Raw genomic sequence first — 71,854 nt, forward strand, 5'->3', positions numbered from 1 at the left:
ATCCCAAAGTATCCAAAAAGTCTAAAATTCTATATTTTACCAGAGATTTTTTTAAAATAAGTTTCTTTGTGCTCATTCAGCAGCAATGGAAAACCCACCTAAGCCGTAGATGAGGATAAATAAAAACAGAGCATGGAGAGAGAGAGAAATCAGTAACTCAGCCAGGAACTTTTTTTTTTTTTTTTTTTTTTTTTTTTTTCCTCCTAAAGGATTCTAGCTCCCAATTCACCCAGGGTAAATCAGCACACCTGTGGCATGCGGAACAGATGGAGCAGGCATGGCAAACACCTCCAGCTGCACAGATCTGTTACACAGGTGCTGGGTTCAGGCTCTGCCTGGCCAAGGGCACTGGGGTTTGGAAAATGCCCAGAATTCCAGGAGCTGGAAGAGAAAAAACAGGGAGAAAGGATCAGCTGGCAGCAGCATCTTCCAGAGCAGCCCCCAGGGGAGCCAAACCTGCCTGGCTCATTCCTCACCCCGTGCTCGGAATCACTGTCAAATTCCTAAACTTATTTGGCAGTTCATGGGGAGGAATTTTTGGCTGGAGTTACTGGAACAGAGACACTGGGATACTCAGTGCCTCAGTGGATGGTGTTAAACTCTTCCATGGCTGAGCATTCTGGGGCAGATGCTCTTCTGTGAGGTCTTTTAATTCCTCCCCCCTAATTTCTTGGGGGTTCTTTTCACACCTTATTTGTTATCATTCCCATTTTCTGCCACACTTGTTCCCCAACCCTGTTGTGGGTCTTTTTCTTTTTTTTTCCATTTGTCTTCTTTGATCCTTCCCTTCCCTTCCCTTCCCTTCCCTTCCCTTCCCTTCCCTTCCCTTCCCTTCCCTTCCCTTCCCTTCCCTTCCCTTCCCTTCCCTTCCCTTCCCTTCCCTTCCCTTCCCTTCCCTTCCCTTCCCTTCCCTTCCCTTCCCTTCCCTTCCCTTCCCTTCCCTTCCCATTTGCTTCCAGTTTTCTGTTTGTTTTCCTTTTTTTAGTTCCCCTCCTTGGTGGCTGGGTTTTTTTTTGGGTTTTTTTTGTGTTTTTTTGGTTTTTTGTTTTGTTTTGTTTTTGTTGGTTTGTTTTTTTTGTTTGGTTGGGTTTTTTGTTTTTTTTTTTTTTTTTTTTTTTTGTGGGGAGGGTGGATATATTTGTTCCTTTTATTGGGTTTTTTTAGGGGATCTTTTTCTTTGCTTGGTTTGGTGTGAGTTTTTTTTCATTTTCTAATTTTTATTTTTCATTTTTTGCTTTTTTCCTCACTATTTATTTCCTTCTCCTTTTTTTTTTTTTTGAGGGTGTTTATTTTCTCACTTGTGAAATTTCCCCCCTCCAGCTGAGGAGGACAGTGGCAGTGTCAGGGGGCAGTGACAGCCCAGGCTGCTCTCCACTCTGGACACGCTGCAGGTGTAACTCAAGCACGGTGACGTTTGTTATGTCCCTCTAAATAGCTCTGCTGATGGAGCAGAACTGGTGCTGAGCCAGGAGAAATGATAAAACATAATCAAGCCCCAGAAGACAACGTTGTGATGTTGATAGAGACAAATTTATATCCCTCCTCTGCCCATGTTATGTTCAGATTAATCCATTTGGTATCTGAGTGTTATAGAAGCCAAAACGCTTGGTAATGATCTGCTGGGACAGGAATATTAGAAGGGTCTATTCTTTTATAAACTAATTTTCTCTCCAAAACTGTAATTCAAATACTAATTTTTCTGTTTAAAAAACAAAAAAAATCTTCAGTTCCTTCTGTTGAAAAGCCACCTTTCCAGCTCTGAGCTGGTGGGGATGAGCTGTCTCCTCATGAAGATTTAACTGGGTACATAAATCCGTGTGTTTATAGAGCAGAAATCTCTCTGTATAAACAGACTGAGCCTCTACTGACCAAAGAAGGCCAAACCCCAGGCTCCCACTTCAACAGAAATTTGCCTTTTTTAGTGTGATAATATCGGAGTGACGGTCAAGGTTTGGAATGGCAAGGCCTGAACTTCCATTCCAAAAATCCAGGCCAGGAGGGGTAAAAAAATATGAGGGGGTTATGAGGTAATATCGGCAGTTGGGAGGAAGCCTGAAAATTTTGGGAGGGTCTAAGTTGTGTTATGGACAATTCTGGACTCTGTTGAAAGCCAGAAATCCTCAGCATTGGTTGGTCCAGCTTTGCAGAGCAGGCCTGGTACGGTGAACATCCCAACTCTTCTGAGTCTGATACGCAGACTGGATTTCACACAAATAATGCTTAACTTTTGCTAACAAAGATAGCTTATCTAACAAAAATTTCTTCAGACAAAACATTTAAAATGTGAAAAAAAGGTGGTTTGATTGCTGGGAAATGTCTGACTTCAGTCATCCAATGCCAGCATCTAAAATAAGTGTGAAATATCTGTCATTAAACCTGGGAGATTATAAACCCAATGACAACTGGTTTAATGCCAACGTTTTTGTTGGCAGTGCAGTTCATCTTGTTCTGATCTTTCATCAACTCTGTAACTAAATTCAGAATTCTTGCTTTGGGTATCAAAGATGGTAAGAAAGAATCAACACATTTTCTCAGGTTTCACAGAGAAACCTGTGTTTCTTGGCTCTCAGGAGTGAAGATAAAACATCAATTAACAACATTCCATCTTCAGGAAGGTCTGGGTGAGATATCCCTCTAATATATAATCATCATTTTCAGCAATCACAGTCTTTTTTCACTCTTCATTACCTTAACCATTTACATCCAAGTACTTCACCATTTCCTTGTTTATTTTTGCAGATATGAGCCATGAATGACTACACAATGTACTGATTTCATTTGAATGATAAATGGAGATATTATTTCCCAGCAGGTGAATGAATAAGAAGCTAGCAAGTCACGCCAAGAAAATCAGTAAAACCTTAAAAAAGTGGTTTTTGTTTTACTCAGACAAAACCCACCTTTGCAACCAAATATTTTATAAAATCTTCCAGCACTTTTCCAAAGGTTATTTTACATTTTAATTGCCTCAGATATTTTTCCCCCATTGATTAGGCTGATCAGACAGGTGGATAAGGAAATATTGCTGTGAAGAAGATGGAGGAAGAAGAAATAAAAGCTGCTTTGATTGTGCTGTCAAGGCTCACTGTGGCAAAGCAGCACCCAACATATCCATGAAGAACAGCACAGAAATAAAATGGGGAGTGCCAGAACTGCTCAGGGATGGACAAAAAATTCACCCTTCTGTGTTTATTTTCAGTATCCTATTGTTAGCCTGAAGAATATTTGATAAATACAATGCTAATCTATGCAATGGGCTAATTACCTGTGGTATAAACATGTAGTGCTACACAAAGAGGGCTTTTGGATCCCAGATAATTTCAAGTTTTGATCAGCATGTTTGTTTTTTTTTTTTTTTTCTCTGTGCAGGTTTGACTGCAGCCTTTGAAAATCCTGTGCTAAAAGCTGGTTTTCCATAAAGTAGTCAGAGAAATAATTGTGCTCTCTTAGAAATAACTGGAAAGATGATAAGCCATCCTCTCTTGCAGAATTTGGCCTTCCTGTATAGATAAATGCTTTCACTGGAGGGAGCCTGTGTGGTCAAACTGATTGCCAGGAAGAGAACACTCTCAGTTCATTATCTGGAGTTCTTCAGCTCAATCCAAGGAGGCATTTTGCAATCACTAGCACAGAAAATAGATGCACTGAGATGCTATTGCACTTACAGAAAGCTTCAGGATAATTTATTTACGAGATGGCTTGTTGCTCTTACATACTACTTACATTCATCAAATTCTTGGCATTTATTCTTCCCAGTTGGGCCAGTGAAAAGCAACCAATTACGGTGGTGCTCAGGCAGAAAAATTCCAGCCCCATCAGAAACAGGGAAGGAGGAAGAATTATCCATGGGTTTCTTTAGAGGTTTTTAATAGGTTCAGCTCAAGCAGGTGGAAAGGAGTGTGGGATGCCAGCTCACAGGGCAGGGAGCTCACCTGGCCATGGCAGAGTCCTTTGGGTCCTTCCCACAAGGTCACAAGGTCCCTCTGCAAGGATCCTCTCCCCAGCCTTCCATCCAGGAGATTCCTGGCCAGACCCCACTCTCCTGGCAGTTTTGGGGCTGGGAATCTGCTGACACAGAGACTGAGGCTCTTCTGCAGGTGAAAAAACCTGCCCCTCATGTTCCAGTAAATGCAGGGTGTCCCTCAACCAAGAGGCAACTAAGTGGACAAAAAAATCATAATTGGAGCTTGCCTCTATAGGAGGGGCTTTTCTCAGGGTGCTTGAGCTGGAAAGATGTGAATTTTTTTATTTGTGAGTCTGTAATTCTTTACTCCTTGAAAAATGAGGATTGTGGGAAAGGCGTTGGCTTTTCCAGCTTATTTCACCGTAGCACTTGATTTAGGCTTTCAATACACAGCTTAAATCCTCTCCTGCCATGGCTTTGTCCACATATTTGGCTAGAAAATAACACTGATTCCCACTTTTATGGCAGTCTTAAAACTTGTCTTAAAGACTTTTTGGTCTAACAAGCAAATATTGCCTGGTGCATCCAGCAAAATTATTGCATCTTTATGTTTATGTTGATGAAATTATGTCTGAAACAAGGCTTGAGTGAGGTGGTGTTGCAGTTAAAGATTAAATCTGATTGTGTTCTGCATGGCAGTGCTGTAAAACTGCTATTTCTGTTTAAAAAAAAAGTCCATTTTCCTCTAACTGATTGCATTGTTTCTTTGAAGGGTGAGTTTAAGCAGCAAGTATTTATAAGAATATGTACATCATTAATCTCCAGCCTTTAATCTCGACAGTCCTACTTGACCCAGGGAAGCTTCAAAGGGTGTGGGTGCCTTATATTTTTTTATTGAGAGAGAAGATAAAATATAAAGGAAAGATCTGAAATCAGAGTTGTATCTGTAGCATTTTCTTTTAATCTCCATAATATATTTAATGCTCGACAGGTTGGGAAGCTACCTGAATATTTGCCTGATGAACAGTTCTAGGGACAAACTGGAAAGAGTAAACATATTAATTAGAGACTGCACAGCTCCTTCTTGCTGGTGTAATCATTAAATTGATTTTTCCAGTCTGACATGTAATTGTTCCAGCGATGGAATCCTGCTTTCCACTCTCGTTCTGCTTCATCAATATTTCCTGTAAAACATGAAATGGGTTACATTAATCTAAATTTGAATCTCTTTGTATGCTAATTGAAAAATAATTTTGATTATCAATGTCATCTGCTCCAAATACATTATGGGATGGTCTTTTGCTTCTTTTCTTAAACCTGGAATGACTGAAAATTCAGTGATTAGTATTTTGTCTTTACATCAGAAAGGAAGGAGTGCAAAGATATCATTCTGGCTGGGTAATAAATATACTTTGTATTTTTAAAAAATATATATTTTTAATATACATTTTGGGTAATTCTTCTGTCCATCAAAATCATCCTTTTTAAGTCACTTTTTTTTATCCTCAAAATATTCCTTTGGTTAAATATACCCTGCATTGAAACCCATACACCCTGAAGACTAAATAATGCAAAATGAGAGAGATGCTCGTAAAGATAAGGTGAAATCACAGCTTTGTTTAAGGCAACAGCAGGAATTCCATTGCTTTAATGGATTTCAATGGATGTCCGGGATCTTGACCTCCCATGGAACAAATCCCCGAGTTTGAAGCATAAAGGGCACAGGTTTGGAATAGGACACTGTCAAATGTGCCCTATGTCAACATGAAACCATCTTCTCTTTTCTTTTTCGTCCCCAGCTTTAAAGCATTCTCCAAGTAATCCTGAGTCCCAAGGAAATATTTAATGCCAAATTTGTTACAAGCATGGGAGCAGAGGGTGAGGATGAGAAGAGTCATAGAAATGCAGCATTTCACAGGGTATTTTATGGACAGGGATCCCCTCCTGCAGCCCTAAAAGGTGATTGACACTATGAGAAAGGCAGAGGCCTTGCAGGAACATCCCAGACACCACCAAAATGTGGATAAAACCTCCAGGCTGTATCAGTCACTGATGTTCATCATTTGGTTTCAGCTGTAGAGTTCAGGATAAAGTTCAGAAACCGTTGATGATCTGTGAATGCTTTGTTCATTCTGGACTCAACTCTGGTGGTGTCCCTCACTGGCAGGGCTCACTTCCAGAAAAACTTGGGGATGGTGTTCCTGAGGTAACAGCTCCGTGGGTTCTTTATGCTCCTTTGGCTTTTATGTTCTTCTGCTGCTCTTCTTCCCTCCATAAATACACCCCTTCCCCCTTTTTTACGACCTGCCAGCACTGCAAGTGTAACTGGTGATGTGAAAATGAAATACTTCTGTGTTTTACACATCACTAGAGAGAATATTTGAGGGAGAGAGTTCACTGATTCCGAGATTTAGCTTGGAGAAGCATCCAGTAATTTGGTCGCTTATCTGCAGTTTAGCTCAACGTTTCCAAACCTTTTTGGTCTGGAAATCCAGATGGCAATTTAATGAGACTTTGAAATGAGATTTACTTCTTGGTTCCAGTGAGACCAGAAATAAAACCAAGATATTTTTTTCTCTGGGAAGTCCTGTACTTTTAAATGCAGTCAAAAAGAAAAGTGTGAAGAACAAATATGGGAAAAAATGTCAATAAATTAACCACATCCTTCTCCCTCAGCTCAAAGTTGTAAATAAGCTTGGTTATAACAGAGATCAAAGGAAAGTTCAGATACTTTAAAATTTTCTTTCTGCAGGCCACAACTGCCATTAACTCAGAGATGATTTGGAAGTGCTGGTAACAATAAAATCTCATTTTCATTGCTAACTATGCAGATAGAACTCAGAAACACGGGGACAAAACATGCACAACATTCTGCTTTCCTGACTCTAAGACCTCTCCTTTACACATATTTAATTTAAAGATGTAGTCAGGGTCTCTGGCAAAGGGAAATTTTTCACATTAAGTCAAATGGATTGGTGATTTACTGTAAGAAGCAGTAGCACTATTATTTGGAGAAAACTGCCTGAACTGTATTTCTCATTTTATTCTTGATTTTGGGTGTCCAGTTTAATTTATTCAGGTAAAACCTCCACTTATGAATTAAAAAGGAAACTCAAAAACCTCTCTTCTTTAATTATTCAGGTGTAGAGGTGTTTCCAGTCTGCCCAAAGACACTGAAATATCTCTACCATAGACACGTCTTGAATGAAAAGTCACTGTTCTGGAGTATAAATTATGGAGCTTTTCAGTCCTTTTTAAAGATTATGGTAAACGAGTGAGCCAGCTAGAGAAAGAAGACATCAAAAAATTCAGAGGACCCACCATTATGGATCTAAAAACAAAAGGGGGATGGAAATCACTGAAATAAGAACTCGGATTCCCATTTGTTTGCTTTTCTTCCCCCCAGTGATAAGATCCAAATTGAAGTCACAAGTCAATGCATCCCATTATCACCAACATCATCAATCTCTGGGAGGCAACCACCCGTGACTTAGATGAGCTGACAGCTGGGAGGCAAAAAAGAAAAAGATTAGAGAGTCCAAGCTGACCAACAATTACAGCTCAGAGCACCGGGTGGCTGCACAGCCAGCTAAGAGTGAAAGCGGGGAATTTTCTAGGAGCCACTGGGGCAATCCCAAACTTTACCTTAATTCCCGTGCAAAGCCCAGTGAGTCTGGGCAGGAGTAAAAGGGAGATTCTGTAAGCAATGAATCAGTCCTCTGAAAGGTTCCAGTTTAACAGATCAAAATTTTAAAAAGTTTTTTTTTTGATTCTTCAACAATGCCGGCACAATCAGCTGGAATTTCCTCTCATTCCATCTCTCCCTTACTTTAATGTGTTACTGCAAATTTAAATTTATCACCATCCCATCCTTTGAACTGCTGGATGTGCCAATAAAGTGCTAATCTTAACATTAACACACAAAAACACATTTAGGATTGGGATAAAGGCCATATAGCTGTTAATTAATAAGGGATGGCAAGTTAGAATTCATTTTTCTGTCTTCAACACCTCATGATTGCAAGTTTCACGATTGCAGGTACTTGTAAGTTTCTGGGTTCAATAATATGATAAATGCCACAGGTTTATGCTGCACATTCTCATGGTGAGAGTTTCTCCACAAATGTCACAAATAATATCTATAGTGAATATTCTTTAATCACACTCTCTGGATATCAAAGCTTTGTTTGACACAGCAGTATATTCATTTTCACATGTGTTTTTAAGGACTACAAAATCCTCTCTTTTATTGTTTTAGTTCTTCCAGAAGTCAGCAGAGCTCTCTGGGAGATGAATAATTCTAAGGGCTGTTATCTTTCCAATGACATGGAATGAAATGTTGGAAAGAAATCAGATGGTTGAGGTACAGAAACTTTTTGCTCATAGGTGCAATGAGTAAAGTCTTTGTTGAGAGGTGTGGTAGTATTGGTGAGGTTACCTGTGATTAATTCACATTTCTTCATGTATCCAACTCTGTGGAAATTTAATTTAATTGTGACCGTGAATTTTCTATTTAGTAAATTTTTTAATATTCTTACCACCCTGAGTATTTATCTCTGGATAATCCAGATACTGGCCGGAGGATCACATCAAATACAATAGTTTTTGTTGCTCATTGGCCAAGAGGTTGAACATTTCTCTGCCTCCACACAAAAAAGATCTTTTAGGGTGGTTTTATATGACCAAGCTTGATTCTTCATAGATGATACATGATCCAGTATTATCACACAAAATAGAAAAAATACGTATTAGGCACACTAAAATAGTAATGGAAAAGTAAATGGAAAGTTTGGCTGCCTGCAGCGTTCTACAATCAAGAGGAAACGGGCTCATATAAATAGGAAGGGCTTTAGATGCATTAAAGGTTGTGTTGAGGAGGTAAAGTCTGACACAGATCCTTTTATAATTAACATATGATTGCTCTAAAAGCCACTTAAAAGTCACTTAATGTTTGCTGTCCCTTCAGCGTGGTACAGAAGCAGCAGCAGCCAGCTGAAACCCTTCTGGTTTCTGGATGGAATGGGAAATGCTGAGTGCTCCCAGCTTGTCCTGGGCTGGGCAGGGTGCAGGGTGAGAAATTGGGTTAAAATCCTGTAGGAATTGTGTCTGCTTGGAACTCAGAACCCAGGTCTACTTGTCTTGGACTAAAAACTCCAGGTTCTGACTTGTGTCTTTAGTGGTGGACTTATTAATTGAAACCCGAGGAGAAGACCTTAAGAAATCTTCCAAAATCACACAAATTACTCTTGAGGTATCGAGGACATATTTTATATCTGGCTGTTACTCTTGTGTTGCTGTGAGAGCTTTATTTTTTCCTTATTATTTTCCTACCCCACAACCATAATAATTTTTTTTTTTTAATCTGATATGATTGCTTGAGGAAAATGTGAATTTTCTAACAGTAAAGATATATATTTCTCATATATTTAACTGCCTCAGGGAACTTGTCTTACCCAGCCTGTGATGGGAACAGGCTGGTTCAGATCCAGGACACATTTGGAGCTGGCCTTTAAAATCCCTCAGTGGGTGGCAAGGCTTAGGTTAGGAGTGGGTCAGGAATTAGGCAAGGGGTTACCAAGCAAATCCATGGCAAATCCTGATCACTTGATGCTAAAAAATTACGATTTCTGCAAAATAAGTGGTTTTGGTTATCCTCTTTGGGTTCTACCTGATAGAATTCTACTCTGCCTATCTGAACCCTACTTGAACTTGTAACAATAAGAACATAAAAATTCCTTACTTGTTCCCTGTCATCTTATATCACCTCATGTTACAGCAACCTTCTTTTCCTAAGAATATTTCAATGAAAGGAGTAAGAGAAAGGACAGACCCTCAGAATAAGAGGAAATCTCTGCATTAATGCTGTGCACTGTCCTTTGGGCATAAAAGGAGAGAGCAAATGCAAAACAATATTTCAGTGAAGAGAATTATTGCAATATAAGTTATTATATCACATTTGTACGCAGGATTTCAAAGGGTTTTCTGTCAGAATTGGATAATATTGTACAGGGAACATAATGGAAATACTCTGTTTTTATTATTGCAATGTTTCAAGGACTGACAGATGATACAAGACAAGGCAGTGCCACTTGTTGACAACATTCTTGCCTCAGTTCTATATTTGGATCCAGACACGACGATTCTTCTCTTTTTGCTAAGAATACGCTCGTGAATTTCTTTTAATTAAATTATGTAAATTGATGTTGCGAATTACCGAATGTGGCACAGTGATGAATTTATGTCTGCTGGCAGGTCCTGAGTGTTGCCTCATCATCCCTCACCCCACAAGACCAGGCAGAGCAGCTCTTCTCTGCCCCAGGATCTGTTGAACTCTGGTGATCTGCTCCCTCCTGCTCCACACGGGCTTAGCTAAGCTCAGCCCATTTGTAGGATCCACATTTTTCCCTAGGGTTTCCCAGCCAGGTTAAAGGAATATATAAAAGAGCTCAGTTCTCCTGGCTCAGCACAAAGTTGTCAGAATCTTTGAAACCTCCCTGAAATCCACCCGTAATTGGGAAAGCTGTGATTTTAAAATCACACAGTAGGCTTCATAAATTATTCATTTTACCTACTGATTTCGTGTCTCTTGATTTAATTGAAAAACATCTGTTGAATTGAGAGGGGATAAAAGTTGAGCCATAATACAGTCACAGACTCAAATGAGGAGGGAATAAATTATTTCAGAAGGAATCATCTGTGCACTGTGACAGTTTACATATTTTTAAGGCTTACGTGTTTTTTAAGACAAGCATTCAAATTGAGTCTTAGAGAAAGATTTTAAATTACTAATTAACATCTTAAAAGTGTATCTCATTTTTGAAATGAGACTTTCCCTCAGTCAAGCTGCAGAATGTGATTCCAGAGCTGCAAAATCACTTTATAAAATCAATTCCTTTTGAAATTCAGAGCACAGAGGCTTCATCTATTGCTGGGCTTTGGTAAAACAGGGCCACTGGTGTTCGAAAAATTTGGGTCTTCTCTGTTCAACTGATCCTAAAGTTTCAAACAATTATATTTTTCTTGGTAGTGAAATCTCATCAATCTGTTGTATACATGGCCAGGCACAAATTGGTTCTGTTTTCTATAGGCAAATCCTGCAGGCTCTGGGTTCTCAGCAATGACACTCCAGAAATAAAACACAGGGCTCTCACGTGAGCTGGAAACCAGAATCCCCTCTTGGCAGTGCACTTCACATCCTCAGGGGATCAGTTGCATAAAATAGAATCCCATAAATAATAGATAATATAATCCAAATATAACATCCTGTAACGTCCCACAGTTTATACAGAACATCTAAAGCCTCCAGAGCTCCCAGTGCAAACTCTCCTTTAGCACTGATTTTCCTGCTCACTCCTGCACCCAAGAACCCTGGTGGCACCAAAAATCTTTCAGAGGGTACCCAAGAACAGAGGTTTCAGCACTCAGCGTCTCACATTGTGGTTGCATCTGAATTTTGGGACAAAAAAACTCCGTATCACAAAGTCCTGGCCCTTGGTGTGTCCCCAGGTTTTGTTCCTGGTACAATACAGGGTGGTGACCCCAACGCCAGAAGCACAGGGCACGTTCTGGGGTCCACCCTCAACACAGCATGGACAGTTCTATCCAACACCAATTCAGTTTTACCCAAATGAACATCTCCGTTACAAACAGGAACAGAAAGATCTGAACTCAATTATCACATTAACATCCAGCAAATGATCCTTGCATGAAAGTTTTATATAAAAGCATCTAGAAAAGCATTGTTACCTGTCATTTCCATGACTTTGGGGAAAAAGTGTTTCCAGAATCGACACTGCTGAGCTCGTAGCTTTGTCAGTACCTCGGAAGTGTTGGTGTTCAGTGTCAAATATTTTTGGTCAGTACTAGTGAAGACTGGCCACTTTATTCCATTAGTCAGGGTCCCATTTGGAGCTCTAAATGAGAAAAGAAACACTTCATTTACAATGAGGAACCACCTCAGCACACAATAAAGCATGATTTGGGTTTATTTAATAGTTGTTCAGCTTAAGTATATTAATTTGGAATGACTGATGTGTCCTTTTGGAAGTAACAGGGAAAAAAAACAGATAAATTTGATTTACCCTCATTTGAAGAAAAAAAAATCCCCCTTTTGAGGTGTTCTGGGTTCATCAAAGGGAAAAGCTTAATAAATGATCATATTAAAGCAACTTTTTGAATCTGGAGATTCTCACAGAAGCTATGAATTATTAGAGATGACTCTAGAACTAACCAGCCTGCCAGTCTGAGAGGTTGAGTGGTTTGTGTTTTAGTTTGAATGCCTTTGATCCCTTCAGATGGACAAACATATTGGAGTAAATGACTGGGATAAACATGCAAGTAAAGGTAAAAATAATGTCTAAACTGGGATAAGATCTGCTCTGGGAGAGAAAACAATTATTCCTCTTTAAGAAGGAACTCATCCTGGAGGCGTGTTGAGTCCTGTTTGTGGAGGGCCAAATGGGAACAATCTGAAATCTTGTGGTAACTGGGAAGAGGTACAGAGGGCTTGACCCTTTATAAAACCAGCTCTGCATGTGAAAGGAGCACAGCTGTTGGTATTAAAAGAGTTGTGATAAATATTTATAATGCAACAGAATTCAAAAGGCTCCAAGGACAGGCATCCAGATTCCACCTCCAGAAATTACAGCATCTGTATGAGGGGAAAAAAATGGTTTAAATGTGTAGGAGAACAACAAAATGGGCAGTGTTACATTAGGGAACAAACGAAACAGAACATGCATTTTAGAATAAGTAGATTTGTATTTCAAACAGTCACAGATCTCCATTAGCTCAGGAGAGGTTAAGGATAGAAAGTAAACATTTTATTTCAGGGCAAGCACAGGGAGCCATTTTCTTTCCTAGAAGATGACATCAAGGAATCTGGGATTTAGGGCAGAGCAACAGTAATTGGTGATTCTTGGTGGGATAAATTTACTCTGAGCTGAGTTAATTTGGTTCTCTCTGTTTTACTTTTCACCAGGATTCTTGCTAGAGGGCAGAAGGCAAAGAGGAGTCCAGGGAGTGGAGCCCATTTGGGTTCTGCTTCCCAAGAGAGGGAACAAAGCAAGAGGTGTGGGGGGGAGCACTTGGAGCACAAGACGCTGAAGCAATATCGACATTTCTCAGATAATTTGGAATTAATCAAGTTTTCAGTCCATGTTTTTGTGTTTTGGGGTCTTTGGCATTGGCTGCTTCAAGAATCGGTGTTGGAATAAGAGCTTCAGGCTGTCATTTCCTGACCTGCTCCCTTCTTCACTGATTTTTCCTGACTAATTCAGCTCTGATTAACCCATGTCACCTTTTTTAAGTGCACATTTATTTGTGGCTCCTGAGAATGATGACTTAAGCAGAGCTGACTTGCACTTCAGTTCAAGATCAGGATGCTAATGGTGCTGTCAGTATTCATTTAACAGCTTTTATGCTATGAAATAAATCATGACATCCCACATTACCATTTCCAGGTGTGTGGGGGGATTACACAATGCCTCGATGGCTACAGATGTATTTTACTAAAAAATGATTGAAAGAACTATCAGGTGAACGCAGCACTTTGAAGCCCGTGAACCTGCTGATTATGACAATCTCTGCATTTCTAGGAAGTTTACTGTTCAAAGAAATGCCCAGCAATTTCCTTCTTGGCTTTAATATTGAAAATTTCCCAAGTTAAAAAGCAGCTCCCAGTCGGAGCAAAAGGGAGATCACAGGAGTATAATTTGGAACAAGTTATGATTATAACCTTGTTGTTCCCTCACAATTACTGTTCATTCCTTCTTACTAATAACTTCATGATGAGAATTGCAGTGCCCAGAATAGGCTGTAAAATTCCCTGTTCTTTGCACCAAATTCAAGGTCTAATAATATTCATACAGAACACTGGAAGTATGGTGGGAATATCTTCAGCGGGCAGACAGGAATCCAATATCTTGCACAAACTTGTCGCTGCCCATTAAGGTTTGGATGGACAATCTTTGGTGATCGATTACAGAAACTTGTTTGTACTGAAAAAAAAAAGTTTCATTTGCATGGAAACCTCCATTCTATCACCTTTTATCAATTCCTTAATCTTCTGCTCTTTCATTTTCTGGTATTGCTTAATCACCTCTGCTTCAGTAATTGCAGTTTTGCCACTTCAGTGCTGGCATTGGGGCCTGATGGTGTGTCCTGAAAAGGCTTTGTGCTGTGCATCTTCAGGCCAGGCCTCTATTTCATGGTTTTATCTTGTCAAATCACCTTTCTTGGACAAGATTTATTCAGAGAAGGCCTTAATTTTGTTTGGAGGAAATAATCAAATAGTATGGCTTCAAAGGGAAGTTGGAAGATCCAACCTCCTGAAATGAGCAGGGGCATCTTCAGCTAGACCAGGAATACAAGCTTCACTGAAGATCTTAGAAAGAACCTTTTCCTTTTCTGCCCTTCTTACCATTTGCAGGAGCAAGTCCTCAGGCAATGAAGAAATACAATTCTTTGAATTGCTCCCAGAAAAGAAATGTGAGAAAGAAAAACAAAGCAAAGCAAAACAAAACAAAACAAAACAAAACAAAACAAAACACAAACTCAAACCACCTGTGTTTAAACTGTGGTGCAAACAGAATTTCTCTCATTCCTGCAGCTATGTTTTCTCTTTGCATATGCCCTGAAATTATAGGCTGGATTCTCTCTACTCTGGTAGTGGCACAGCAGCTCATTTATAGTAAATTATTTTGTTGAGATATGTTTTTAAGTGGAAGTTTCTCGGTAGTACTTGTTACTTAGATCAGCTTCTTCCCCCTTTGGGTTTTTCCATCCACAATTGCCAATAATTTCTAGTTTTCAAGATTAATTTATAACAAGTGTACTAAATTTGATATAGGCGTGAAGAGGGTTGTGGAAGAGCTTATTCACCAATCATTTCTCTGTATTTAATATTCATCTTCAGCAACTTTAGAAAGAGAAAGTTAATTTCATTCCAATGGAAAATGCAACATGAACAGAGCTCTGTTAATCATAATAAACATACATACATTACCATTCTCATTAATATGATCAATATAGCCTGAAAAACAATACCAGCTCACTGCATTTTTATTAATATTCACACAGCATTACCTTTACAAATGGTTTATCATACAGACACACAAAAATACGTAATTCATCATCTGACTGCTTTTGGTAAACATTCAGGATATAAAGTACCTGGAAAACATTCTCTTTATTTTTGTGAGCAAGTTCTGAATAGCGGAGTGAAAACTCATGGAGTGAATTCCATCATGATCACAGAGGTTATTCTTTTGTAGTGTTAGATTGTATTTTGAAGAAATCCAGAATGGAAACTATTCTCTGCTAACCCTCCTGAAAACATGTTTAGGGTGCTTTAGGATTTACCTTTGTAGAACAAGTGTCCTACAGTGTAGCTTAGAGTGCCCCAAGCTTCCACCACGTTCCTGTTTGTGACTTACCTTGTGGGTTTCTCCAGAGGACAAGAAAAACAATCCCAAATCTCAGTGCCTACTAAGATGAACTAAAATTAGTAATTCTGCTGCACCCTCTGATTCCCCTGTGCAGGAGGAATTGAGATCCAAGGGAGACCTGTTCCTCCCAGTGTGAGTGGATTGGCTTCACCCTGGTTGGAACTGCTGGTGCTTGATTCCAATTTGGCCATTCTATTTTAAAAGCTGGTTTAAAGGCAGGAGAGAGGGAATGTGAATCCCTTTTATGATTTTTTTAATGCTTTTGTGATTCCTGGTGGAATCGCCACCACTGGCAATCAGCTGGTTTCCATGGGATGGAATATTATGAAGTGTTACCATGGCACAAGAAAACCAGGAGGGGGAATGGCCTTGGAAGGAATGCAACAGCAAAAATAACCCCAACTCTTGCAGGTTTCCTGCAGCTGCAGTACAAAACCTCTGAGAATTATGGAAACAGTCAGTTCAGCATCAAACAAGAAGGACAACCTAAAGGTTTCACCCCAAGGGTAGCTCTGGGAGTAAGGGCTGCTTCTGCACATCTGATGGTTTTGTACGAATTTGCTTAATGACATCATCGATGTGAGAAAATAGTGACGGGTTTCTGAAAATACAAGTCATTAAACACTTCTCATATAATTGATCTAAATTATTATTTAATTGAAATAAAATAAAAAAAAGTCATAGAAGTGTTCTTAATAAGGTGAAAAAATCCTAAATTGTGTGGCATTTGAGCCTTACTGAGATTCCCCCAGTAGGAAAGAAAGGGCTCCTCTGATGAGCACTATGAGTCTGAGGGATGTGCAGACTCGAATCCTTCAAACTCCCTTTGTAATCAGCTGGTTCTGGGAAGTTCATTATACCCTGCTGTGCCCAGTTCTCACTCCCAGATCACACACACGAGTCCATAATCCAGTGACTGCAAAGTGTCCCTGAGCCAGGGGGAAACTGCTTTGCAAGTCCTAGCCTGGGTAAATATTATTCCTTCTGCTGATCCCTGAAGAAAGCAGCAGGATCCAGCTGGCAAAGTCCTTAACTGAGAGAAACTGGAGAAGAAACCTTGCAGCCAGGCTTTCTTACACCTTCACAGGCTAAATAAAGCTCAGGATATTCCTCCCAGATTCCAGCCTGGACACAGCAGCTGCCTGTTTAAATGCCTTTAACTATAAATTATAGTGGGATGTGCTACTATATATCAGTTTCAGGAAATGAAGCAACAAGCTGCTATTACTTTTTTTTTTTTTTTTTTTTTTTGGAGTTTTTCTTTGGTTTTGTTTTTGGTTTTTTTTACTATTTGCTATTATGTTTTTTGTCTTGTGTTCTGCTCCAAAGAGCCCCGTGGAGCACCCATTGAGTTGAAACAATTCTTGCATGTCGTAAATTCCTGCTGTATGCAAGGCAGGCCTCAAGGTATTGGTTATAAATAATGGAGCATTTGAGACATTTAGATGCAGGATGATCTGCCTCAGCTCTTTGCCGAGCATTCAGGAGCTGGGTGCTTCCAACCCCTGGCTCCTGGACAGGAACCTGCTCTGGTGGCAGGAGAAATAACGAGTTTGAGCCAGAGCTAATGAGCCCTTCAACCCCTGCCTGCACTTCTGACCCTCTGGGCTGTGCTGCACGTGGGTCCCCTTCCCTCTGAAATATTCCAGCCAAGCCTGGGGCTGCTCCAGGAACCCCAAACTCCACACAGAGTGTGGATGAGATGGGATTTTATCTTATGAGGTCTGGAGCTGTCCCACTGTTCTGTATAAGAGTCACAGTGAGGATTTCACACCTTCTCCAGGACTCAGGTTCTGGTGTGAATATTCACATTTCATATTTACATGGCTTTTATATAAACATGAGAGAGGTAACACTGCATCTTAGTCCTTCTTTCTGCTGAAAGAACAATTTTGCCTTTTTTTTCCCCAATGTTCCTGTAAAATGTTTTGTGAGATCCTTCTGCCCTTTTGTGTGGTATCAATTTCAGCTTTCAAGGGCCACTTTTCAAAGCTGTTATTTCTTAACAGTCTTGGCTGCAGGAAGACATCAAATGGAACTATAGCTTTTAGTCTTGTTGAAGAGGGATATTTGGAAATGGAAGAAGGTCCTGAACCCCACTGACACCTTGCAGGAGGAAGTACCTTCCCTAACAGGTAAGTAAAAGAGAGTAGACAGGAAGGCACATGGCATTTGCCCTTTCAGTCATCCTCTGAGGCTGTTTTATCTCCTCTGCAACCCCTCTTCCTCCTCATGACCCGGAAAACACAAACTTACACAACATCTTAACCAGAATTACTCCCTGGAACCAACCAGGGCTTCATCAGAAACAAAAAAAGAGGGCATGAAAGGAGAGAATAATGTTTTTATAGCCATAAAACTATTAATACTGTGCTTTAAATTCACACTGTCTTTGGTAAAATTTGTCAGCCCAGCTGGTTCTGAGAAAGAGTAAATACTGTGCTCATGGATATTATTGCTGGTTCCATTCCTTCCCTTCTCTGCCATTAATAAAGTTCATCCCAGGCACTCAGAAATTGTTGGATAAATGTGTTCAATGCTTTTCTTATCTCTAGAGACTAAATTTGCAATTGAGACTGTGTACTTGATACTATGCCAGGATATGATATTTGAGATTTGTTTTCAATGGAAATTGCCCTAATCATGATTTATTTTCAGGATGGATGCTCCACAGAGCCCTGCACCAACCAAAACCCTCTGGATTTGTTGTGTCCTGATGGATTTCATCACAGTGGCATTTTTCTTTATATTTTCTACTACTGTTTTATTTCTGTGAGTGGGAGGAAGTGCATGAGTCACAAACTTTCACAACCATATAATACAGGCCAAATTGAGCAGTCCTAAAAATGAAACTATTGGATAGTTTTCAGGAGGGGGAATTTGTGTTACTGCTTCATCAGAAACTGAACCACTGCAGCTTCATGCTGGGAAATGTAAACAAGAAGATAGAGTGCTCTAACCCTCTCCCCAGTTATGTAGTAATAATAATAATAATAATAATAATAATAATAATAATAATAATTTCTTATAGTATAAATTCATTATAGGTTTGACATTTACAAGTGGAAGTTACATATGACTTCCTTTGATAAGCAAATTTGAATTATGTCCCATTCTTGTGAATTCTTCTGTGTCCGTTTGGAACTGCAGCAAGAGGGAGATCTCTAAATACCAACACATGGATTGGGAGCCATGGAAGGGTTGCTCTTAAGAAGAAACACTATGAAAACAGAAGAGGAACCTGTTTAAAGTTCTTCTCTTTCAAAATTGAGAGGGTTTCATGGAAATTATTGTATGCGACAACTTTATTGCTAAGAAAAACAACAGTTAAACATCTGAGCATTTCCAGTTGTACAGAAAATCCACCTGGAGGTTGCACCATGAATAAGATCCATGAGAGGCAGATATTTAAAAGCTCATTAAAATGAAAAACTTTGTTAGAATTTTAAAAAGATCACTGCTTTTAAACAGCTGTTCCTGTAGGAAGAGGTGCACATTTGAGGTAGTGCTCTTTAGGGTTCGCATTTTATGAAATTAAGAAATTCTCTTATGTTCCTGCAAGGAAAGGTAGAGGACACAGAAGTGTCTGGGGAAGCAGAGAATGTCAGCTTTCAATTTTATGTTCTTATAGAATTGTGTAACATCACCAACTGCAAGCACAAAATGCCCAATTTCTACCAAGACGGCTTCAGCTTCTTGGGGACAGAAGCTCCCAAATCCCAACACTGAATTTCTAAGTACATTTCCCCACCACTGCCTTCCCCTGCAGCTGATTGAAAACAGAATTAAACACCACATTGAACTCCCTTCAAAAATGTGGTGTTAGGTAACCTCTGCTGCTCCTCATTTCCTCTCCCCTCGCCTCTGCCACTTCCCTGGAACAGCCAATCTCTGGCGTTGGGGAGTAAATTAAAATGTGCACTGAAAGGTTTCCATTCCTCCCGTGGAACTTCTCAGCATCCCTTCAGATTAGTGTTCCAGAACCACCTGGAAAATGGGGTTTGCAGACCTTTCAAACTTCCATTTCTGCCTCCTGGTGATGAAACAAGGACTAAGCTGAGGGAAAGAAGCACGGAAGAAGAGTGGCCCTTAAAAAGGGGATTGACTGTGGGTGAACATTAATTAGAATTTCTCAGTGCCTTTGGGGACTGTGTGTTTACATGCCTATAAAATACATTCCTTCTGAAGTGCCTGGCTTTATATGTGAACCTGCTTCAAATACAACTCATAATAAGTCCACGTGTGCCCTCACTTCATTTCTCTGATCTCAGGTTTGTTCTCCCCCTGAAAGTCTTTCAGGAATTTTCTACTCTTATATTTCAATCACTTTTTTGTTCTTTCTCCTTTGTGCATTTCTTGGTCACCTGATGTCTTGCAGCAGTTACATTTCCCACTCTTGCTTTTCCATTTTCCTTACTTCCCACCAGACACTAAATTATTTACATCCAGGTTTCTCACTCCCACTCCCAAATCTGAGGTGGCAATCACACCATGGTTTTATTTCACTCTTGATGCGTTTCTTTCTCTTCATGTCTCTCCTTTCCCCAGAATGTGTCTGTGTAGACTCTGTCAGGCTGTTGGGACAGCAGGGAACCCTGTCCAGTACAGGCTCTTCAACCTATCCCACTTATGAGGAAAGGCAGAGCCACATCCAAGATTTGGATCCATAGAATCACTGAATTAGGTTGGAAAAGACCTCCAGGATCTTTAAGTCCAGCTGTTGACCCAGCACTGCCAAGGCCACCACTGTCCCATGTCCCAAAGTGTCACATCCACGTGGATTTTGAATTCCTCAGCGGATGGGGACTGCACCACAGGCCTGGGCAGATTTTACCCGGGCAGGACATCCCTTTCCATGAGAAATTCTTCCTAATGTCCAACCTAAACCTCCCTCAGCACAGCCTGAGGCCATTCCCTCTCCTCCTGTCCCTGTTCCCTGGGAGCACAGCCTGACCCCCCCATCTGTCCCTTCCTGTCAGGGGCTGTGCAGAGCCACAAGGTCCCCCCTGAGCCTCCTTTTCTGTGCCCCTTCCCAGCTCCCTCAGCCCCTCCTGCTGTTCAAGCTCCTTCCCCAGCTCCATTTCTTCCTCCAGCCCCTCAGATGTCCCTCTCTTCCAGGCTCAGGAGATCTCCTTACTCAGCCCCAAGCCACCACTGATGGTTTTGGTCCCACAGACTTTGACAATTGAATTCGACCTTCCACCGCTCCACAATGCACTGCCAGTCCTCTCTTCCAGGCAATCCTCTGCATTTCAGCTCTAGGTTTTAGTTTTGTTCTCACTCAAAGGCTCCTACAATATTTGGACATTTCCTTAATAGATGTTCTCATCTCCTGTTTGAAAATAATGGTTTGACTCATCTGTTGGAGGGAGGAAAATGCGTGTGGACAGAATTGAGTTTGCTGCACATATGGAAAGGAACTTCTTGTAATTTGCAATGTTTGTAATAAAATTAAACCAATCTCAACAATTTTTATCCCAGACTAATTTTCAAAAGACATCTGAATCAAATACTCCTGTTTTCAGTTTTGAAATTCAATGACAGCTTGTCAGCTTGAAAGCCAGAGAGAGAGAGATGCCTGCCAAGGTGAGTCTCTGGTTACTGATATTTTCCATGATCCACTGTTTCTTATTAGTTTGCTAAAAAGGTATTTCCATTGCTGTTCTGAATATAACAATGGATGTAAACTCTGGTAAAGATGATGAGTCACTTTTAAGAACTCAAAACTGAAGGTGGAAAAATAGGAGTAAAATTTCTTCCAAATTAAACTTTTTTCCGCCCCTGTTTTTCAAGACTATAATTTCTGCAATTTTTTTGCATAGCTCAGAAATTTCTCACATGAAAGACAGTGAATGAGAGAATAAATGTATCCTTTTGGGTCAAAAAGAAAGTTTAATTTTCCCTAATGTGGGGAATAAAGACTTTCCACATGCATTTTTGTAGTTTTGGGAACCTCTCTCCCACTCTGTTCATACTCCTTTTTTTTTAATCCAGAAATCTATTTTTTCTGGATTCTTGACCTGACCAGAAAAATCACTTGTTAAGATGAAAAATTAATTTTTCTGGAAGGGTGTGAGATCTCAGGAGCAGCAGCCTCAGGGAAAGGCTCCTCTTGCTCCCCCTGAGCTCTGGCTCTGGAGTGTTTAAAGACCCTGTGAGGATCAAAGTGACTCCAACCCAAAAACTTTCCTCTATCCCTGTGAACATGAGTGAATCTCTGGCAGAAATACAGCCCACAGTAAATTTCTTCCCTTGAAATGGCTCAGAGGCACATAAAACTTCCAGCTTCCTGAAGTATAAGGAAATTAAAAGTGGTTGGGGTTTTTTATTTTTATTTTTTTCCCAGTATATTCAGTCCTTCCCATACCCAGAGTATATAGGTCCCCAGTTCAAGTGCTGACTGGACTCTATATGAGGCTGTTGGTTTTGTTCTCACTGCTCTGAAACTACTCTCTATAAACAGGTTGTGATAAGTTGGTAACAAAAGCACTGAAATTTATTATGTGTCTACCAGAGGAACATCAGGGAAAGGCAATAATAACCAGACAAAATGCTTCACAGCTTTAGTGGGACAATCAAAGCCTCACAAATTCCCCTAAAACATAGGAGGAAATATTTCAAAGGCTTCACTTTATAGAAAAAGCTGCAAAGATTTGTTTCAGCAGTTGTAAAACTGGCAGGGAGACAAGTTTTGCCCGTTTCCTTTTATCAGAAACATTTTTCACAAAGCCTTAAAAAGTATTATTTTTGTGTGCTCTGCTATATTCTTGCTTGAGTTTTCAGCCCATTTGATTTGTCTGGCTCTTGTCACTTTGCATCTCTCATCATTAAAAAAAACAGTTACCAAACTTAATGGACAAAGGAATAGAAAAGGCACCCAAAGATTTGGGATCCCATCTAGTTTTTCTAGGGATAAATAAAATTTCCCTGTCCCAGAGCTGGCAGAGCATCCTGGGACTGGGAATTGGTAGGACCTGTTAGTGTCACCTGCCTGCTTTTCAAAAGCTTTCTGAAGAATAACAAAATTGAGGCAGAAAAAGGAACTTTAAAAATATCCAAAAAGAGAGATTTCTATTTTGTTATGAGTGTGGCTTAAAATCAAGAGCGCTGGAAAAAATTTAGAAGAAGGCCAGTGAGAATGAACAATATTGTTAAAATAAATGTTATTTCCACGCAAACACAGTCGTACCAGAGCTGATGCAGCACTTTTCCTGACACCACACTACTGTTTCCTGCTGAATCCAATCTGCCCATCTCTCTTTGTCTAACCATCTCTCTGTGGTGATATCTGGTATTTCATCAAATGATTTTGAGTTATGAATTGATATTCAACTGCCAATACTCTTAAATGCACGAATAAGCTGAGGAGACCCCAGGTCAAGGTGAAGGGAGGAATTCAACCTCAAAATGTAAATCAAGAACATTGATTTTGGAATCTGTTCTTTCTTATAACCCAAATATTTTATTAGGCTTGATTTATTCAGACAGCAGGAGTAGTAAGTCTCTTTCTTCCCTTGCTGGTAGTAAGGATTTTTCAGGGTATGGTTAAAATGTTGCTCTTTCAAGGCTCAAATGTATGAAAAATAAAAGTATTTTATGGAATATCTTAATAACATAAAAAGGAATGGCTGGGATATTTGATCAAACTTACTTAATACCCAAATTCAGCCATGAAAAAGACTTTGTGAGCAGAACCTTCACAGACTATGTCAATATATGGCAGATTCCTAAAAATGACCCTATTCCCTGGGATCCAGAAGAGAAATTGGAGCCTAACAGCAGCACCAGCTCTGAGGCTCACAGGAGAAATGTGTGTTCCTGTCTCCTGCTGAATCCTCTACATCTCCATTCCCTGTTTATACTCAAAAATAGAAATGCCTGTAATTTTCCAGGAAAAATGGTCACTAATCACTGATGTTTATTTTTAGCCAGGATGTGAACTAGGAAGTGTCCAGAGATCTGGAAAATTGCATCCACTCCTGCTGGGGATGGTGGTGGGCTGGGAAACCCCTGGGCCGGCTGAGAGTGTCCTTTAGTTACTGAGGAATGCAGAAATCAAGGATTTCACACTCTTGGGATGCTTTGAAAGAGTCACTTTCTGTCTCTAACATCTTTTCTTTTGTCCTCACATGACATTAAGGATTTCTCACAAGTTTTCTTTGCTTTCATCCCTCCAGTTCTCCCTGCCATCCCTCTGTGGGGGAAGAGGGCAGCCGTTCTGTGGGGTTTAGCTGCTGGCTGGGGTTAAACCATGACAGAAACAGAAAATTCTCCTAAGTGCATATTTTTAATTTTCCTATCAGTATTTTTATTCCTCACATGATAATAAAAACCAGAGATCACTAAGGTCAAAGTTTGGGCTGGAAAGCCCCTCATGAGAAGCAGCTCTGGCACCTCTCAGTCCCTCCCAGGGAGAAAACACCAGGAAAAACATGATTTCTTCCAGTTTTGTTGACTCTACTTCATCTCCTTTCCTCTGCAGGCTGCTCTCCCCTCCCTTGTGCTTTTGTACTTCAGCACATTAGAATATTAGGTCAAACACCCTCACTAAAAAATGTGCTGTACAATATTTCTCATTTTTGCTTGATTTTTCTCTTCATCTTCTGGAGACATCAATGGTAATTTTCCCCACAGAGATTTGCCCTTTGATCATGCCAGAGTTTCCTACAAACATTATGTCAAAATGGGGCTTCCCCAGCTCCTTTTAAATGATTGCTGTGCTGGGAGAAAATAAAGGATCACTTATTAGTCTTGGAAATATTAAGAATTTTTATTACTTCCCCACTGCTTGCACACTGAATAATGGGATACAGAGCCTTAGGTGTGTCTGCTCTGGATAATGAGTAAAGGGTCACACAGAAGGTTAATCCTGATCTGATCTTTTACTAACAGAAATTGCTGGGTTGTCTTGTTTTTCCCAATAGTGGTGGTTTGGATCCTCGTGGTGGGAGCAAAGGGAGGGATTATTTGCTGTTTGCTGTGGAAACCACTTGAAATTCAATCTGTGGGGTAATCTAATTATAGTGTGAATGATGATCAGAGTAGGTGACAGGACTGTCTTCCACAAACTTAAACCTGAATGTACCTTTTGCTGTCTAATTTTAGGAGCTGCAGTGACAGGAGCAGTGTTTTGCAGAGCAGGTTATCAAGACTTATATATAAATATATATACATAAAAGTTATATACATGAAAATTCAATATATACATGAAAATGAAATATATACATAATCCAATGGAAACCAATAGTTGAAAGAAATGTAAATATCGCTCTGCAAAATCAAATATAGACCTGAATTTCTCTTTTTCCACTAAGAAATAGTTGTGTTCAGTGGCAGGGTGTGCTGTCTCTGGTGGAAGACCCTGCTGCAGGCTCCTTTAGGGCAGGATGGGGAGCTGCAGGGTGGAACAAGGAACTTTCACTCAGTTTGCTCTCCACCAACACCAGCCCAAAGGAACAGTGCCACAGCACATCTTCATGGTGCAGGAAGTGTTCACAAGCCTTTCCCAACATCAGAATTCATCTTGGGAATCTATCAGATGCATTTTTGGCGTTGATAAATCAACCTCCCATCTCAGTTCCAGACTGAACCCCACTGAAAACTTTGCTCTGCATCACAGCCCTCCCCACCAAACTCACACAGAGGGATGTGCTCAGGCTCTCAGCACAGAGGGAGGCAGGAAGAGCTCGTGGATTAAATTTTAGATTAAATTTTACAATAATTAAAGTTGTATGAAAGCATTGTGCAGTGATGAGTGCAGCTATTGGTACAGCTATTTTCTGAGTTTTAATATGCTCATCTCTTCTGGTAAGAGAAATATTTATTACAAGCTCCAGCATATAAAGGGGATGGGAGTTGTTAAGGTAATTAATCCTCCTACAAATCAAGGCAATCAATCAATTAGTCAATCAATCACACTGATTGATAAGTAAATCTGTTAAAAAAGGGATACACATAAAAATAAGCAGTGAGTTCACCATGGAGGATGAGGGGAAGGGACAGTACAGGGCTGGGGGTTGGCAGCCTCCAATTTTGGGGTGTCCTGGAGCTGGAGAGAGCCCAGGCAGGGGGGAACATGGATTTGGGATGGATGGTGGAGCCTTTGACAAACGGCGGCCCAAGATAACACCACGAAGCACAAACAGCTCCTGCCTTGGATGGATAAACAGGGAATGTCAGGTTGAACTGGGAGGGAGAGGTGACACCTGGAATTACAGCTCTGTGGGGATGACAGTGTTTAATTCTGGCAGGGAAAGTTCCAACAAGGTGTGGATGAATCACAGGTTTAAAGGCAGAGAGTTATAATTTGAGAAAAAGAACATTAGTGCAAGTCTCAAGGGTGTGACCCTGCTTGTTTAACAAACAATTTCAAAAAAAGGAATAAGGATTATTTTAATAGATCCTTAATAATCAACCTCTCAATGGAACAAAACCAATAAAATTAATCTTACAAATTGTCAAACAAAATGTAAAACCTGGAAAATGCAGAGTTAGAATAGGCAAATTCAGTCTGGAAACACTTACTTTTATAATGTAACGTTTTAAGTGGAATTAAGGTTTAAAACAGCCTAACAATGTTTGTTCTGGATTTTTAATCAGTGGAAACATTTTTAATCAGCGGGAACATTTCAGTCCTACCTGTATTTTGTGTTATGTACAAGGTTGGGTGGACTAAATGAGCACAGTGGTCCCCTCTGGTTTCTAATCTATTTAAAAAATTAATTAGATCCTGTTCCAATGTTGATTTCAGCCTTTACAAATCTATATATCCTTGACAAATCAAAGAAAGGGTCCACCTTAGAAACAGAATTAATGAAGGATTTTAACACTAAAGTTAAAGAAATGTTTTTAGAGTGTGAATTGACTGTTTGGTTGTGTGTTCTCCAAGGAACAGATTTTTGTACGTATAATTTTCTCAGGAGAGAGAACAAACCAAACTTCTGTAAAAAGATACCTCCCCTTCTCACCAGGCTTGGGACTAATCCTACATGATTGTTGTAGTGGGGGATGTTTTTGTTACTGCTCTGACACATTTTCATTTCCAACTGAGCATCTCATTGAGAGCCCCCAGCCCTGCCGAGAGGAGCAAGGGCTGCCTCGCTCCTCCTGACTCCAGCTGGAGAGAGGCGTTGGATTTAATCCATTCCAACACCCAAATGAAATATTCCTATTTGCTCCTTGTGCAAGCTGGGCCATATTTCACTTCAAAAGGAGCGGACTGGAACTGGAGAGTGATTTGTTGTGGGCTTGCACTCCCAGTACACAGGGAGGAGAGGCTTTCTGAAATCCCCATCTCTTTATGGTGTAAACATAGCACACCTCCCTGTTATACACCTGAATGTTCTCAGCAAATTACAGGAAATTGGGCTTTTTTCCTGCTACTTCTACTGCTGGAAGTCTTTTCTAGTGTTTGAAATATTTTGTTTGTAACCCTTGAAACCACTACCTGCCTTTGGAACAACCGCTGCCCTGGCAAAGAAATGTTTTGTATTTGCTTTTATGGCTGGATAAATATTGATCCCTTAAGCTTGTCCAATACAGGGATCAACACATCAACAGTTTGTTTTATTGAAACAGTGCTTTTGTCAGAACTAAAATAAGAATTCTGGATAACTGAACAATTAATGTGTTTCCATCATTCCAGCCAGGCTCCAAAGCAGCACTGAAACAGCCAAGATTCTCCCCCTGCTGAAACAACATCCAACCAACCAACCAACCAACCAACCAACCAACCAACCAACCAACCAACCAACCAACAAAACTTCCAGAGTAAACTCACCCAGTTTTGGCAAAAGTTGCCCAGTGTCTCATCATAGAGCGGCTCAGGAGCTCCTCAGCCTTGGTGTAATTCACTCTCCTCTCCAGGGGCAGCCCGAACACAAACTCGATCTCGTAGCCGTGCATGACCCCCATCCACTCCGGCCAGGGCAGCTTGGAGGAGCGATGCTCAAAGAAATAAAAGAACACGTGGTGGCCCAGCTGGGCAAAGCTGGTGCTGAACTCCACTGCGGGACAGATGATCTGGTAGTCCCCAATAACGTCATCAATGGCATCCCGGTAGTGCTCCGGCTTTCCCAGGTTTTCCCAGTCCGTGTAGTGGAAGATGATTGACTCTATGGCAAGCTTGCTTGCTCTTGGGAAGGCCAGAGTTAAAGCTGCCTCAAACTGGGTTTTATTGATCAAGCCATCACTATCCTTGTCGAGGCCAGGGGCTCCGTATGTCAGAAATGATAACCCTTCATCCTTATTAACACCCACCAAGATCTGGGTCTCTTTGAAAAGGCCATTCTCCATCAATACTTCTGGCATGTCCGTCAGAAAATCACCGTCCACGCTTGGACAGAAATATATTTGTAAAAGAGAACCATATGGAACAGCAAAAATTTCATTTTCCACTATTTCCTTTGGGTCCTTGCCTTGGAGGCAGAAAATGAGCTCTGACTCGTTGCTGGTGGGACACTGGAGATGTTTGGCCAAAGCCACTGCTCTGCTCCTGGCCTCAGAAGATGTAATTGCAGCCCAGGGGGCATTGGCAGACCCACTCTGCAGGATGGCCCTGGTGAATAAAGGGTGGCTTTCAGGAGAAAGGAGGTGATAGGTGACAGAGGCCGAGCCAGCGCTCTCTCCAAACAGAGTCACACTTTTGGGATTGCCTCCAAAGGCTGCTATGTTCTCCTGGACCCACTGAAGTGCCAACCTCTGATCAAACAAACCTGCATTTCCAGGAGCTTTCTGGTTTCCTGGCAAGGACAGAAATCCCAATGCACCAGTCCTGTAGTTCATGGAAACCACGACCACTCTTTCCACCCTGGCCAGAAACTTCCCATCATAAACAGGCAGGGAAGTGGACCCAGACTCGAAGCCACCACCATAAATCCACACCATGACAGTGGCGTTCTTGGGCTTGGGAGAAGGAATCCACACATTCAGGTACAAACAGTCCTCACTTAGGTTGGTTTTTGGGTTCCACATCTCTGAGCCAGCAAAGCCCGGGTAAGTTGTGTCTATGGGCTGGTAACAGGAATTTGCATGTTTGGTGGCATCCCAAACATATTCCCATTTCTCCCGAGGTTCTGGTTTTTGGAATCTCAGCTTCCCAATGGGGGGCTGCCCATAAGGGATTCCCAAGAAGGCTGTGACTGTCCCCCCCAGCACCTGCAGGCTGGTCCCTCTGACTTTGCCCTTCTTGGTTGCAATGATGTTCTCTTCAGGCACCACCTTCCTGGTGAACACGGACAGGAGAAGAAACCCCATCAGAAACCCGGTGCAGAGACTCAAACCATTTGTCCAAATCATGATGCCTGCAACACAGGATGAAAAATAAATTCAGAATTAGTGTTGCAATATATTAGTACCAAAATGGTCTGTTAAATAAGGGCGCAGATCCCAGGGACACTGAAAATGAGAAGGTGCTGCTACACACAGAACAGAAGTTTTTAACTGTAAGTTCTTGTTAGTTATTTGTGTTATAAAAATTGTGTACAGTATTTAGTATTTGGTCAGTACTTCAGAAAAATTCTCTTGCTAAAAACTGTAGAACTGAGGAAGACAAACGGGGAGAGATGAAATCGTACAAGCAGGCTCTGACTACTGCAGATGATTTACCCACCAACCAAAACCTAAATGAATTATTTCTTCTGAGATCTTGTTTTTCTAGAGCATCTTAACCAAGTTTACAACCAGCAGTCATATGAAGCAGTCATACTTTTGCTATTTAGAATTAATATTAAAATGATAAAACATCAAGAATTTTTGAATATATCAAGGCAGTGCCTAATAATTTGGATAAGGTCTGTTCTTTCCTTCCTGAGAACTTTTCCAAGTGATGATCAGTATTACCTTAAAGCTAAGTATATAAATGTTGATTATTTACCACATCTAAGCACCCAACCTTTTCAAATAAAACCTCAGCACCATCCTTAAAACTGAAAATTCACAAAAAGCCCATTTGCATAAATCCATTTATATGGTTTACATATCTGAAAATGCTCAACAAAGCTCCCTTCTATTTCTTTTTTTTTGCCTGTTTCACTGTCACACATTGCATGCTTTGTCCTGTCCCTTTAAACAGGCCATTCTTTGTTAATGAGGAGCACTCATGTCCTTAAAAGGAATAAGGATAATTTTTCTGGAAAATACAGCTGTGGCCTAATTTGAGCTTTTCCTGCTTATTTGCCTGTTCTTGGAAGGAAAATGCAGCAGAGGGGTGGAAGGGAAGATTTTGTGCAAAGGGGCTCCTAATTTTGAGCCATCATCAAAGGAGCAGGGAGTAATCTTCAGGGACAATATTTTTAGCATTCATCTAAACAGACAGAAAATAGATAATTTTTAGAAAAGATAAACATTTATGGTTGTTTTGTTTTGTTAAAATAAAATCGATGAGGTGGCGAATGGGGGGCGATAGACTTCAGAGTTGGTCTTACACTGCACCAAGAATTCAGCTTGACTGAGAGAAACCTGCAATTGCCCCATTTTTGGTTAAGTATTAGAGATGTGATTTGTCAGTTCATGGGGTCCAGCAGCTCCCAAGGAGTTTGGGTCAGCACAACTTGCCCGGGCACAGGCAGGAGGCTCAGTCACACATTTACTGGGTTTTGGCTCCCCTGTCTCTGTGCCAGGCATAGGATCAGGGAATATTCTGAGTTTGAAAGGCCCCACAGGGATCATCCAGTGCAGCCCCTGTCCCTGCACAGACACCCCAACAATCCCATGCTGTGCATCCCTGGGCATGTTGTCCAAACCCTCCTGGAGCTCTGGCAGTCTTGGGGCTGGGACCATTCCCTGGGAAGCCTGGGCAGTTCCAGCACCCTCTGGAGGTAGAACCTTGTCTGATATCCACCCCAAGCCTACACAGAGACCAAAACAAGAGCCTGTATTTACCCCAGTTTGCTAAAACATTCAAGCCTAAATCCCACTGTCTTTGGGCATAACTTATTGGAGAATTGGGCATAACTTACCCAGTTTGCTGAATATTTCCAGCCTGCTAAACCAACACAGACTTGGGATTATTTTTTTAACAGAGCACGTTTCATTTTAAAACTCTCTCAAGAAGATTTAAGAGAAGGAGAGGTGAGAAGAATTATTTGGTTTGCTCTGTAAATCTGTGCTTAAAAAATCATTAGTGTTGAGCATCCCAGGGCTCCTCTCAGCCCCTCTGCAAAATCAAACCCAAAATCCTGAAAAGCCACTAGGGCTGGGAGAAGGATAATGACGGAGGAGGGATCCAGCTGGGTTTTGGAGCACCCAGTAACACTATGAGATGGAAGAAGCTATTTCTCTAAGTCTGTTGTTGTGACACTGTTACTTCATTGAATTTGATCATGACACAACCACAACAAGCTGGAAATAATAAGGTATTTAAAATATTGCAATTATGAAGAAAAAATGATGCTAAGAAAAGCAAGAGAGTTTAAAGTTCCTCAAGATTAATCCACCTAAATAGTTAAATAAATAAATTAATAATAATTAAAATTAATTCTCCTCCTGCACTTTCCTGTTAAATAAAAAGAGATGGGATAAACAATGTATCATTGGAAAATATAGACGCAATCGTTTTAGATCATGATAGCAGTGAGAAAAAAAACAAAAAAAAATCAGTTCTGTTCCTTTTAAATTAGCTCTGGCATTTCAAAGAACAAGTTGGATCAAGCTTGAAAAACACAAAACTTTTGTGCTACTGAATGAGAGGACTCATCTACTCCCAGGTCACTCTGCCAATATTAACAAAAGTAGCAAGTGACAGAGGATTATTATTACACCTTGAATGCCTGGCAAATATTACATTTAATAAGGATTTTAATGCTGCTTTAAACCAAACTCAGCAACGTAAAGCAAACTGAGCAAAACAAACATTACTTGATTATTACAATGAGAGTAAAAGGGTCAGAAGATTGCTTTAGCTCATCAACACCAACCCAGCAGAGTTATATCATGCAGTGTATTTGCACATTGTAAAAACCTGCTGCTGTAGTAGTTTCCCCCAGCAAAAGTTAAACAGACTCTACTTTTGCATTCTTATTCAGCGAGGGAACACTATTTATTTCAAAGCCTCTTTCCTCCCCCTTGCAAATCTTTACCCAGCCAAAAAATCTATACACCGGACTACATAATCGCTATTTAAATAGGAAAGATGGTTGAATTAATAAGTGATTTCTAGCTCAGCTTAATTTACTTAGCCCAGGATCCCTTGAATAATGCCAAGGTCTGCTACACACGCTGTTCCATTTGCAGAGCAGAGGCAGCTTCCCCCGGAGAGCAACAAATGGGCAGAGCAGAGCGTTCCCAGAGATCCCAATCCCCGCGCAAATCAAGCTGAACCGCAAATTATCCTGGCAGGCAGAGACGTGCAAAGAGAGAATCACTTACCCTGCTTCTATTACAAGAAACTACAAAGTTTTTAAGAGTGGGGATCTCGGGATCCCTGGGGGAAATGCAGCGGTGCAGCTGCTGCTTTAAGCCCGTAAATTGGCCAGTGCTGACATTATAATCAACTCTTTCTGACATGGAGCTCGCGAGAGTTGGCAGCAGCCACTTGATCTGCCTCCCATCCCACATCTGCTCCCAGAGCAGCCCTGGAAATGCTCCAGGGACAACCCCAGGCTGGGCAAAACCAGGCACAGAGCTGGGCGAGCACAGGGATTTGTTCTGTGCACGGGGCATCTGTTTTATAAGAATAAACAGAAATGTAAATATAATAATTCAAGCCTTCCTTTCATCTTGCTTAGAGCGCTCACACCTGTAATTTTTTTTTTTTTCTTCACTGTACTCAAACCTCAGATTTTCTTTGTAAATAGGTATTTATTATTGGTTTTAATAGCTGTGGCAGATAAAACAGGAATGTGCCCTGCCTGGACATGTCAAGCACCAGCTGCATCACTTGGCTCCTGCCCATCCAGGCTGTGGCACAGATCTGCATTGTCCCCTTCTGATTTTAGGGTTAAAAATGGGACCCGTGTGGTGTCACATGCTGCTTGCTCTCTTTTCTTAAGTCTCAAACAGGAAATCACCCGTGGTGCTAAGCACACCTGATATCCTCCTGTTTCCTGAGGCTCCTGAAATTGTTCCTACCAGAATTCCATGCTGCAGGTGCAAAGCCAGGCTGAACCACAGCTGGGGGATGTGTCCTACAACACAGCATTAAAGTGCAAAAATTCTGCAGGGTACAGATGAAAACAGAGGGTTCGGGAAAAGAAAAAAGTTCCATACACCACCCTTACAAACTTTCTTGTCAAACCCCCTTCCCTGAGCCACCCCACGGAACCAGAAAGTCACCCCTTGGAGCTGGGACTGCTGTTCCCCAGCAGCATCTGCTCTCTAGCTCTGCTCTGAAAAAAAAAAAAAAAAAAAAGGCAATTTTCCCACCATTTAAGCCTTTTTTTTTCTGCTGTCCACATTTTCTTCCCCCTTTAAAGCCGAACACAATTACCTTCCCTGTTTAATAATCAAACTACAGCTCTGTTTCAATTACACAAAAGCAATATTTGGCAACGCATAGAACAGGAATAAAGCAGAAATAAAAAGTTAAGGATGAAGTTTATAGACCTTAATATGGAGATTACAAGTGGGGTTTTTAAAACCAGCATAGGAATTAGTGTTTTTACAGAGGAAAGTTCAAGAAAGCAGGATTATTTAATTTCTCCTGGTAATTTTACCTCGTCCTTTAGGATCAGACCTTCCACAGGTATTTTGCATGAATATGTTCACTGGAGAGAATATGTCCCACTCTAAACCTAAACCACCATGGCAGGGGTTGGTACTGGCTGATTTTTAGGATCCCTTCAACCCATGCCTTTTGAGGATTCCATAAGTCTATTAAAAATCCCTAAACTTTCAGCACAGAACTGTCCAATACAGTGGGATTTCAGAATTCTTAACCAAGATTGTTAACTCAGCAGTGTAATAGATGTATGTAATAATAAAATAGTAATATAATATTGTAATAATTATAATGATAATATAGAGTAATAATTGTTAAGAAAAATTTTAGTAATAACATTTTAAATTATAATTTAAAAAATAATTAGATTCATTAAGAATTATTTCTGGTGACAACTCTTGCTGATCAAAACCTTTCAAGTGCAGGAAACACTGAATGGTGCCACTCAAACTGAGGCAGTTCTCAATGTTTCAGCATTTGCTGCCTTTCTCTGCTGCCTGCTCAGCCCATTTGGGGACGTGGCCAGGTGACACACACTTCCTTCATTTCTGTGACATCAGAGGGATGAATCATAACCCCGAAATCTTGTTAGAGGCCACTTTAAAGCAAATTTCAGATGCTTATGACCATGCTTGTGCTCTTAACCTCTTTGCCTTCAGCAGCAGAGAAGCAGCAGGAGACTCAAACACTAAAAATGCTGCTTCTGGCTTCATCTGTTTTCAAACCTTGTCTGTTTTTCCCTTCATTTGCTGTCAGGGCTGTGCCTTCCCCTCCCTGCTCCTCTTCAGAGAGCCCAGGGCACCCGGAGCAGCCTCCTGCTCTGAGGCACTGCTTTCCTAAATGCAAAATGTGGAGTTTTCTGACAAGGTGACCCTGGCACAAGTGAATCCACTGTCTCAGGCTGTTTCCAAGGCACCAGAAAACTCCAAATTCAGCCTTGGGGTTACCTAGATGTCTTCAGGTAACTGTCAGACCTCTCCACTGTTGTCCTTCAGCCTAATGTTCGGCTCTTATGCTGTATTTTTAAAGAAAACTAAGCCAAATTCTACATTTTTTTCCCTTTTAATTAAAAAAAATTAACATATAAATTAAAGTTTTACAACTGTGCACTGTGAGAGGAAACACTTCTTTTAGTTATTACTTAGCTTGCTAAAAATACCTGTGCAAAAATTAGAGATTAAACACATTTAATGCCCTCAGTAATTGTGTGGAGAGTCATCATTTTCTCAGTGATCCTGTGGGAGAGTGGAAGGAAAGGAGGTGCAAGTGGATGAAATTTTTACATATATATATATATATATATGTATAATGTATATATGCTGTACACCTACATACATATATGCATTTATACTCTTATGGGTTTTGCCTTTTTAAAAAAAATCTATATCCATTTATCTAATGAGGTTTTATAAGGTAATGTCATATTTTTATTTAGGGCAAGGTTATTAAAAAAAAGCCAAAAAAAATGAAAGTGTATTTTTGTTATTTCATGTGTACATGTGAAATCATTGTCACATTGACACGGAGACTTTGATCAAAGGAATGTCCAAGTCTCTGAAGAAAGGAAAGCAAAGTTCAGCTCTGCGGAAAATTGACATTTGTTAGTCCAAGAATCTTAGAGAACAATAGGTCTCATATATAAATATATACAGAAATACATAAAAATATGTACTATAAAAATATAACATTTTATTAGGATTTAGTTCACAATTAACTGCCCCTCAGGACGTTACCTAAGTATTACTAATATCCTAAGTCACACACATTCCATTTTATCACAGGATGGTTTGGGTTGGAAGGGACCTCAAAGCCCATCCAGTGCCACCCCTGCCATGGCACGGACACCTTCCACTGTCCCAGGCTGCTCCAAGCCCTGTCCAGCCTGGCCTTGGACACTGCCAGGGATCCAGAAGCAGCCACAGCTGCTCTGGGCACCTGTGCCAGGGTCTCCCCACCCTCACAGGAACACCTCCATGCCAATATCCCACCTAAACCGCCTCTCTCTCAGTTTAAAGCCATTCCCCTTCTCCTTTCACGCTGTGCTCTTGTAAATTCTCTCCTTCCATTGATCTTCAGGACTTAGCAGAGCTGAGAAATCTTTGACAGAGAGAAAAATTTGGAGAAATACATATCTCAGATGTTTCTGGTGGAAAACATGAGCCTCTCTCCCAAGCTGTTCTCTGACCTTGGACATGAAGAGTCCCACTCACCAGATTTGGTCCTGCCCTTCTAAGCCATCCACAGCTCAAAAACAGCAGCTGGGCTCCTGCCAGGATAACTGGGCTGAAAATCTGTGCAGGTGTCACCTCAAAGTAAAGGATGTCACACACCAAGAGTGGGCATGTCTGAGGACATATTTACATGCTCACAGTATGCAAAAGTAGGAAACATCCTTATTTTTAAATGGATGAGAGTGAAATCAACAAGACAATTATATCCAAACTATATTTGATGTCATTTCTGTGAAGATGTGGGGAGGCTGCTTTAAACCTCAGCCTTGGAAAACTCCCCTGGGAGGGCTCAGGTCTCTCTCTGATCTCTGGCTGGATTTCCACGCCGAGCATCTGCGTGACCTTGGCTCCAACCTCTGAGCAAACCACCCCGTCGTGAGAAAAAGCTGTGAGGGAAACAAGCAAACTCCAGCTCTACAAGCTCCAAAAGGTCAAACTGCAGACAGGGGGAAGATTGCTGAGAAGGGGACAGTTAGCAGCTCAAGGACTCGCAGGGAAACACATCAAAGCTGCGAGCTGTGAAATTTTCAGGTTGAAAAAATCCCACAGAAGGTGGGAGCTCAGCAGCAGCAGCAGCAGCAAGGAATTACTGATGCTCAGCTCTGGGGCTCGCAGCCACGTTATTCTACTGTGAATATTAGGAAATAAATCATTGCCTTGTCCTTCGAGCATATCCTGCTTGCAGAGCATCTTTTCATGCCCAAACACAGGGACCCTGAAGGGTTACACCTCTCAACCATTTCTGTGTTTCTTTTTCCAGATCTCACCCTTGTTAGGAGAGTGCCCACCTGTATATCCATGGGTTTAAACCAGGGACATCCTGAATAAACCTGGACAGGGATGAAGTGTTGCTGCAGATGATTGTAGCTGATGGTCAAACCCATCTGAAATTCTGCTATTATTCTGCTTATTCCTCACCCCAGAGGGGTTACAGGGCCAGCAGAAAGTGCCCAACAATAGATCTGAAGGGTAATTTGATAATATCAGGAAAAGTGTTTCAGATACACACCATGAAAATGGGTACCAATTTATTAAGTATACAGAAGACACTAACATTCATGTAAGCCATTAAACATGATTATATTTTCCCCTTATTGGTTCAATTATGATCTGCTGTACCTTTCTCCTTATTACTCTAATTATAGATCAGTATAATTTCCTCTTTATTAGCACAATTATGGTCTGTACTTGTATAAATATCTTCGAGAAATCAGAGTCACTGAGAAAATACAGCCAGTGAAAAGATAAAGATTATTATTATTATTATTATTATTATTATTATTATTAATGTTCACATATTCTCAGTTTCTCAGTTCCTTGTGGTATTACATAATTCCATATTTTGTCTTTTAGGGATCAGGTTCAATGAAGAAAATAAAAAATGATTAATGTGTACTCAACATGACTTGCATGCCATTATTGCAGCCTAGTGTTTAGCTTGCAAGGAAAAAACTATTTAAATTATAACTTAGGTTTCACAGATTTCTGCAGACAATTAATTAATTGACAGTATGACTTTTTTATCTTTCTGTTTCATGTTTGCTTCCTATAGATAGTAAAGCTCTAATTGTTTATAATAAAGATATTTGAATTCCCATGATCACCTAACTACAGCAGCTTGAAATTCACCATTTTAAGCCCTCCTATACCAAAACTCTGTGAATAACTAAGAAGTTTGGTGGATCCATGAGCTGATTTGAATCTCTTAAGTAGAATTTGTATCTGAAAAGTGGAAATTCTTCCCAGTCCTCCCAGTTCTCACTATTTTAGTCTTTGTCTAATATGACTCTCTGCCTTTGAGTTTCTACACCCACAAGAGAGATGACGTCTCTGATGGAAATGCCAAAAGGATGTTCAAAGGTTCAGCCCAAGCCACTGCAGTTTTCAGATTCCAATTTCATCCAGCACGGTGAAAATAGGAATGAAAAAATTGATCCTGACACCAGGACCTGCTGGGACCTGCAGGTGGGAAGTTACAGAGGGAACAAATTCAGCCTGTCCCAGTCCGTGATCCCATTAAAGGGTCAGGGCCCCTGGATATGTCACAGTCATGGATTTTAGTGGGAATAATTGGGTGTTTGTCATGAGATAAAGCCTCAGGTCACTGGTGCCCTGCTGTAGGTCTGAAGTTTGTGGAGAGGAGGTTTGAGAGATCACTGCAGCCCCCATGCAGCCGGGCTGCACCTTCCCAAAACTGTGCTCCAGCAGGAGAAAAACAGTGGGGATAGAGGGATTTTAAAGGTGTTGGGGATGGTTTAGTGGTGGGCTTGGCTATGCTGGGTTTGTGAATGGACTTGATTTTACAGGGCTTTTCTAACCTAAATGATTCTGTGATGTGTTGGTCAACATCAGCACACACTTTATTTTTGCTCATAATTACAAAAAATATTCCAGAGCCATTTTCCCTTTGTTTTCCATAATTCCCAGCAGATTTGATCTTTCTGGCTCCTCTTTTTCATGAAAGAAATATAACTTTGGGTGTAACAGATGAGCCTGAGAGAGGCTGTGCTTATTTTGTTACCGCTGGGGCACCACATGCCAACCTCTTCCAAAGGGTCATGCCCACACCTCATTGGGAACAGGCTGGGGAAAGCTCTTCCCCAGCACAGGAACAAACTTCTCAGGCTGGGTGGCTTTTCAGCCACTTTGTCCTGTGGATGTGCAAGTGTTGTGTAAGCAGGAAAATCTCGTTATAAACATCTGTGCAAATTGTTCAGGGGGATGCCATGATGGGCGAGGAGCAGATAATCCATCATGGAGCCATCTGCTTGAAAAAACAGCCCTGGCAGAACAGGTGGCTTCCTGCTAAAATACAGGAGACTCCCTCAGGTGTTGCTGTATGTTTATATATTAAGTACATAACATTAAGTGAAAGGTAAGATGATGTGCAAAATATGATGCTCAGTATGGATTTTGAGGGTACAGATCGAAATATTGAGGCCACATTGACTCCAAGGTTTATCCATGTAGAACTATGAGGAACTATTTTATTATAGAGGAGTTAGAATTATCTGTAATAACATAATATTCTGCTCATGATCATCCTGCCCTATGCAGATCTCTGATGGTTCATGCACCCCATAAACTTTCTCTTTCCTTCCTCCCACTTTCTTTTGCACAATGGAAACTGTACAAGCCTAAAACACCAACTTTTCCAATTCCTTGCCCTCTATCATGTCAGAGCATTTCAATCCAAAAATGATCCTGCAGCATACTTTCCTTAGCAGGAGTTGCAAGAGGTCGAATCAGGAAGGGAAAACTTCAGTGCAGTGCTGGAGAACCTGGCAGAACTCACAGACCTCAGCTGGGGAGAGGGGTTTTAGTGGCTGCAGGAATGTTCTGATTCTCTGCTCATTTTCTCCCTTTTGCCTGCAGGCAGGTTCAGTACAAAATGCATGAAGAGAGTCCAGGGCCTGAAAGACTTTCTGTTTAAGCTGTCAGACCAAGGAGCCTTGGAAATTGAAAGATGTGCCCAAGATCATAACAAAATACTGGATTGTATTCAGACTCACAAAACTTAGGACACCACCATCCTTTCTGGTTTGTTTTAAATACCCCACTGTTACAGCTGCAGTTTTCTAGTTTTTCTCTCAATATACCAAAAATAAGGACTTTTTGATGGTAATCTTGACTAAAAGCATCATTTCCATCCATTCCCCACAACAAACAGAAGTCAGCCCTTGGGATTCAGAGGTCGCATTTTCTAGAAGTCACTACAAGCAATAACCAAAAGATGTTATGCAGAATATTCCTGGGCTCTTTATCTGGCAGCCATCCCCTGGGGAAAGAAAACCACTTGGGAACAGCCCGCCCAGGAACTGCCAGTGCTTCTTGTTGGAGCCACCAGCCCAGCTGTGAATCTTGTCTGCAAAATAATCAACCCCAAAGAGGTTTGCAGTGAGGGTTCTCTCTGGAAATGGATTCAGAAAGCACAGATGGAACCTCATGGCACAAACCCCTGTGCCTTCATTTTTGCCAAAGCAACAACTTGCTCATGCTGGAGAAAGCCCACAGGTGGGAAGGTGGGTGCTGCTGAGTTTCACATGGATTGCCTTCCCTCAGCTTCCATAAAACAGAATCACAGCATCATTAAGGCTGGCAAAGGCTCTCAGTCTATTTCCCAGAGCCCCTGGAGGAATAAAGCACGATGGTGAGGACTCGCTCAGTGAAAGCATTCAAGTGATTTTAATTTTCGTGTTCACGCCAAAAGGAAAAAAAAAAAAAAAGGGCAAATCCCATCATCAGCTGCTGAAAACATCAGAGGGTTTGAATATCACACAAAGAATTGGAAGTGCCTGTGGGGTTGTTTCTCTGATTGAGCCCATTTGTACCTGTATCACAAATGAGCGGCCCTCCCCACTGAAAGGCCATTTACCAATGGTTAGGATTTAACCATTGAAAAGGGAAAAGCAATTTGCTCACCCTCCTATGCTGCCTTTCCTCTCCTCCTCCTTTTATTCCATACCCCCTCCCCAAATTTTAGTGACTATTCATGTTGCCAAAATATCTGCAGTGATGTCCTTTCTCGCAGAGTGTAAATTAATTCCTCTAGTAAATGTTAACAGCAGCTGTAAAACAGCAAAATAAAATAACACCAAGAAAAGCAATCAATAAAAATCTGTGCAAAAATTAGATAGTGGTGCATGAGATAGGAAAGGGCCTGAATCTGAGTATTTTACAGAGAAACCTGGAAGCTATTCCAGAGAAGATGGGCAAGGAGTAAAATTTATCAAATGTTGCTGGGATAATTAAACCAGAACAGACAGGAAACAAGATGTTTGACCAAAGGGAATGTAAGTGAATGGATCCAGCTCTTTCTGTGCTTCCCAAATCATTGTCCCTCTGGGCTTAGGTGATCCCTGAGTGTCACCATGCAAATGATTTGGGGTGTAAGTACATCCTCTGACGGAGGCATGGGCAAGCTCCATGGAGTCGGGGATGTATCTTTGGGGCAAGGCCACTTGGCTTTAGGAGGAGGCAGTTTTGGTGTTTCTATGGCGATGGGAGGTGCGGGCAGCCCTGGCAGTGGGGGACAGTCTCAGGAACAGTGTGGCGCTGAGTCATGTTCCAGCTGAAATGGCGGCACGGTCTGAGTTCTTGTAGCAGCCCCACGGCACTGGCACAGGCCCTGGGCCCTCCAGTGCCACACTACATCTGTGGGGTGCCAGCACTGGGCCCTCCAGTGCCACACGACATCTGTGGGGTGCAGTCAGGGGGCCCTCCAGTGCCACACGACATCTGTGGGGTGCAGTCACTGGGTCCTCCAGTGCCACACTACATCTGTGGGTGCAGTCACTGGGCCCTCCAGTGCCACACGACATCTGTGGGGTGCAGTCACTGGGCCCTCCAGTGCCACAGTACGTCTGTGGGGTGCAGTCATGGGGCCCTCCCGTGCCACACTACATCTGTGGGGTGCAGGAACTGTGGGCACTCCAGTGCCACACTACATCTGTGGGTGCAGTCACTGGGCCCTCCTATCCCGCACAGCATCTTGAGGGTGCAGTCACTGGGCCCTCCAGTGTCACATGACATCTGTGGGGTGCCAGCACCGGACACTCCGGTACTGTACAGCATCCTGGCATGGGCACAGCCCTGTCGCCAGCCATGGCTCTACCTGCTGCCAGGACTCCGCTGCTCCCCTGTGTTTCGTTGCGCTCTGAGGCCCTGCTGTGCAGGGGGATTGTGAAAAACAGCTTGCTGGGGGACAGTGCCAGCGTGGGGGGTGCATTTAGGGTGGCTCGGCCACATGGAGCTGCATGGCTACACATGGCAGCCATTTCATCCAGCCGCGTGTGCCGGGGCTTGGAAAGGCACCCATCCCCCCAATAACTCCTCCAGTGCCCAGTCCTCACCATATGCCTCGACATTTAACAGTCTTAATAAATCAAAGATAAGTTTCCATGGCTTTATAACTCTTATCGCATTTTCATCACCTCTGGAGGCAGTTGAATTATAAATTGGCCAGTTCATCCCCAGGTAGTAAACTCAAAAGCAGCTTCTTTAGTTGTGTCCATGGTTTTTAGCCCATGTAGGAGTGGTTGGACTCTAGCATCTTGAAGGGTTTTTCCAACCTTCCATGATAGGAAGATGTCCCTGATAGTACATTAAATTATTCCTGACAATCCTTTGTGCTAACATGAAAATGTGGAATAACTCTGTGAAACAGCAGGGAAGGAGAGTAGAGAATTAACCCTGTTGGTGCTGCCTCAGGCATCACCCAGCACCCACGGCAGATGTCAGCTCAACCCAGCTGATCTGAGCTCCTCCATGCAGGCATCAACACTGTCTGCTGCTCCTGAGCAAAGCACAAATCAGTGCCTGAACTGATGGGTAATAATTACAGAGTGATCAAAGCACATCAGACAGGGAGACCTGACATGCCCGTGCTTGCCAAGGGTTTTAGACATCTGAAAAATACTCTGGTTTCTCCAGGCTGACGCAGGATATGTAGGAAGCTGGGACAGCTTCCATCTCAGGAGTTTCTGTCCATGGTTATGGTTAGATGAGGCACAGCTCAACATCCTTCCCATGGCTGCTCCAGAGGGATTCAGGAACTGCATCACCTCCCTGTGCCTCAGTGTGATACAGGGAAAGGTTGTGACCAGCAGCATTTGGTATTTGATAATTTTGTCCTCTACTTCAGCACTCAAGGAAAAGAAGACAATTTCCTTCCTTCCTTCCTTCCTTCCTTCCTTCCTTCCTTCCTTCCTTCCTTCCTTCCTTCCTTCCTTCCTTCCTTCCTTCCTTCCTTCCTTCCTTCCTTCCTTCCTTCCTTCCTTCCTTCCTTCCTTCCTTCCTTCCTTCCTTCCTTCCTTCCTTCCTTCCTTCCTTCCTTCCTTCCTTCCTTCCTTCCTTCCTTCCTTCCCCTCCCCCTGCCCCATTCTACACTTTCCCAAAACTCTTTCTACAATTTCTCAGAAATATCCTCACTGCTGTTCAGAGTATTTTGTCCTATTTACGTAAAAATGTGTTTCTTTTGTAATAAACCAAAGCATTATTTTCAGGAATTTCAGCAGAATTCATATACATTGGGTCACAATAACGTAAGAGAAAAGAGAAAGCTTTAGTCAGTTTAAATGCATGAATCACACACACCTGCAGTGGACTCCAGTGCTTTCTTGAGAGTGATTGTGAGTCATTCCTCAGCCATGGACCGGGCTAAAGGACAAAGAGAAAGCAATGAGACACCTCAGCATTCCCGTGTGGAGACAATCCCATAGGAATATTCACTGCATAAAAATAATGAGCCTTTTGCTCCAAAGCACTTCAGTCCTCCAGTGGCGTTGAAAATCTCTTTGCCCTGAGCTCCAAAGCCACACAGGTGAAATCAAAGGTTCTTTGTATTAAATTAGGCAGGACTGAGCTTAACTCAGGGACTCCCATTCCCTGGAAGTGCCCAAGGCCAGGCTGGATGGGGGTTGGAGCAACCCAGGGTGGTGGAAAGTGTCCCTGCCCATGGCAGGGGTGAAACTGGATGAAATTAAGGGTGCTTTCAAACCCAAACCTTTCTATAACTCTTTTATTCCATGAAACCCCTCTCTAGTCACAGTCAGTGGCTTTTGTCCCATCCCACATGATCAGAAAATGAAATGAACATGTAGTTTGCAAGATGTTTTGTTCAGCACCCACATCTGCATTGCTGGCAATCACACAGCCTGTGCTTCACAACCAAGCAAACAGAAAATGTAATTAATTTTATTTGAAAATTTTCTCTGAGCAATTTGCCACCCGTTTCATTTCACTGCCACCTCAGAAGTTACACTCTGACCAACGCCACTTCCCCTGAAGACACACAAGAAAGAGAATAAATATTGTTATTGGTATCTGAATATTCAGTCTATGTAAATGCATTATATACTTTGCTTGGCATTGTCATAATAGAAAAAGCAAGGCAAACTTGCTTTTTTTTTTTTTTCTGCTCACACTTTCCTTTCGTCCTTTTTTTTCCCCCAAATTTTTCATAGTACATTGCAATGTTTTTTGTTTTTTTTTCCTCTCACTTATATCCCTCTAGTTATTATCTTGAAAGCAAAATTCAGATATATGCAGCACCTTGAGGTTTCAGAATCAGGGATGTAGGGAAGGACCTGTTACTTCACCTTTTTTGCATATGCCCTTGCAGTCTGCTGGTTTCTATTTATTCTGAAAAACTCGGGTAAAAATGGAACCTTACAAATGAATTAAAGAAAACAGGCTTCAGTTCTGTGCAGGCAACGAGCTGGGTTCTGGGGAAGGGAAATTCCTCTGCAGATCCTGATGCATTGGAATAACCAGAAACCACCAGGTTGTGCTGTTGCCCTTAAGCAATGCACATCACCACAGAGCTGTGCTCAGCTCCTGGCTCCAGTTTGTCTGGGAAGACCCTGAAATCCTGGAAAACCACTTCCCTCAGACTCATTTTCACTTGTGATTATGCAGCTTAGTATTTTTCACCCAATTTTGGCTCACTTTGAAAGCCACTGGTAGTATTTGCTGGCCATGAAATTCGGGTAGGAAAAAGAATAAAAATAAACAGAAAAAACAAAAGTATTAAAATAACAAGAATGAAACAATAAAAATGAAATAAATAAAAATAAATCAGCCATCAGCATAACCTTAGGATGTAAACACTGAACAGCTCACCCAAAAACTGACAGGTTTTTGACAGTTTATACCCAACCTATTTATTTTTCTTGCAAACTTCTAAACAAAATCAATCTTTTCAGATTGCACATTTTTTAAGTACACCACAGCTAAACTGATCAGATTTGTTCCTACAGGACTGAGCACCTCAGGCAGTGGAGTGACCCAGAGTTACTTTCCCACTCTGATTAAAAAGATGTTTTAATTGCAGAGGAGGAAAACCAGTTTTCATTAAATAAAGGCTATTCAAGAATGGCCATGCAGAATCTGAACAACGGTAAATCAATCAAATTATAAAATTACAGGATGGTTTGGGTAGGAAGGGACCTTATATATCATCCAGTGCCACCCCTGCCATGTCATGGACACCCCCCACTGTCCCAGGCTGCTCCAAGCCCCATCCAGCCCGGCCTTGGGCACTGCCAGGGATCCAGGGGCAGCCACAGCTGCTCTGGGCACCTGTGCCAGGGCTTCCCACCCTCACAGGGAACAATTCCTTCCCAATATCCCATCTAAACCTCTCCTCTCTTGGTTTAAAGCCATTCTCTCTTGCCCTGTCACTCCATGTCCTTACAAAAATTCCCTCTCAGTCTTATTTTAGGCCCTCCTTGAGAAGGGGCCACATAAAGTCTCCCCAGTGCCTTCTCTTTTCCGGGTTGATCAATCCCAGCTCTCCCAGCCTTTCCCCACAGCAGTGCTGCTCCATCCCTCTGATCATCCTAGTGCTCCCCCTGGAGTCTCTCCAAGTGTTGGGGAAGTTTGCAGAAGTAGAAGAGAAGCCAAGCACAGAATTACACAAGTGAATCTTTCTGGCCAACAAAAACCTGAATCCCAGTAAGAGGTGATGTTTTTGTCTCCTATTGCCACCCAGAGGTTGTTTCTTCTTTAAATTGACCTGAGCACTTTTTGCAACCTTGTAAACATTCAGAGTCCAGAACATCTGGTGCCAGATGCATGTGAAAAATTCCAGGAGCCAAGGAAAACTTCCTTGTGGTTTGCTTTTGAACCCACAACTTACCAGCCTCCCATGTGATAAAGGAAAAGACAAAACTGGCAAAGATTCAAGGCTGGATCCTGATTCTTTCCTTCAGAAATGCAGGTAATTGGATAAAACCAGTTTTAGGGGTTTGTGGCGTGACAGATGACCATTCCACCACACAAATCCAAACCAGGACCCCAAATCTTTAGATTTAGAGCAAATTACTGAAAGTCACATTTGCAGATGATTTACTTGAATTTACATCACTGAGCATCTGATTGTTTATTCTCCTCTAACATTCACAAAGATTTTAGGATTCTTCCCCAACTACCCTTGAACTTTTTCCCTGGTGCTGGGGAGCTTCTCCGCGTTGTGCGCTTTCCTTCTCAGCGGATGCAACACCCACCATCTCCTACCTTCCCTCAAAGCACTCCAAGGAAAAAAGCTTTTAGCTCAGCTTGAAAAGAAGAAGGAGGAAGAATCCTTTTTCTTTCATGCACCTCGGTGGGAATACAGCAGACCAGGAGTTGTTAGAACACAAGGAACACAACTCAGGTTATTCAGCTCCCAGGTGGGAGCTGGGGCTGTCCTGGCTTGTAGAGCACAACTTCAGTAGCAGATTATGTGCTGCACAGTGCTTTTCTCTCCTAAAATAGTCTCCCGAAGGATACAACCAGATTTTTTTAGCTACTGAAATTCACAGCATCACTTCAGAGCCTGCTCCTGTCCATCTATTTCACCGAGATGTGAATCTGTCCTTTCACAAAGAGGGTAATTATATGTTGGGCATTTTCAGATTTCCTCCTGTCTAAATTATCGACAAGCAGCTGCTGCTATGTCGAGTTCAGAGTCTCAGATGGGTTGATAAATGTGAATATTTAACTCCAGAATATCTACAAAGTGGGGAAAGAGGGGGAACTCCTCGCTCTTTCTTTGGACTCGTTCAAAATCTTGCCCCACAGACCTGTTGAGTGCCATCAGGAAGATCCACAGAATTAAAGCAATCTGAAGGAGATCACCCAGTGCTGGTTTTAGAAGGCTTTTGACCCAATCCATCCCCAAAGCCTATTAGGGAAATTTGAAAACTGCAGGGTAAAAGGTAATTTTCTCGATGGATTAAAATGCATTGGTGAGATACAGAAAACAAAGGAGAAGAAAAAAGTTCCAATTCTTGCCATACAGAGAGGTTAATGTGGAGTGCCCCAAGATTTGCTGCTGGGATGGATTTTTTTGTCCCTTTAAATCCCTGGCATAATGCAAGAAGTCCTGGCTTACTCAGCAAATATTCTGCACTTCTCTTCTGCAATAAATCCTGGTGCTTGCTTTAGCTCAGGCTCCTGAGCCCCAAATTGTAACAGCATCCCAAGACAGCCAGGGCACACCAGGAGGGAGCTCAATCTCCATGTAGTTCCACTTCACTAGAAATATCCCAAGGGGGAAATCTGTATTATTTGTGATTTCTTATAAATCAGATCAAAGACATTTTTTCTTTTAAACATCCTGCCAGTCTGAAGCTCTGCAAGGTAGATAAAACATATTTTTTCCCTTGTATATATATACATTATGGGGGCTATGCTGGTGCTGTGGAAAATGTTGCTGTTATGTGTGAATGAATGGCATCAAAAAGATTCTTTAAATCCAAAGTAAACTTTGTCTTGAAGGTTTAAGTGACACCACGAATGTGTGCAGATGTTCAGCATGGAAATAAGCCAGCAAATGGAGCCAACTGGAAAAAACAGTGAAGGAACTTCCATCCAGATAAAGATTTATGAGTCTACCAATAGAGATACTAATGGATTCAGAGGTGGATGTTTGGCTGATAAAAAAAAAAAAATTAAGCAACTCAGTAAAAATGTCTTGGCTTATTCTTCAAAACCATCCCAAAATGGTTAATGTGTTTCATGGCAAAAAGATGAAGCCCAAATAAATGTTTGGTGTTATTGCACATCCTCTTGATTTTGAATTGTTTCAGTCAAGAGACAGAAGATATGGAAAATGTTCTGAAGGAGCAGACAGGAATGTCTTCAGGGCAGCAAGAGCTCTGAAAAGTGTAAAAGCAGTTTTACACAGGGCTCTGCTCCTTTTTGACCATTTCAGCTGTGCCATGTCCCAAAAGGCGACAAGCTGCCATAGGCACGGTGGTCAGAGAAACCTGACTCAAACATCCTGGGCACATAAAACGAGATAAAAATCCTGAATACAATGAATGCTCACTATTCAGAACAGAAATTGATTAATGGTCAGTCCAAATGTTCTCTTGGAGGTGTTATTTCATAGGCACCACAGCAGCAAGAACTGACAGAAAACAAAGATGAATATTCAATTTTCATTGCCAGTTGATGCAGTCATGATCTCAGAAAATCAAATTTGATATGTGGGACTCTGGAATATTTTAATTTGCATTATAAATAATGCTGCCTGGTGGAGGACACCTAAACTACCTAATTTTTCTAAAAATGTGTTGGGAGCTTTCCCAACTTGCACAGTACTTTTACCCTTTTGAGAATAATGGAGAGCTGAAGCCAATAATTGTATTTTATTTCAGGTTTTGTGTAGCACATGCAAAGAATTCACCTTCTATTCAAGATTAGCAGTTGAGAAGTTTTGATGGTCCTTTATGGAAGAGCATTTGACAGTCACTTATGATTGGAAACTTTACTGCCCTTTCCAGGTAAACCTACACAAATCCCTTTTTATTATAAATTTTGCAATTTCTTCCCTTTCTTAATGGGAAGAAATTGTAAAATACACTACATGCATTTTACACTTATATGAAGGAAATACATTTCTAAGCAACTCCAACCTATTTTCAGCTTTTTGGGGATAAGAAAAAAAATTACTTTCCTCCCATCATCCAAGTAAACTTTGTCCACCCTGTCCTTATTTCAAAGCTTCACTCTTGATGTGGAAATATGAAAACTATTACAACTTTTTTTTTCATTTTATGTCTTTGAGGTCAGTCTGGTAGAGCACAGGTCATCAAAAATGATAGTGCCACCAAGACATAAAAAGTAAATAGTTTGTGTAAAATACACACACACAGAGTGGAAACTTCTCCAGACACACAATTTCTTTTCAAAAAGCTGCTTGATGTAATTCCATATTGACTGAAAGGATTTGCAGGGGAAAATACATCCAAATTAAAATCAGCCACTTTAAAAACATGGAAAGAAAATTGCTGTGTAACAGCCACACTTCTGCCAGAGAAACCCGAGTGCAGAAAAGGGAAGAGAAGCCTTTCTGAGGGTTTTACAGCTGGGAAAGCCTGGGAACTTTATTTTTCAGAATTCTTAGAAATGCAATGATTTGCTGCTATTGCTCCGTGAAACAAGAGTGCTGCTTATGGAAAAGTGTTTATGCAGAGATTGAGAATCTGAGGAGCTCTGGAGCAGCCTGGCTTCTCCAGGATCCAAAAAACCTGAGCACAAATCTATAAAATGGCATTAATCCAGGAGGAAGAATGCAAAGATTTAACCAAGCAGCACTGCAGGATCACAGGTGTTAATCAGCTGGGTTACCTGCAGCATCGACCTCACAGCTGCAGCAGGTAATGATTAACTTCATTAATTGTGCCAGCCCTGGCTGCTGCAGGTGCCCTTGGGGTCAGCTGGGAGAGAAAAGGGAAGGGAGAAGGGGAAAACTGAGCACTGTGTCCTGAGGAAGCTGGAGAAGAAGAAAGAGCCACTCCTCAGGGCTATCAGGCAGGTTACATTAATAATTGGAAATTTTAACTGCAAAAGCTCTGGGGTGTTGATGCCTTTTATCAGGACTACCTAAAACCAGAGGGCAGCCAGAGTGCAGGGAATAAAAAGCAGTTCTGTTTATTGCAGGCCCTTCAGGTACATCCAGGGCAGGCCAAGCCCCCCAGGGCTGCACCCAAAATGCTCCACGGCTCACGGGTTTCACACTTGGATAAGTTTGGGCCATTTGCATTTTGGGGGTTCATCCTCCAGTTCCAGCTTCAGCTCATGCAGTCACTGACCCCCAGTTTGCTCCCCCAGCTCACTTTTGTTTCCATCTCTGGCCCTGAGGCAGGGAGGTGTCCTTGACTGCCAGGCCTGGAGAGGAATTGTTGTGTCTGCCCAGGATGGGAAAGCAGCAGCTGGCACTGGGTGTGGAGCTCAGAGTTACACACTGAAGAGCTGCAGGGGTACAGACACATGGAAATAGAAAAGGTCAAATCCTAAGGCATCAATATCAGCAGGGCCTTGGTGAGCTGTGACCAAGGTTTATCTGCAAAGACCCTCCAAAGGAGCTTCCCCAGCCCTGAAATCTCAGAGCAGAAGTAAGAAGCAGGTTGGAAGTGATGGCTAATCTCAAGGTCTGAGCTTTGCTGCTCTCATGGCACAGCCACAGCACAAAGAAGAACACTCCTGAAGTATCAACCCTCTGGCCACCCACCCTCCTGTGCCCTGGAGGAGCAGGAGATGAGCTCAGAGGGGAGTGCTCCACTTCTGGTGTTTGTAACACACCTGCACAGACCCCTGAGAGTGAGATCAGAAGAAAGCAGGAGCTGCAAATCACAGCACAGCTGTGCATTGATTACAGCTGGATTTTTGATGCTTGGGAAACTCCCACTGGGATCAAGCAATGGACTTAAAAAATATTTCAATTCCACCTTGATGCCCTGCTAACACTTTAAAGAGAAAAGAGTGTGTGCAGTTTCATGATCTTGTTGGTTTGCATCACACAATGCTAATTGTCCCTCCAATACTCCTGTGCAGTTTTAAGGTTGACATTGATTTTTTTGACCACACTAGATCTAGACAATGTCTCTTCCTCCCCTGCAGCTCTGCTTGTTCCTACACTGTTCCCCTTTGCATGGGGGTGACCCCCCATAAGCTGGGTGCAAAGCATCCTGGCCTTTCCCTGTGCCTGTGAATTTTGTAGAACCCCTCAGCATCCCCCAGTATTACACAGAGGTGTTTGCTTTCTGGGGTCGTCTAAGGTGAGATTTCTCAGCATTTAAACATGACTGTAAATTATTGCAACATATTTAAGTGCATATCCATTCTTCAGAGCAGTTCTTGTACAAACTACTCCAGTGGGTGTCACCCCTGCCCATGGCAGAGATGATCCTTAAGGTCCCTTGCAACCCAAATATTTCTAGGATTATTCATTTTGCTTTTAGGACCAACACCATGACATTTTCCCCCATCAGCAATCAGTTAATTGTCCTTTTTGGGGTTCCCACAGAGGAGGACCCTCCCAGTTTCCTGCTTTAATCCCAAACCCAGGGCCAGTCCTGTGCAGCAGCAGCTGCTGCAGGCTCTGGGTGCAATTCCATGGTTTTCCCGCATTCCTGGGGCTGACTGCAGCCCTGAGCACCCTCCAGCTGCTCTGCTCTGCTGCCAGCCCCAGTCTCCGTGGGACCAAGGAGGGGACAGTGCTAAAGGACACCACGGGGCCCCTCCAGCTGTGCTGGTCTCATCCTGCACCCACCGACATGGCAGAGATGTGCAGAGGCATCAAATTAACCCAGGAATGTAGGCGGGCAGCAGGGCTTTGTTTGTTCACCACAACCTCTCCCACTTTTAGCACTCTTGGGATTGAAAAGGAAGCAGAAAAACACCAACCTTGAGAGCTGGTTTTCCCCTCTGGCTGCTTCTTTCTTTGAATAAAGGAGTTTCCCTGGGCCAAGAGCTGACTGCCAAAGTAGCCAAATTATTTGTGCCCAGAATTGCCGGTTAACCTGTCAGATAAGCAGGAAGTTCAGGAGCCAGCAACACCACATGACTGCAAGGATATGCTATTTTTTATCTGTAAATAAGGTACTGCAGTAACGACACTCTGGCAAACAAGTGAATGAGCCACACGCACATTTCTGCTCAGCTCTGTTTGCACATCTGTGCTTTTCCCACTTTGCTGAGACCTTTCCCTCGTATTGCATATTTTTTATAGTTACTGATAGGACCAGGGTTTTGCATTTATTTTGAAATCCTTTCCAAGGTCCTAAAAAAGTGCACACGTGTTGATTTAATCATTTTATAAAACCATTTGGAGTTTTAATTCATGGGGTTGACTTGTCATTTGAGTGGAATTTACATTCCACATTGCTTTTATCAGAAATAAAGAAGCATTAACATCTAGAATAACTCAGTTATTCCATTTTCATGTCTGGTGTTTCTTGGCTGTTCAAGTGTGGGACATCAGCTCAGGGAGCTGCTGGAGCATTGAACTACTTCCTTTATCACTTCCCATTTTCTGACAAAAAACAAAACAGTTGTTTTGGGCTTGGTTTTTTGATTTTTTTTTAATACTGTTTTCTGTAAGCAAATTAATTGAATAGAAAACCTCCATAAAGAAAGTGTCTGAAAAATAATTCCAGTTGAAGAAACTCCACTGTTCAGTTCTCATCAGTTCTGCAGTGTTGTCACTCTCACGTGTCCCCCTGGTTGTATTCCCAGTCCTGTGTATATTTACCATGTGAATTTCAAAACCTTGAGTCTGAACCATTTATTGAGTCCTGAATTTTGGCCACCCAGAACAACCCAAGTTGTTCAGCAGGAGAGAACCCTTGGCTGGCTCCAGCTGCTTGCACAACCACGCCCAGCCTAAGGAGCTTGTTATCATGCTCTTGATCCCACTAAACGAAACATTAAATGTCTTTTAAAGGTTCAAAGGTGACCATGGCCAAAGTTGAAGAGGTGGTGACACTCAGGAAATTTCAAAGCCAGGCTGGTGGAGATAAAAGAGCTAAAGGGACCCCAAAGGAGTCTCCCCTGTGAAAATCCTGGGGGAGGTGATAGGAGCAGATGGGAGGAAAGCTGGGCCAGGGAAATGGGTTTGAGCTTGAAAAACTCATCAGGAAACTGGACTGGAGCCTCTCAATTGTGATTTCTCTTTATTTCTACAGCATATAAGAAAATGTGGCTTGGATTATGTAGTTTTTTCATTATATATTATTGCACCTAAGAAATACTTCACTAATGCCAACAGTGCATTATTTCATATAACTAACTACTGGCATTTTTATTTTGATTATTAGTGTGTGAAAAATGTTCCCTGAGACCACAATATTTCACCTCTGGATATCTGAATTTTCTGTGCACATTAAGACAGCTCTGCCTTTCAGTATTGTAATTTGGAAATATAATCTACACACACTTCACAAGAATTTACTGTCTCTCTTGATCCTTGACCTGTTTATATAGTAATTATTAACCAGCTTAATTCTGAGAACTCTGCTCGTGTTATGTTTTTACACAAGATATCTTGGCGTGATAAAATGATGCCTCATACAAGTCAAGGTTGTTTTTGCTCAACCAGAACAGCCACATTAATTCTAAATTCAGTGTAAACAAGAAGCAGAATAAATGTTTTCCAAGTAGAGGAACAAACCTGGCAAGGAATAAAACACATTCATTCTTTTAAGGTTCATAATACAAGTGTGTAGAAATACAGAATCTTGGTTTTCAGGAATGTCAGAGCATTTTACAGTCCATGGTTTATGTATTGTTTCCCCTTATATTTTGAGCTAATTCTTTACTTAACCAGCCTTAATCCTTAATCTGTTTCTTTCCAGGTATTTATAATTTGTGCGTATATCCAAGACTGAATTTAATTCGAGTCTGAATTGGTTCTGATCTTGAATGTCTTTTCAGGCAAGTGAAAATCAGAGCAGTGACTGCATTTATTGAGGAAAAACCAGCACAGAACCCCCCCCAGGAGCTCTGACTGCCAGAATTGTGGGGCTCCATTGATGCCAGTGCTGCTCTCAGAGTTTGTGTAAGGATCAGAAGAGTTACAGCTTTTAATAACTTATTATTACAAGATTTCTCACATCAGTGCTTCCCTGGCTTCAAGGAAGTCATCCCCTAAACCAAATACACTCAGCTTCATAACTTCCTCTACATAAAATATCTTTTCCAGGCATCCCACCTTCCTTTTCCAGGGTATTTTATGTATTCAGGATCAGCCTGGAAATTAGGCTGCAGAATTAAACAGACTGTTCCAATCAAGGGCTCAGCAATGCCCTGTGGACAGCTGCCACCTCCTCCTCCCTGCTTCTGCTCCTTCCTGTCCTGCTTTTGCCTTCAGGTGTTGTGTCCTTGCCTTTCCTGCAGCATTCTACTGACACTGAATATTCAGCTTCTCATCTCTGATTTCTGCAGTGCAGGACATGTTGATTTCTTTTATTCCAGGCATAAATTTATGGTGTTGCAGCTGTACAAAACGTGTTGTGCTGTAATAAAATCCATTGATTTACACGAAGACATGGAAAGCCTTCTCTAGTGTTTCCTTCATCCACAATTCATTGTGCATTAATATCAAATCAGGACAGAAAGGGCCAAGAAGTATTTTTAATGTTTTCTTCCATAGACTGTAGCAGTGTCTAAAGTCTAAAAACTGATTTATTGTTGCCTGAGCTCATTATTGATCATTAAAACTGGTATTAGAGTGAGTGAAGTCCTGTAATTTACCACACACTGAAATATCCAGTGTAAACAGTCATGCTCAAATCAAAATGAATAAACTTGGGATCATTTACACCAAGTGAGGACTGGCATTTCCCATGTTTACAAATATTTAGCTGCATTTAAAATTGCCTTTTCCATGCAGAAATGAGAAAAAAAAAGCCTTCCTGATTTATCATCTGAAATTTTTCTTTGCTTCCTACGTTTGGTGGAGAGCTGGGAACCAAAATGCAGGGGGTGGAAAAAGGCAGGAATTGCTGGATAGAAATAGCTCCCTTTCCTATCATGGACTGCGTGATGGAATAAAAGTCAGATTTCTGTATTTTTCTCTTTGATAAATATGTTTAGTCAAACTCTTTGCTCTGTGAATGAGTGGGCACATGCAAACAACAAACACATTTACTAATGGTTTTTAGTGTAGTAGTTTTAGAATCTAAAGATCTAATAAAAAAATGGGGTCAGAGAAGAAAAACTCCAGAAAGGGAGTCTTATAGCACTTCTAGACAGTATTTCCAGCAGAAAAAAAAGAGTATTCTGAGACAAATTGAGGTAAAAAATATCCTCTGCTAATAAATCTTTGGGTTACTGCTACGAATATCCCCATTTCCCACCCTAGTAAAGCATTTTATTTTTGCTTGAGCAGAACAAAGCTGTTTGAAGATATTGACTAGAGAAAAGGCTGTGATTTGAGAAAAGGCTGTGATCTCAGTCAGACAGGGGTGGGAGCAGATTGCACAATCAGAAGATATGAGGAGTGTTTATTCCTTATTAAGGACAATTTATCCTGTGATATTTCTGCATCTCCTGGTGTGGGCTTTAAAACACATGGAGCTTGCACAGGGAGAGGTCGGGAGAAGATCCCAATCTTTTCAAGGCAGATGCATTTCCTGGTGTCCTGGGGAATTGAAAAGGTTCCTCTCTGCATTTCAATAGCTGGCATTCAATCTGAGTTTCAGAAATCCCAGACCACAGGACTTCCATCTCCTCTATTATTCAACAGTTTAATATGCAGCATTTCCTGATATTTACATCAAATGTCTTTCTTCCCTCATAATATATTCCCTTCACCTGTTAAACTCCTTCTGCCATGTAACAGAGTGAATAATTATTATCCTTTATACAGGCTTAGGTCCTCAGACATTTCAAAGCTGTTATTGTGCTCCTGTTTATTCCTTATTTGGCCAAATTATAACTGCTTAATTCCCTTCATTTTTCTTCCCACTTCAGTTCTCACAAAACCCCTTCATTTTTTATTCTGTCTCCTCTCTGATTTGCTGCCAATGTAACATCTTTTTGGGAGAGCATCTCTTATGGCTGCATGCAGTGGCCAGAGCAAGGTTGCAGATAATCCCTGCTTTGGGACTGCCAGCCATGTCCAAAACCCTTTGAAGTCCATGGCTGCACTTCCATGGGATGCAAAGGGCACTGGATCCTCAACTTGCATTTTGCTTTTTCTAATTCCTGTAGCATCCTTCTGCTCTCTTATCCATTGCCACTCTTCCATTCCCTAAAAGATAAACTACTGTTCATCTTTTGAGTTACTCTGCTTTGTGCTGGTTTTGGGTTTGCAGTAAAATAATTTTCTTCCCTTGATGAATCTGTTTTGGCCATGTTTTATCCATGTTTCCTGCCAATCCTTTTTCATTTCACTCCCCTTATTGACATCCATCTAGGATGGGCATAATCTGTGCATTTAATTGTGATCTTGATTCTATCTTTTTTCTAAGCCATTAATGAAGATACAAAGTAAACTCAGACTCACAACCAGTGAATGTTTATTATGTCCACCCCACTGGACATTTCCACCCATCTTGTTACCAGCTGTTTATCAGCATCTTTTTCATTTGTGCTTTAGCCAATATTCAACCCACACACCATTGTCTGCAGCCAAGCTGACTTGAATTAATTTTTCAATTAAGATTTCATGAGCCAGTGTCAAATGCTTTACTAAAATCCAAGTATCTGTCAACTCCCATATTGAGATTTTTTCTGGTTTTATTTTATTTGACTTCTTTTCCCTCGCTCCCTCTGTTTAAAGCTAATTCTTTATACAAAGACATCAGCAACTCTTCCATGTCTGCTTCACTTTGAAATTGTGTCAAAAGTAGGCTGAAGTGTCTGTTTGCCCAAAGTCCACCCAGCTCAGGGTTTGCAGAACATGAAAAGACTTTTCTCTCCTTCACTCTGCAGTGACTGGGGTGGGCTGAACCAGGGTTTTCTGCCTAAATCCTCTCTGATTCCCAGTTCTCTCCATTAGTTTCATTCACACAGCCAGAAAACACCTTCTGTCCATCCCTTATCACACAAACAGCAGCAGATGAAGCTGTAATTCCACTCACTGATTTTTATGCCAAAGAGAGAAATCTTTCTCCACCTCCAGCCATCCCCTGGTGTCTGTGGTGTGCCCAAAGTACCAAACCCAGGCTCCTGAAATCCAGGGGCCTCTTCCTGAAAGAGTCCAAAGATCTGAATTTATACAATCTCATTGCTGGACATTCATCCTCTGTTTCTGTTGTTTTCAGAGGGACTAATCATGCAGTGAAGTGCTGTTCTTGTTAATTAAAACAGTCCAGCCTGGCTATTTTAGAGCTGCTCTGTGTAGTATTTAGATATTATTTAACATCTAGTGAATTCCTTTCATTCACTGAAAATATAAAAATAATTACTCTTGTCTGTATTAACACACTGTACCCTCAGTCTTTACTAAGGAACTTCTATGTGGGTAAATAAACAGCAACTTTCTATGAACTTTCTTTCATGTCCAAGTAAATCTCCAGCCACCAGGATGAATCTCTAATTAATTCACAGTAACCAGTTATAAGGTGCTCCTTCATTAATTCTGGAAGGGTATTACCAGAAAAGCATTTTATAATGTATTCAAACACCTGCCAACAGAAAGGAACCAATAAGCAAGTTTTGAAGAATTAAAATGCTTTCTCCCTTCATAAGAAAAATACAGGGGGACCATCAATACCCAATTTTTTAGTAGCCAGACACTTAGATTAATCACTGAAGGATTATGTATTTCCTCTTAAAAAAACAGATTTGAATCTATGAAAGATTTAAAGAGGCTTTTGAATAATGAAGAAACTCATTGAAATTAAAGAAAGCCAATGGCTTCTATTTTATTGCAAACATATTTTAAGGCTTGACAAGAGTTGCAGTGTTCCCCTAATTTTTGCTGTAAAAGGGAAGTAAAACAACTGTTTATTGTGGCAATACTTCATAGTGCCCTACTTCTGTAAATTGTCTTTAAGCTCTAGGGTAAGGAGGGAACATTCATGTTTTTAAATTGGATACAAAAGCTTTTTCTATGCAGCGGCTGCTGGAGCATGAATTGCCACACAGAGACTCCAGATTTATCGAAACACACTGATGCTCAGCAAGCTGGCAAGGTTTTTCTGCCTTGCTTTACCTGCAGTGCTTGTAGCTTGTGCTCCTTTTAAATGTTTTTTAATGTTTGGGGTGCAGAACACAGACCTTGAAAATGTTGTTGGAAATTCTCCTCGAAACAGCCCCAAAACCCTCAGAACCATCCCAAAGTTCTGCAGAGTTTCAGCACGGCTAATTTATAAAATAAATCGGCTGGCCAGGCAGAGGACACAATGTTCCACATGTGATAATGGGGACAGAATGACACTTATTAAAATTTCATGGGAGGTCAGGGAAGGTGGCACCGAGGGGAGTCACACAGGGACTGCCAGCAGGGAGGTCATTGGTGAGGGCACACCTCGAGTGCTGTGTCCAGCTCTGGCCCCTCAGTTTGGGAAGGACTTTGAGACACTTGAGGGCATCCAGAGGGGGCAACGAGGCTGGAGAGGGGCTGGGAACACAAACCCTGTCAGGAACCACTGAGGGAGCTGGGGGTGCTCACCTGGAGAAAAGGAGACTCAGGGGTGCCCTCATCGCTCTGCACAGCTCCTGAAAGGTGCCTGGGCTCAGCTGGGGCTGGGCTCTGTCTCCAGGAACTGGAAAGCACAGGGGCAATCCTAGATGACAAGGATGACTCTTACTTCACAGACAGAACAAGAGGACACAGTCTCAAGCTGCACCAAGGGAAATACAGGCTGGATATCAGGAAAAAGTTTTGCACAGAAAAAGTAATAAAGTTCTGGAATGGCTGCCCGGGGAGGTGGTGCAGTCACCATCCCTGGGTGTGTTTAACAAAGCCTGGATGTGGCACTGGGTGCCAGGGCTGAGTTGAGGTGTTGGGGCTGGGCTGGACTCAATGGTCTTGAAGGTCTCTTCCAACCCAGTGATTCTGGGAATTCTGTGAATTCTGTGAGGTGCTGCTCCCTCCAGGTGCCACCCAAGAGGGACTGAGGGTGGCTTTGCCTCATCCTCCAGGGACAGGTGACCACAGGTGACAAATGTGCCAGGTGGGTTTGGGTTGTGGGGCTGCAGGGGCAGCAGCTGAGCGCTCTGCAGGTGCTGGGAGGCTGCTCCTGCCTGCTCAGGATTGCAGCTGGCACCTGGAATAATGGCAGGGATGCGGGAGGGGAAGGGAGCTGGGACATCGGGGAGCCCCATTTGTGTGTGCGGCAGAACAAGATGCTGAGCAATTAGCCACTGAATAGCAATTAGCCACCAAATTAGCAATTAGCCACTGAATCGAGATCTCTGCTGCAGATACCAACCAGCTCTGGAAACTCCTTCCTCTTTTGTGCTTCCACTACACTTCCTTGGTTACTTGTCACAGGAGAGACTTTTAACTTTCCATTGGAAGGAAAACCATGTTTTAAGGCTATTAAGTGCTAATTATCAGATTGGAAGCACCTATTGCTTGCCTTATTTAAGGTCCTCCTGCTTTATTTTTTTTATTTATTTACTCATTTTAAGGTCCTACTCTTTCACTTATTTATTAATTGATTTATTTATTTTAAGGTCCTCCTGTTTCATTCATTTATTTATTTATTTCTGTATTTAAGGGCAGAAGGAGCAGCACAACTCCCATCTCTGAGAAGTTTCACTCAGAATTAGGGCTACTTGCAAGAAGAATTTTTGCATTCCCAAAGGGGAGGAAGGCTTCTTGTCAACTGCAAGATTAGCAATGCAGTCACTTGGTGTTTAAATAATAGGAGAGATTCTGGAACGTGAAAACGAATTAAGCCTTGCCATGGATGAGAAAGCCTTACCTGAAAATTTTGTTGTGTATTTAGAGCTTAGCAACAGATGCTGCATCTGGAAAAAAAAAAGGAATTTACAGAAAGGGATGGAGCTGCCTCTGCACCTCCCCCCAAACTGCTCCAAAACTCACAATAATTGCAAATTAGCTTCCAACAGAAGGAGCGTGTACAAGCACCAATAAGCAAGGGGAAACAACTTTTCCTTGTTTCTGAAATTAACACAAATATATTGGTTTAATTCACATTGGATTGTAACAGGAACAGTTTTGAAAATAACAAAGCATGTTCTTATTTGAGTTTAGGGCCTGGGTGTGAGATTTTTAAAATTTATTTACTTCAAATTCATTCATGGAACTTTGAATTTATTATAATAGAAAAAGCAGCAGTTTTCTTTATTGCTGTTTTCTGCTTGAAGAAATAAAACTGAAAGACATTTTTATCAATGTTTTTACTTCAGAAGAGACAGCAAAAACCACCTTTTTTTGGGACAGTTTTTAAATCCTATTTTTTAATAAATCCTATTTTTCTTCATAGGAAACTTGGTTGTCCCTGATATTAACACCATCCAAAAATTATTTCCAACAAAACTGAAAGTCTTCAGCTCTAACAGCCATATACTGTTGATAATTGGATTATGTCTTGGACTCTTTTCTAGGAAAGAGAGAGGTAAAACCCTTTTTATGAACTAGGCCTACAATGGATTAAACCTCAAGGCTGGGCTTAAAGAGGATGGAGCTGTGGCAGGTGAAGCTTTTATCATCCTCACAAAAGATAAGGGCAAGCAGGGGAGAAAAGGTGAGGAGGTGAGATACCCACAAATCAGGCTCTAAATACCTTCAAAAAATTGTATTTCTTACAGTAAGGAAAGAAACAGATCTCATCAAGTGATTTTTCTTTGTATTCAAATATATTATTATTTGTTTTTCCAAAAAAACTTTCCTAAGGCTGACAGTGCTATATTTTACTGAAACTCTTAACAAAGTCCATTTATTTCTAATGACATTAAAGAAAAAGTGAATTATGGGCAGCATGCTCTGTTTATTAATCTTTCCCTAAAGAGTCAGGGTAGAACTGCAAACATCGGTACCTTAGGCTAAGAAAGTTTGGTCCAAAATATTCTAGAAATGGTGTCCTAGGCAGGCTTTGCTGCTGATTTTTTTTGGTGTTTTACTCCTCAATATTGGGAGCATTGTAGAAAAAAGTGTTCCCACGGAACAAACTGCATTTCCCACTCATCCATAAGATAATAACAGGCTGGACAATATCAGAGCAATCCTTTATCTTTGGTGGGGCTTTCCCTGGAGGGATGCCTCTTATCTCTGTGGTGATCAGATATCAAATCTGTGCTCTTATCTCCTTTTGGCTGCTTTGGGTGGATAGAATGGACAGAAAGCACAGAAGGTTCCATTTGCAACAAAAATCCTGGCCAGGCAATGTTCCATCAATGCACACTCAGCACAAGACAGGTGGTTTTTGCAGAGCTTGTTGTGAACAAGAAGTTTTATTGATTTGTTTTAGTCAAATAAAAAATCCACAAGAGATTAGGTGAATATTACAAATGTAGGAATTTCTGTTCGTAAAAGAATGGCTCTTATCTATTTGTCCCTATCACAATAAGAATTCCCAGAGATCCAGGCAATTTATTGAAGTTCATATTCAAGCTATCAAATGCTGATTTCCAAGTTCTTCCTTGTGAGGTGTCCCAGGAAACCACAGCAAAGTCAGAGTTGTCCCTCTCACCAGACTTCAGCTGGAGGTATTTCCTGCTCTCCCTGCAGGGTGGGAAGCAAATCCTGAGGTAGATTTGTTCTCTGTTGTCCAAGGAAGAGGAATTCTGCATTTCCCTGGCAGCAGAAGGCACAAAGGTGATGCTCAAAGGAGTTTGATCACCACGTGTGAGTGCAGAGATTTCATCCCTGTGAAATCTGTCTCCTCCCTTCCTCTGCTGCAGGCAGCTCCAAAACAGCTCTGCTATTTTATTTTGTGCTTTCTAAATAATACCTAAGAAGCAGATAGCCCACAAAGAGGTAATTTAATGTTTTGCTTTAAGTGTGCATCATTTTCCCTTTCTGTTGTGACATTGATTTATGTATTATGCCAGAAATAGAAAATGTGTATGGAAAAAGCAGCAGCATCCCACACAAAACCACTCAATTCAGGCATTCCTTAGCCTGGAAAGTCACTCACAGGATTTTAAATCACATCACAGGGGTTTATGCTCTTAGACATCACCTTTCATTACAAAAGAAGTTTCTGTTTTTCCACTGTATCCTGCCACCTTCAATTGATCCAGTTCTCCCTGCTCTGTAACATAGTCATTAAATATTGACTCTAATCCTTGATTTTTAGTGTATAATTGCCATTGATTGAAGATTTTTTTTTTAAAACCAGGTGTTTATTCCTAAGCAGATGGGGGAAAACCCCTCTTCTGACATGAGCTAATTCTGGGTGCTGTCCTTGAGGTGCCCTGGCTGTGGCACATCTGTTCAAGCATCCACAGCACAAGAGTTTAGGACTGACCCTCCAGCAAAAAAGAAACAACTTTGAGAGGTTTTTCATCAACAGAAAATCCATGTTCTTCTTCCCACACACAGAGAATAATTTCTTAACCCAGGGATGTTTAGCAGAGCTGCCCAAACACATCCATCCTGGGGGCTGGACACACAGGGAACAACAAATTGGATGTTTCTCTCTCTCAGCAAAATCTCCTGATGAGCAGCCACGAGGCCTCCACTGGAAAAGGCTCTGAGCACAAAAAGGGCGTGGAATGAAGGAATCCAAACTGTCCTTTACAAGTTAAAGAAGTTCCAGGAGGAAAAAATCCCTCCCTTTATCTTGTTTCTAACCAGATCCCTGCTTCCCATGGAATGCTGCAGTGCCCAACCTCACAGGAGGAGCAAAGTGAAGTGTGGCCTGACAGGAGGCTGGGAAGAGGGGCAGTAAGGTAGAAAAATCATAAAGAAAGGCCTCATAAAACCAATCCTGCTGTCCTAAAATCAGTGGCTGGCCTTGTCAAGGTAGCCCTCTGCAATTCCCACGTGAAAGCAATCCTGGTGTGAGCAGTTCATTAACATAACAATCTATTCCTGGGTAAAAAACAACCAGCACCTGTATAAACTGTTTTTACACCCTTACAAAAACGAAAACTCTCTCTCACAAACAACTTTTCAGCACGTGCACACCGGGGTTGGAGTGACCAATAAATACAGAATAACAACTTGGTACTGACCAATAAAGTGATTGGCAAGAAAGCTCCTGAGCAATGGGAGTCACACACAGGTCTGTAAAACTTGATAAAAAGGAATTCTGTGAATAAAGAATGGGCTTTTTCCACCATGAAGCAAATGGAGTCCGTGTGATTTATTCCCATAGGGAAGGATGTTGTTTTGCTGGCAATTTAACTTTAGGAAGCCCAAAACTTTAACTTTGGGGAGCTGTTACCTCTCTGCATGTGAGGGGTGATGTGGATTGGCAGACACATCATGGATATTTGCTAAACAAACCCTGAAACTCAGGAAGGAGTTGCCTGCTTCTTGTAGGTGTTGCAGGGGGTAAAAGTCTGTTACATCTCCAGTTGTCTCTAATTAGCCTTTCCTGTAGTTTTGGGAAGCTTCGTTTTACCTGGTGTCTCAGCACCCCTCCTGTCAGCAGCCACAAATTCCCACTTCTCCTCTCCATTTCCTCCTGCTCCTCTCAATTTTTGTCACTCTTTGATTTCACTGTCGCGGCTGTTGATTCCTCCCAGGTTCACCAGCCCTCCCCCCTGTTAACCATCAGGAGCTTTCCATGCTTTCCACAGGAGCAGGAGAGCCATGGAGAGCCCCTTGTTTTGTTTTTTCCACTCACTGCAGTGAGTCTGGCTGACAAAATCTGTTTGGGGACTTTGGACAAGGGCGTGGAGGGACGGGAAAAGGGGGGAACAGCTTCAAACTGATGGAGGGCTGGATTAGGTGGCATATTAAAGAGAAATTGTTCCCTGTGAGGGTGGGCAGGCCCTGGCACAGAGTGCCCAGAGCAGCTGTGGCTGCCCCTGGATCCCTGGCAGTGCCCAAGGCCAGGCTGGACTTTGGGAATTGGAGCAGCCTGGGATGGTGAAAGGTGTCCCTGCCATGGCAGAGGGTGGCACTGGATGGGATTTAAGGTCCCTTCCATTCCAAACCAGTCTGTGGCTCTGTGACCATGAGTAACCAGTAAATAAGAGATGAGACAGGGGACAGCCCAGAAGTGGCAATAAACTGTCAGATGTGTTGTCACCTTGTCTGGACTCCTAACAAGCATCTCTGTGCACACTGGGGTTTGAAAATCATGTTACAGAGCCAAATTCATATCTGGGAGATATTTTGTGAGGGTTTCCTCAGTTAAAAAGAGCTGTATTACATTAAAAAAAATCTCAGGTTATGCTCAGAAAAGCTAAACTTAAAGGGTGCTGGATGTAGCAATTAGCACCATTCCTGACTAATATGTTAATGTACATGAATAATTCCATTCTCTGTGCTGTGGCACTGCACAGCTCCTGGGCAGGGACAGCTCAGCACAACAGTTCAGGAATAGTTCAGCAGAAATTGTTTTTAAGAATTACCAGCTCATGTGTTGCAGGTATTTTTTTTATCTCTATATTTATATCTGTATCTTTATCTGTGTTTACAACTCGTTCCACCACAGAGAAATAGTGTTTCTCCATAAAACAGCACTGAAAGCAGCTTCCCTTCAACTCACAAATGTCTGGGGTATTTTTGAAAGCAGATGTTTCTAAAATACTCCCAAGTTTCAGCCTTGTGGAGAAATACCCCTTAATAATTTGGGTTGCAACAATAAAACCAGGTGAAAGTGAGCCTTTCCCATAAAAAATTCCAGACAACCACAAGTACAACCCATAAGAGGAAATGCTGAGATGCTTTTGAACCCTGTGCTACTGTCTGGTGTTTTTTACTACATGTCATCCTGGCTATTTCTCCTGTACTTAGTGCTGCAATTAATAAAAATCCTTCTCTAAAGGTAACGAGGTGTCAGCTCCACTTCCAGTTGAGACTGTCTGTTGATTAAAAACTACTTCACAACGACATTAAGCTGCAAAGAACAACTAAAAAAAAAAATAAAAATCATAAGCCCAAGCCACGCACTGCCAGTCCCCATAGATTTAAATTTAATTAAATGAGAAAACTGCAGGACTCTTTTTGTTCACACTGAAGATTCCCAGAGCTATCCCAGGAGCAGTGCTCTGTTATTGCAAGGCACGGGCTCAGCTTGGAATATTGTTTGATCATTAAGGCTGCCAGTCACTCCCTGTTAGGCCTGCCAGCCCAAATGCCAGGGTGCCGCCATGGCAATAAAAGGCCTTGGCCCTGCACTGAAAGTGTCCTCAGGATACTGGGCTGGGGTCACATCAGTTCACCTGGATAGAGAGAATTTTAGACTTCCTAAATTTAGAATTTTTAGACTTTCTTTACTGACAGGCACTGACCACCAAGAGAACACTGCATTGACCTGAGGCTGTGGAGAAGGTTGCCAAAATGAAATGATGGAACTGGGATTGTGGGTGTAGAGTTTGAATAGAAGTGTGTGATATCATAGACTGGGAAACTTGGAATTTAAGGGTTTAGAATATAGTGATATATATAAAGCAAGATGTAGGCTTTAGGGTGGAGGCTGCTCCTTCTTCTTCTCCTTCTCCTTCTTCTCCTTCTCCTTCTTCTTCACCTTCTTCTCCATGGGTTTGGGTGGTTTTGTGTAATTGGATAAAAAGTCCCCATTGCAGGCACAGGTGGTTGGTTATTGGGTTAAAAGTAGAAATAATTGAGGTGTCATTTCTTAATTGGACAGATTATCCTAAAAAGGCCTTGGAGAGAGAGATGGGGCTGCATTTTCAGTTTGTTGGAGTGAAGTGCTGCAGAATTCAGGGTTTGTGAGACTGTGACATGGATAAGAACTGATAAACACCTGAGTCCCAACAAGAAATATCTCACACATTTAATCCCAACCCTGGCAAAAAGAAGCAAAGAATTGGCATTCACCCATTTCCTAACAGCCAGTTGTTTGGGGTGTGAAACCCAACACGGGGTGCTGCTGTTTTGGGAGGTGTTCACCACCTGCTCCTGGAGGCATCCCAGCCCTTCCTTTCCTAACACCCAAAATATGGGGTTGTGAAATTATGGGTATGGAAATGATGCTGTTATCTCCCTTTAAAACTCCCATGGCATGTCCTGGATCCATGGGAGGTAATACCCCACTTCTCCTTGGGCTGGTGTCCTTGCTCCCCAAACATGGAAAGATGCTGCCCCTATTCCCAATAAATCTGATATTTTCCCCACAAAATATAAGAAAGAACCTGGCATCACTTCCTAACCCCTGCAAATAATTTGTTGTCCTTTCAAGTATGGAATTATTCATCTGACATTTCATCTTGTCTATCTACCAGCACTCTCAAGAAAAATATAACATCTTTAAGCTCAGTTTTCTTTTTATTTTTTTTAGCTTTAATATTTGTAGGTTTTCCCCTTCTCAATGACAAATTATGAAATAAATGAGCCTGCAGACCAAGCTGAGAAGATTCTATGTGATTGCAGTAATGCACAAAGATGAACATGAAAATGTCATCAGCATCATTGCCACACACTTTCTTGACAGTTTTTTTTTGTTTTTGTGGTTTTTTTTTTTTTTTTTTTTTTCCAAAAAAGATTGGTTTATAGTGCTGGAGAGAAGAAGGAAAAGAGGCTGAGGAGATGAGAAGAGAGAAAAGAAAGGGGAGAGCTGGACAAACAGACCTCCCCTGTGCCTCTTCCTTGCTCCAAAAAAAGGTCATTCTTGTCTTTGTAACTACTGAATTTTTTAAACTGGCCTGCTCTGTCTGTGAGAAACTGTCCTTTTGAGCAAATACTGTGACTTTTGCAGATTAAAGGCCAAACCATGTGTTCATGAATTTTAATGTAAACAAAACCAGCTTTTTTTTAATTTTTATTATTTCCTTCCCGTGCTTTTTAGATCTTCCTTGGCTTTGTTGTGTGGGGCGAAGGGCAGAGGAGCAGAATGGCCAAAGGGTGAAGCTGCAGCTTGCTGGAACATGTGTTTTCATCTCCTGCTGAATCTTATCCTCCATGCTCTAAAGAGATCACATTTACAACAAAGAGACCTGAGAGACTCTGAGCAAATCAGCACCTGCAGCAGAGCTTTTCCAAGCCACCACTAATAGAAAAGGAATGGGAAATAAGATTAGCCCCGCTGCTCTTCACAGGTTTCTCTGAATCTGCTGAAGTTTGTGCTTGTGCTGCAGCAGTGATCATTAATAACACTCATTTTCAGACCATTTTTGACTTAGTTCCAGGGAAGTAGTTAAACAGATCAGGCTGTTTGCTCCCTGGGGAAGAGGCAGAGGGAGGCAGAGCTCTCGGAGATGCAGAGGCAGAGCTCTGGTGAGGGTGTGGTGGTGCCAGCTCCATCCCAATTAACCTCAGCCAACATCCAGGCCAAGGTGACCTGGCAGAGCAGCTCGGAGGGGACTCGTGCCCAGCAGCAGCTGCAGAATTCACAGAATAATTCACAGAATTCACAGAATTCACAGAATCACCGGGTTGGAAGAGACCTTCAAGATCATCAGTGCAACCCAGCCCCAACACCTCAACTCAACCCTGGCCCCCAGTGCCACATCCAGGCTTTGTTAAACACACCCAGGGATGGTGACTGCACCACATCCCCAGGCAGCCATTCCAGAACTTTATTACTTTTTCTGTGCAAAACTTTTTCCTGATATCCAGCCTGTATTTCCCTTGGTGCAGCTTGAGACTGTGTCCTCTCGTTCTGTGTGTGAAGAGTCATCCTTGTCATCTAGGATTGCCCCTGTGCTTTGCAGTTCCTGGAGAAAGAGCCCAGCCCCAGCTGAGCACAGGCACCTTTCAGGAGCTGTGCAGAGCGTTGAGGGCACCCCTCAGTCTCCTTTTCTCCAGGTGAGCACCCCCAGCTCCCTCAGGGGTTCCTGACAGGGTTTGTGTTCCCAGCCCCTCTCCAGCCTCGTTGCCCCCTCTGGATGCCCTCAAGTGTCTCAAAGTCCTCCCCAGGCTGAGGGGCCAGAGCTGGACACAGCACTCGAGGTGTGCCCTCACCAGTGCCCAGCTCAGGGGAGCAATGACCTCCCTGCTCCTGCTGGCCACAGAAGAACCCGAGTTTCCCCTCTCCTCTGTCCTGTCGGTCTCTTGGACACACAAAGTGTTCCCAGCACGGGTCTTTTCAAGCAGAGCTGCTCTTGCAGGGTGACTCCCCTGTCCACATTTTTGCTTTTGAGGCTCCTCCTCTGCTCACTGAGGATGCTGACACTCCAAAAGTGCCATCTGTCACTTCAGGAGCTGACACCTGCCCCCCACACATCATTATGAGCAGCTCCTGTGCTAATGCCAGAGACATCCAGGCTTTAATCCCCCCCCACCTCTCCCAACCCTCCTCACACACCTCTCCTGCTTAGAAATTCCTGTTCGTGCATCTACAGAGCTACAGCAGCATCAGAGAGGTGCTCTGGGAATTAAAAATGCAGCTTCTATGAATATTTTTGGAAAAGTGCACAACTCCTATTACTTCACGACTTCGCTTTGAAATCTGCCAGACAAGAAGTACCTTCAATTTATTTTATCGCTGCATTTTAAGGGTACATACATGCATACATATATATATATATAATCCAAAATCAAGAGTCTGGATGAATAATTGCATTTTAAAGTGTATTTGCTGTCAAATAAAAGGAGTTGTGCAACTGGTTTTGACACCTGCAGAATAAAAGTACTGAAACTCTGAAATTATAAAAACCACTGGAATTTCTTGCAATACATTGAAATAATTTTAACAGTATACAAAAATTGTGGTCAAGTCACCAAAATGCAGCAGAATTACTATTTGACTCATTTGAGCTGAAAATGCTCGTTCCACCCTGAATTTCTTCAGCAGTTCATGGAACCATGGAATGGTTTGGGTTGGAAGTGACTTTAATGATCACCCAGTGCCATGGGCAGGGACAACTTCCACCATCCCAGGCTGCTCCAAGCCTTGTCCAACCTGGCCTTGGGAACTTCCAGGGATCCAAGGGCAGCCACATCTTCTCTGGGCACCCTGTGCCAGTTCTTTTTGTCCCTGATCCCCTTTGGTGTGCTGGAATAAACCTTGGCTGGAATTTATCACACAAAGGCCCTTCTGCCTGTCTTGGCTGAGCTGGCCGTGCTGAGTGTGCTGTGTGAACTTGACTGCTTTGCCTGAACACCTCCCCAAGTGGTTTTTCCACAGGAGATGCTTATTGGGAATACGTAGCAGCTTCCATCAGGAGTTCAGGGGGTGCCTCCATGCAGGATGGAGCTTCAGCCCTTCAGGATGAAATTCAGCCTGCCAGGATGGAGCTCCAGCCCTGCCTGGATGGGAATTCCAGCCCTGCCAGGATGGAGCTCCAGCCCTGCAGGATGACCCAGGCTCGGCACAGCCAAAAGCAGCAGCTGTGTGGGACAGCTCTGCTGAAGGAGCTCTTGGGAGCACGGAGCTCTCGGGAGCACAGAGCTCTCCTGGCTGCCACAGCCCAGCACCAGCCCAGCAGCACCACTCACAAGGGTTCTTCTTCAACCACCTCTTGAAATTTCTGTGCTGTGTCTTAATAGCTGGAAGTTAAATTTATTCACACGCTCTCCCGGCTTCTGTTCGTCATCTTCATTCCAGCACAGCATCATATTATCTATTTTTGTTACCAATCAAGTACAGGCAAAATTAATCTTGTCTCTCCATTCTGCGCTGGTTTTTGTAAGAGTTCAGCTGGGTTTGCTCATAGGGATATGACAGGAACACACAAAGGAGTTGGTAAATTCCAAAATGTCCAGGCCTTAAGGAGACACAGGGGGTGAGGATGCACAGGAGCCCTGGTGCAGCTGGGATGCAGCAGCTGCATCCTGCAGCTCCCACTGAAGAATCCATTTATTTATCTGATTGATGCAAAATTGATTCAATGACACAAATCATCAAGAAATAATCAATATAAAATTGATTCAGTGACACAAATCGTTGAGGGATGATCCACTCAGGCTTGATTTAATGGCACAAATCATTGAGGCATGATGCATTCAGAACTAATTCAATGATACAAATAATTGAGAAATAATCAATTCAGAATTGATTCAATTATAAAAGTCACTGAGAAGTTAATCACATCCTGTGGCTGCTCAGGTGAGAGCTCAGCCTGGGAGGAACAGAATTTTGGGGTATTATTTTAGAAGCATTTGAAGTTTCACACCTGAGATATCAAATTTATTTTAATTTTGTTTTGGTACCTTTTCCTAAAAAGGCTAAAAAGAGGGGCTATCAACCCCCACCCCATGCCCTTGCATGGAGGGAGCTGTTTTGGTTCTGTGAAGCTGATAAGGTTAAAGCTCTGTGTGTGTTGTCTCTTGTATTGCACTCTTACATTCTGTTCATCGGAAAGGTTACACAGAATATAAACAAGTTTAATGAGAAAAAGACATTGTAAAACAAAGCAATGCAGAGCACCGGCTTTTAAATTACTTTTGCTCCTTGTTTCTGACACAAATAGTGGCCAAGACACGATGCTCTTGCACAAATCATTTCCATTTCAATGAATCAGCGCTTACCAGCAGGACAATATTTACATCTTCGCTTGTTCTATCAGCCCCTGGATTGCAAATATCACCTCGAAGCAGCAGCTAAGCAAAAAATCTTTTGGGAAGATAGAAGATGAAAAAGATTTTCTTGGCCAAGAGAGAGAAAGCTGGAGGGATGAACTCTAACATCTCTCATTTAGTGTGGAAGGACGGCAGCAGGATTGTGCTGAATGGACAAAAATTACTTCCATTCACTTCAGCCGCCCAAACTATTTTGGTTCCAATTAAGCAGAGAAGAGAAAATGCAGAAAATTGGACAAAAAAACATTGACAAAAAGTACTGATTAGCTCAACTCAAAAGGCCAGGATGAAATGGCCCAGCTCCTCAAGGGCAGAAAGAAAGTTGAACCTATATTTGGAAATGACAAGAATTACAGAGCGAAAGAAGAGGGTGGTTATATTTACTTTGGTTTTCACAGTTCTGTCTTAAAATATTTGGAGAGCAAGGCATAGGAAAGATTGCCAGCAAGAGGTTCCATTTTACTGGTCGGTGATTTAGTTCCTTAATAAGGAAAAAAAACCCAGCAAAAACCTTAAAAATAAAATAATTGTGGCCTTTGATCTCTCATTTTTCCTACTGAGAAACCATATAATCATTTTAGAAAACAGAACAACTCTTCTTTCATCCTTTCATCAGATCAGTTTATTCGCTGTGCTGAGAGGGTGATGGAACCCCAAGTGGAAAAGTGGTGGGAATCAGGAAATTGGTCTGTGTTACAAATTCCTTGGAGTCCGTTGCTGAAGCAGTCTGGCATCAGCCACCAGGGTATTCTGTCATACAAAAGTGAGGGAATTCCCAGCTGGATTGATCAATCTGTCTGCAGCACACCTTTAGAAATGCACATTTTGTTAAGAATCAGTTATTGTTGTTTGATGTTTCAATAGGTTCCTTATCCACTAATCCTACATTCGTAGCATCTGCTATATAAATTCAATTTAATGTAAATATTCTGCTTGAAAATTCGTGTGAGGGACTAAGAGAAGACAGCCATTGATAATGCAGATCCCTCTGTGCAACATGTGTTAGTTGGAGTTTTTGGGAATATGGGATAGTGCTCAGCCTCAGGGTGCTGCTGTGTCACAGCGTGGGCCATGAATAAAATCCAGGCATAAAAATCAGAGTTATGAGCAGATCAGAGACTGCCAGAACAGCAACATCCACCTCCTTCCTGGCACCGTTCACCCATTGAGCAAAATGTTCTTTATGGAGAAACCTGTCATTATTTTCAGTTTTACTCTACCTTGAGCAAATCTTCATCTTAATTTTATACTCTTGAATAAAATTAGACCTTCCTGACTGCCAAAATCAGGCCAGATTCACTGAAAAGTGTCCACTGCACATAGAACTTCTAATGATGGTGAGGGCATTTCTCTACTGAGTTTGCTGGAGTCCAGTGAGAAAAGCTTTTAAGAGGACTAGTTAGGATATTGTTCAGTTTTTTATTAACATATCAAAAAAGTAGTTTTACCTTGAGTTTTCAGTCAAAAAATACTAAAATGCTTCAACTGTTTGTGTTAATCAGTTGTGTAGATTGCTAATTCTGTGTTCCCCTTGCAAATGTTTCAGAGCTTTGAAGCTTCAAAGCAGAAGGTGTAGCCTGGTAGTAGTCACAAAGTCTGAAGTAGTCACAAAGAAACGTAAGTTTATTCTTGTCCTATTCTAATTTTATTTAAATTTCATTTCCCCACATTGTCTTATTGAGTGTTACTGGTTTTGTTTGATGCAATAATGTTAATTTCTGCAGCGTTTTTTGTTGATGTGATACCAAGATTTTTGATACCTCTGCCTTGCAAGTTTTTGCTGCCACCTGCACTGAAAGTGGAAATCTGAGCTGGTAGCTGTGGCAGGAGTAGCACTTTTACCAGTTCCTTTAATGTCCCACAGAAATAGGTGCACTCTCTTTGCTCCATTCTGCCTCCCTGAGCACTTGCCATGGAGGTGAGGTACAGCAGGGGATCAGTCACCAAATCCCCCAGAATTTCCTCTCAGATCATCCTTCAAAAGCTGGATTTGGTCCAAAACTGTGACAGTTTGACACCTGTTTGGTCACTTAAACAATCAAAATTAGTGGCCTTCATCCAGCTACTGGTGGAGTAGGCACCTGCATCCAAATATTTAGGTTAAATTAGCACCTTTGTCTGGAAATGTGGGCAGAGCTGTCAGGACTGAATGTCAGGGAGATTTGTCTCAGGAACCACGCTGGTGCTCACCCTTCAGGGATAACTTCCCAACTCTTTCCAGGATGTGGGCAGCACATCTTCCCATTTTCTTTCCATCTGTCCTTTCTAGAGGGAAGTGTGATCACAGCCATCACCTGGACCTGGCAGCCCAATATCAGCTTCTTGCTGTCCAACTCCTTTAGCTGGGTTTTTTTTTGCCTTAATCCCCTGGTTCTAAGACTGAGGATAAGATCAGCATCCCACTGCTCTGACACTATCTGTGAATTTTCTCATTTCAGTGTCTTTTGCACCTCAGGCATCCCCTGAGATGCCCAGGGTGGAGCAGGAGCTCATTCCACGGCGAGCTCCTGGGATGGAGTGACCCCACCAAGCCCTCCCCAGCCTCAAACCATTCTTTTCCACACCGTTTGCAGCAATGCACACCCAATTTTCTTTAATTAAACACTGATAGCAGGCTGATGTAATGGTGCTGCTGCAGCCAGGCTCCTGGCAGGGCTCCAGTTCCCTGGCTGGAGTGAGTTTATTCTGTGGTTTATTCACTCAGGGCTGTGTTAGTGCCTCATAAAACAGGCAGATAGCACTATTATCTCTTAATTATGCTCCAAGCTCCCTCAGACTTCAGTGTCTGCCATCCCACATCAGCCCCAGCGTGTTTCTCTG

At 41.9% G+C, this 71,854-nt stretch overlaps 1 protein-coding gene and 2 long non-coding RNA genes across 9 annotated transcripts; 1 reads left to right on the forward strand and 2 right to left on the reverse strand.

Moving 5' to 3' along the window:
• Window positions 1-4,775: 4,775 nt before the first annotated feature.
• BCHE (butyrylcholinesterase) lies at window positions 4,776-50,571 on the reverse strand. 7 transcript variants are annotated; one of them, XM_064385167.1, is made up of 5 exons: window positions 50,416-50,571; window positions 42,334-42,396; window positions 27,131-28,652; window positions 11,651-11,817; window positions 4,776-5,088 (listed from the first exon to the last, which is right to left on the reverse strand). In XM_064385167.1, the coding sequence occupies exons 3-5, from the start codon at window positions 28,645-28,647 to the stop codon at window positions 4,967-4,969; spliced, it is 1,806 nt and encodes a 601-aa protein (XP_064241237.1). In that variant the 5' UTR covers window positions 28,648-28,652; window positions 42,334-42,396; window positions 50,416-50,571; the 3' UTR covers window positions 4,776-4,966. The 7 variants fall into 7 exon arrangements, with proteins under 7 accessions (XP_064241237.1, XP_064241240.1, XP_064241235.1 ...); XM_064385170.1 differs by lacking the exon at window positions 42,334-42,396 and having other exon boundaries at window positions 50,416-50,570; XM_064385165.1 differs by lacking the exons at window positions 42,334-42,396; window positions 50,416-50,571 and adding an exon at window positions 40,853-40,990.
• On the forward strand, window positions 39,882-53,124 carry LOC135278599 (uncharacterized). Its single transcript, XR_010346050.1, has 3 exons — window positions 39,882-40,031; window positions 47,385-47,510; window positions 52,444-53,124. It is a non-coding gene; the product is annotated as an uncharacterized LOC135278599 (long non-coding RNA).
• A 6,191-nt stretch (window positions 53,125-59,315) lies between these two features.
• Window positions 59,316-62,106, reverse strand: LOC135278417 (uncharacterized). Its single transcript, XR_010345925.1, has 2 exons — window positions 62,004-62,106; window positions 59,316-60,226 (listed from the first exon to the last, which is right to left on the reverse strand). It is a non-coding gene; the product is annotated as an uncharacterized LOC135278417 (long non-coding RNA).
• Between the last annotated feature and the right edge of the window lie 9,748 nt (window positions 62,107-71,854).

The sequence above is a fragment of the Passer domesticus genome, chromosome 11 (genome assembly GCF_036417665.1).
Source record: "Passer domesticus isolate bPasDom1 chromosome 11, bPasDom1.hap1, whole genome shotgun sequence".
NCBI classification, from domain to species: Eukaryota; Metazoa; Chordata; class Aves; order Passeriformes; family Passeridae; genus Passer; species Passer domesticus.

Coding starts and splice junctions, on each gene's coding strand:
- BCHE (XM_064385166.1), bottom strand. Junction 11,818..27,130: donor GCAACTTTTGCCAAAACTGG/GTGAGTTTACTC, acceptor TTTCTCATTTAG/AGCTCCAAATGGGACCCTGA. Junction 5,089..11,650: donor CAAAGTCATGGAAATGACAG/GTAACAATGCTT, acceptor CATGTTTTACAG/GAAATATTGATGAAGCAGAA.